The sequence below is a fragment of the Bos javanicus genome, chromosome 7 (assembly GCF_032452875.1).
Source record: "Bos javanicus breed banteng chromosome 7, ARS-OSU_banteng_1.0, whole genome shotgun sequence".
Taxonomy (NCBI): domain Eukaryota; kingdom Metazoa; phylum Chordata; class Mammalia; order Artiodactyla; family Bovidae; genus Bos; species Bos javanicus.
Window position 1 is genome coordinate 40804761 of NC_083874.1, and position 72089 is coordinate 40876849.

Consider the following 72089-nt stretch of genomic DNA (forward strand, 5'->3'; position numbering starts at 1 on the left):
CAAAAAACAACACTGGTTTGACATCTTTTGATAGCAAATAACTCAACTCAAAAGCATTTACCAAGGGTATGTGGAAAACAAGATTGCCCACTCTAGCCAATACTAGGATTGAGTCATTTCACAAATAGTTACAGAGGAAGCATAGTACATATGTGCAGAGAGAACGAAAGCATTACAAACCTCAGTATCAGAAGAAGAAAGCAGCTAGAATAGTGAATAAAATAAAATAGATGCTGTTCATATACATGCGATGAAAAGAGAATTAGCAATGTAAGTTTGAGGTTGTTTAAATTACTCACAGAAAATGATGTCTGTTTAGCATGTTGTTTTATAAACAGTTGGTTATCCCACATGTAAGTAAAACAAAAGCACAAATAAATGCCAAGTAGGTCAAACTCTTATGTATTAAAGAAATAGATTATAAACCAGTAGTCAATGAGGCAGTAGAAGTCACCAAGAGATATTTGAAAATGTGTGGAGATAGTTTTTATTTCCAGTATCATAAAATGTTGGTTTCATGTGTTAATATTATTATGAAAGTTGCTTAGATAAGAATCCTTATCCAAGAATTTCAAATCCCCTACCCAAGGTATTAACAGTGTTCCCACTGAGTATTGCTATTCTAAAGGTAAGAGATGATATCATTTTATAAATGTTTAAAGCTATAATTTACTCATAATAAAATGCACCCTTTATAAATATAGAGCTGAATGATTTTCACAAAAGTATACACATACATAATTCGAACCACAGTAAAAAATATAGCACTCATATACTACACAAAGCTTCTCATGCCCTTTACTCTCACATTATTCCCCCCTTAGACTCAAGCAATGAACATTTTTCTTTTTGTCACTATAGCTTAGTGACAAATAATATAGCTTTGCTTATTTATTATATAGAATCCATGGGTCATATATTCTTTTCTGTCATCTACCATGATAGATACTTTCCCATGCTGCTGTGTGTTTTGTATGTCTGTTACTTTTTATTATATTGATTTCTATTTCTTTGAATGAATATAAATATCAAAGTTTAATTATCTATTTGCATGTTGGTAGATAATTAGATTATTTCCAATTTGGGGTAAATGAAAACAAAACTAATATAAACTTCTATTTCCACATCCTTGCTGCATATATGGTTCATTTCACTTGATTAAACAGCTAGGAAGGCAATTGCTAGCTCATGTGGTAAGTGCTCTATTATTTAACAAAAAATTACCATAAGATTTCCAAAGTTATTACAGCTTTTTACATTCCCACTTTAATACATTTTTTTTTTTTACTTTTTATAGTAATTATATAGTGTACTTGATGCTTCACTTTACATTTCTGATGACTAATGATGGAATCTTTTCATGTGTTGTCTGGCCATTGTTATGAAAGTTTGTGTAATACAAAGTAATCAGCTCAAACTAAAGAATTAAATATAAGACTCAACTGTAAAACTGCTAGCAAAAAACGTCAGGGAAAGTCTTTTTGACTTTGGTCTTTGTAAATAATCTTTTACTATGACATCAAAAGCACAAGAAAATAAAACAAAAATAAATGAAGGGACTATTTTAAACTAAAAGATTCTTCTGCACAGCAAGTAATCATCAAGATAAAATAAATCAGCATATGGAATGGAATATGTACAAACTATATATGTGATATGGAGTTAATATTCAATATATATAAGGAACTCATAATTCATTATTAAAGGTAATAGTTGAAAATGGGGAAAGGACTTATATAGAGATAACACTAAAGGAAATATTAAATTAACCAACAGGTAAATGTAAAGTCCAACATCACTAATCATCAAGGAAATAAAAATCAAAAACACATGTAAGCAGCTATACATCAATAAAATGAACAACTTAGAAGTAGAGAAATTCTTGGAATGCTATACCCTCCCAAAAATGAACCAAGGAGAAATAGAAAATATGATCAGACCAATCACAAGTAACAAAATTGAAACTGGGATTTAAAACTTCCAACAAACAAAGGTCCAGGAACAGTTGGCTTCACAGGCAAAGCCTGTCAAACATTTAGAGAAAAGCTAACACCTAACCTTCTCAAAGAACTGCAAATGATTTCAGAGGAAGGGACAATCCCAAACTCATTCTATGAGGTCACTGTCATCCCCATCCAAAACTATACAGAGATAATACAAACAAAAAGGAAAATTATAGGCCAATATCACTGGTAAACACAGAAAGCCTCAACAAAATACTAGCAAATTGAATTTAAAAAAATATTAAAAGGACCATTCAACATGATCAGGTGAGATTTACCCCAGTGATGCAAGAATTCTTCAATGTATTAACAAACTGAAGAATAAAAACCATGGGATTATCTTGATAGATGCAGAAAAAAGCTTTTGACAATGTTCAACTTTTTATCAAGTTTATGATAAAAAAAAATCCAGAGAGTGATCACAGAGGGAGCCTAACTCAACATAACACAGGGCATATATGACAAACATACAGCAAACATCATTCTCAATAGTGAAAAACTGAAAGCATTTCCTCACAGATCAAGAACAAGAAAAGGATGTCCACCCTCACCAATTTTAATCAACATAGTTCTGGAAGTCCTAGCCATGGCAGTCAGAGAAGAAAAACAAATAAAAGGAATCTACATAGGAAAAGAAGTAATTATCCTTGTTTACAGATGACATGCTATTATACATAGAAATCCTAAAGATGTAACCAGAGAAGTACTAGAGATAATCAGTGCAGAAGTTTTTAATCTGCTGGCTTAAATCTATTAGTAAGTATTTTATTTCTGATGTTATTTAAAGTGAATATTTTTTGCCAATATTATTTTCAGATAAGTTATTGTTAGGACATAACAATAGAGCAATTGGTTTTGTATGGTAAATTTTATTCTACAACATTATTCTTTTTTTTTTTTTTTTTTGGTGTTGAGATTTATTTATTTTTTTCCTGGAGTATACCTGCTTCACCATGTGTTGTTAATTTCTGCCATCCAGCAAAGTAAATAAGTTATATGTATACATATATCCAATCATTTTTAGATTTATTTCCCATTTACATCACCACAGATCACTGAGTAGAGTTCCCTATTCTATACAGTAGGTTCTCATTGGTTATCTATTTTATTCATAATACCATATAAATGTCAACCTAATCTCCCATTCATCTCACCTCTCTCCCCTTTTGGTGTCTATAAGTTTGTTCTCTATATCTGTGACTCTATTTCTACTTTGAAGACAGTGTGTTTATACCATTTTTCTAGATTCCACATATAAGTGATACTATATGGTATTTGGAACTCTGAGTTCAGATGCTTATATCTTTCCTTTCTCCTTTGCTTTTCACTTCTCTTCTTTTCACAGCTATTTGTAAGGCCTCCCCCAGACAGCCATTTTGCTTTGTTGCATTTCTTTTCCATGGGGATGGTCTTGATCCCTGTCTCCTGTACAATGTCACGAACCTCCATCCATAGTTCATCAGGCACTCTGTCTATCAGATCTAGTCCCTTAAATCTATTTCTCACTTACACTGTATAATTATAAGGGATTTGATTTAGGTCATACCTGAATGGTCTAGTGGTTTTCCCTACTTTCTTCAATTTAAGTCTGAATTTGGCAATAAGGAGCTCATGATCTGAACCACAGTCAGCTCCCAGTCTTGTTTTTGCTGACTGTATAGAGCTTCTCCATCTTTGGCTGCAAAGAATATAATCAATCTGATTTGGGTGTTGACCATCTGATGATGTCCATGTATACAGTCTTCTCTTGTGTTGTTGGAAGAGGGTGTTTGCTATGACAAGTGTATTCTCCTGGCAAAACTCTATTAGCCTTTGCCCCACTTCATTCCATACTGCAAGGACAAATTTGCCTGTTACTCCAGGTGTTTCTTAACTTCCTACTTTTGCATTCCAGTCCCCTATAGTGAAAAGGACATCTTTTTTGGGTGTTAGTTGTAAAAGGTCTTGTAGGTCTTCATAGAACTGTTCAACTTCAGCTTCTTCAGCATTACAGTTGGGGCATAGGCTTGGATTAGTGTGATATTGAATGGTTTGCCTTGGAAACGAACAGAGATCATTCTGTCATTTTTGAGATTGCATCCAAGTACTGCATTTTGGACTCTTTTGTTGACCATGATGGCTACTCCATTTCTTATATCCTGCCCAGAGTAGTGGATATAATGGTCATCTGAGTTAAATTCACCCATTCCAGTCCGTTTTAGTTCGCTGATCCCTAGAATGTCGACGTTCACTCTTGCCATGTCCTGTTTGACCACTTCCAATTTGCCTTGATTCATGGGCCTGACATTCCAGGTTCCTATGCAATATTGCTCTTTACAGCATCGGACCTTGCTTCTATCACCAGTAACAACCACAACTGGGTATTGCTTTTGCTTTGGCTCCATCCCTTCAGTCTTTCTGGAGTTATTTCTCCACGATGTCCAGTAGCATAATTGGGCACCTACCTACCTGGGGAGTTCCTCTTTCAGTATCCTATCATTTTACATTTTCATACTGTTCATGGGGTTCTCAAGGCAAGAATACTGAAGTGGCTTGCCATTCCCTTCTCCAGTGGATCACATTCTATCAGACCTCTCCACCATGATCTGCACATCCTGGGTGGCCCCAGACAGCATGGCTTAGTTTCATTGAGTTAGACAAGGCTGTGGTTTGTGTGATCAGATTGGCTAGTTTTTTGTGATTATGGTTTTAGTGTGTCTGCCCTCTGATGCCCTCTTGCAACACCTACCATCTTACTTGGGTTTCTCTTATCTTGGAAGTGGATTATCTCTTCACGGCTGCTCCAGCAAAGTGGAGCCGCTGCTCCTTACCTTGGATGAGGGGTATCTCCTCACAGCCTCTCCTCCTGACCTTGAATGTGGAGTAGCTCCTCTTGGCCTTCTTGCAAAACCACGCAGCCACTGCTCTTTGGACGTGGGGTTACTCCTCTCAGCCACCACCCCTGACCTCGGGTGTGGGGTATCTCTTCTCGGCTGCCACCCCTGACCTTGGGCATGGGGTAGCACCTCTTAGCCACTGCCCCTGACCTTGAGCGTGGGGTAGCTCCTCTTGGCTCACACCCCTGACCTCGGGCATGGGGTAGCTTGTCTTGGCCGGTGCCCCTGACCTCGGACGTGGTTAGCTCCTTTTAGCTGCTTCTGTGCCACCACAGCCTGGAATTCTCGGTCGCTGCCCCGACCTTAGGCGAGGGGTAGCTCCTCTTGGCCACACTTCTGTGTGGTCCATCACAGCCGCCATTCTAAAGATAGCCAGAGTTCCAAAGAAGAGCAAGGAGAGATAAGAAAGCCTTCCTCAGGGATCAATGCAAAGAAATAGAGAAAAACAACAGAATGGGAAAGACTAGAGATCTCTTCAAGAAAATTAGAGATACCAAGGGAACATTTCATGCAAAGATGGGCTCAATAAAGGACAGAAATGGTATGGACCTAACAGAAGCAGAAGATATTAAGAAGAGGTGGCAAGAATACACAGGAGAACTGTACAAAAAAGAGCTTCAGGACCCAGATAATCACGATGGTGTGATCACTGACCTAGAGCCAGACATCCTGGAATGTGAAGTCAAGTGGGCCTTAGGAAGCATCACTACGAACAAAACTAGTGAAGGTGATGGATACCAGTTGAGCTATTTCAAATCCTGAAAGATGATGCTGTGAAAGTGCTGCAGTCAATATGCCAGCAAATTTGGAAAACTCAGCAGTGGCCACAGGACTGGAAAAGGTCAGTTTTCATTCCAATCCCAAAGAAAGGCAATGCCAAAGAATGCTCAAACGACTGCACAGTTGCACTCATCTCACACGCTAGTAAAGTAATGCTCAAAATTCTCCAAGCCAGGCTTCAGCAATACATGAACTGTGAACTTCCTGATGTACAAGCTGGTTTTAGAAAAGGCAGAGGAACCAGAGATCAAATTGCCAACATTCACTGGATCATGGAAAAGGCAAGAAAGTTCCAAAAAAACATCTATTTCTGCTTTATTGACTACACCAAAGCCTTTGACTAGGTGGATCACAATAAACTGTGGAAAATTCTGAAAGAGATAGGAATACCAGACCACCTGACCTGTCTCTTGAGAAGCCTGTATGTAGGTCAGGAAGCAACAATTAGAACCGGACATGGAACAAAATACTGGTTCCAAATAGGAAAAGGAGTACATCAAGGCTGTATATTGTCACCCTGCTTATTTAACTTATATGCAGAGTACATCATGAGAAATGCTGTGCTGGAGGAAGTACAAGCTGGAATCAAGATTGCCAGGAGAAATATCAATAACCTCAGATATGCAGGTGACACCACCCTTATGGCAGAAAGTGAAGAGGAACTAAAAAACCACTTGATTAAGGTGAAAATGGAGAGTGAAAAAGTTGGCTTAAAGCTCAACATTCAGAAAACAATGATCATGGCATCTGGTCCCATCACTTTATGGGAAATAGATGGGGAAACAGTGGAAACAGTGTCAGACTTTATTTTGGGGGGCTCCAAAATCACTGCAGATGGTGATTGCAGCCATGAAATTAAAAGGCACTTACTCCTTGGAAGGAAAGTTATGACCAACCTAGATAGCATATTGTAAAGCAGAGACATTACTTTGCCAGCAAAGGTCTGTCTAGTCAGGGCTATGGTTTTTCCTGTGGTCATGTATGGATGTGAGAGTTGGACTGTGAAGAAAGCTGAGCACCAAAGAATTGATGCTTTTGAAATGTGGTGCTGGAGAAGACTCTTGAGAGTCCCTTGGACTGCAAGGAGATCCAACTAGTCCATTCTAAAGGAGATCGGTCCTGGGTGTTCTTTGGAAGGACTGATGCTAACGCTGAAACTCCAGTACTTTGCCCACCTCATGTGAAGAGTTGAGTCATTGGAAAAGACCCTGATGCTGGGAGGGATTGGAGGCAGGAGGAGAAGGGAACGACAGAGAATGAGATGACTGTATGGCATCACCGAGTTGATGGATTTGAGCTTGAGTGAACTCCGGAAGTTGGTGATGGAGAGGGAGGCCTGGCGTGCAGCGATTAATGGGGTCACAAAGAGTTGGACACGACTGAGTGACTGAACTGAACTGAACTGATATGATATTTGTTTTTTTCTTTTGACATTTTTTCTGTATGACAATCTCTAGATACACACACATCTCTGCAAGTAACACTGTTTTGCTCCTTTTTATGGCTAAGTAACATTCCATTGTATATATGTACAGAAATTTCTTTATAGATTCATCTTTTGGTGGACATTTAGTTGCTTCCATGTCCTGGGTATGGCAAATAGTGTTGAAATGAACATTGGGTGCATGTAAATTTTTTTTTTTTTGGAAGCTAATTACTTACAATATTGTAGTGGTTTTTGCCATACATTGGCATGAATCAGCCATGATTGTATATATGTTCCCCATCCTGAACCCCGTCCTACCTCTCTCCCCATCCCTTCTCTCATCCCAGGGCACCAGCCCTGAACATCCAATCTCATTCATTGAACCTGGACTGGCAATCTGTTTCACGTTTGAAACTGTACACATTTCAATGCTATTCTCTCAAAACATCCCACCATCGCCTTCTCCTACAGAGTCCAAAAGTCTGTTTTTACATCTGTGTCTCTTTTGCTGTCTCGTATATAGGGTCATCATACCATCTTTCTAAATTCCATATATATACGTTAATATACTGTATTGGACTTTTTCTTTCTGACTTACTTCACTCTGTATAATAGGCTCCAGTTTCATCCACCTCATTAGAACTGATTCAAATGCATTCTTCTTAATAGCTGAGTAATATTCCATTGTGTATATGTACCACAGCTTTCTTATCCATTCGTCTGCCGATGGACATCTAGGTTGCTTCCATGTCCTGGCTATTGTAAACAGTGCTGCGATGAACATTGGGGTACACGTATCTCTGTCAATTCTGGTTTCCTCAGTGTGTATGCCCAGCAGTGGGATTGCTGGGTTGTATGGCAGTTCTATTTCCAGTTTTTTAAGGATCTCCACACTGTTCACCATAGTGGCTGTACTAGTTGTATTCCCACCATCAGTGAAAGAGGGTTCCCTTTTCTCTGCACCCTTTCCAGAACTTACTGTTTGTAGACTTTTTGATAGCAGCATTCTGACTGGGGTGAGATGGTGCCTCATTATGGTTTTGATTTGCATTTCTCTGGTAATGAGTGATATTGAGCATCTTTTCATGTATTTGTTAGCCATCTGTATGTCTTCTTTGGAGAAATGTCTGTTTAGTATTTTGGACCATTTTTTGATTGGGTCTTTTATTTTTCTGGAATTGAACTACAGGAGTTGCTTGTATATTTTTGAGATTAATTCTTTGTAAGTTGCTTCATTTGCTATTATTTTCTCCCATTCTGATGGCTGTCTTTTCACCTTGCTTATAGTTGCCTTCATTGTGCAAAAGCTTTTAAGTTTAATTAGACATGATTAAAGACCTAATTAAATAAAATTTTTACTTTTATTTCCATTACTCTGGGAGGTGGGTCATAGAGGATCCTGCTATGATTTATGTCAGAGACTGTTTTGCCTATGTTTTACTCTAGGAGTTTTATAGTTTCTGGTTTTATGCTTAGATCTTTAATCCATTTTGAGTTTATTTTTGTGTATGGTGTTAGAAAGTGTTCTGATAAGTCACTTCAGTCGTGTCCAACTCTGTGCGACCCCATAGACGGCAGCCCACCAGCCTCCCCTGTCCCTGGGATTCTCCAGGCAAGAACACTGGAGTGGGTTGCCATTTCCTTTTCCAATGCATAAAGTGAAAAGTGAAAGTGAAGTTGCTCAGTCATGTCTGACTCTTAGCGACCCCATGGACTGCAGCCCACCAGGCTCTTCCATCCATGGGATTTTCCAGTCCAGAGTACTGGAGTGGGGTGCCATTGCCTTCTCCAAGAAAGTGTTCTAGTTTCATTCTTTTACAAGTGGTTGACCAGTTTTCCCAGCACCACTTGTTAAAGAGATTGTCTTTTCTCCATTGTATATTCTTGCCACCTTTGTCAAAGATAAGGTGTCCATAGGTGTGTGGATTTATCTCTGGGCTTTCTATTTTGTTCCCTTGATCTATATTTCTGTCTTTGTGGCAGTACCTACAAATTGTGAAATTATTTGTTCTAGTTTTCTGAAAAATACCATTGGTAGCTTGATAGGGATTGCATTGAATCTGTAAATTGTATTGGGTAGTATACTCATTTTCACTATATTGATTCTTCCGATTCATGAACATGGTGTATTTCTCCATCTATTTGTGTTATCTTTGATCTCTTTCATCAGTGTTTTATTCCTTTCTATATATAGGTCTTTTGTTTCTTTGGGTAGACTTATTCCTACGTATTTTCTTCTTTTTGTTGCAGTGGTGAATGGAATTGTTTCTCTTAATTTCTCTTTCTGTTTTCTCATTGTTAGTGTATAGGAATGCAAGGGATTTCTTGTGTTAATTTTATATCCTGCAACTTTATTGTATTTATTGATTAGCTCTAGTAATTTTTAGGATTTTCTATGTAGAGGATTATGTTATATGCAAACAGTGAGAGTATTACTTCTTCTTTTCCAAACTGGATTCCTTTTATTTCTTTTTCTGCTCTGATAGCTGTCACTAAAACTTCCAAAACTATGTTGCATAGTAGTGGTGAGATTGGGCACCCTTGTCTTGTTCCTGACTTTAGGGGAAATGCTTTCAATTTTTCACCATTGAGGATAATGTTTGCTATGGGTTTATCATATATGGCTGTTATTATGTTGAGGTATGTTCCTACTATGCTTGCTTTCTGGAAGGTTTTTTATCATAAATGGATGTTGAATTTTGTCAAAGGCTTTCTCTGCATCTATTGAGATAATCATATGGTTTTTATCTTTCAATTTGTTAATGTGGTGTATCACATTGATTGATTTGCAGATATTGAAGAATCCTTGCACCCCTGAGATAAAGCCTACTTGGTCATGATGTATGATCTTTTGAATATGTTGTTGGATTCTGTTTGCTAGAATTTTGTTGAGGATTTTTGCATCTATGTTCATCAGTAATATTGGCCTGTAGTTTTCTTTTTTTGTGGCATCTTTGCCTGGTTTTGGTATTAGGGTGATGGTGGCCTCATAGAATGAGTTTGGGAGTTTCCCTTCTTCTGCAATTTTCTGGAAGAATTTGAGTAGGATAGGTATTAGCTATTCTCTAAATTTTGGTAGAATTCAGCTGTGAAGACGTCTGGTCCTGGGCTTTTGTTAGTTGGAAGATTTCTGATTACAGTTTCAATTTCTGTGCTTGTGATGGGTCTATTAAGATTTTCTATTTCATCCTGGTTCAGTTTTGGAAAGTTATACTTTTCTAAGAATTTGTCCATTTCTTCCAAGTTGTCTATTTTATTGGCATATATTTGCCGATAGTAGTCTCTTATGATCCTTTGTATTTCTGTGTTGTCTGTTGTGATTCCTCCATTTTCATTTCTAATTTTGTTGATTTGATTCTTCTCCCTTTTTTTTATTGATAAGTCTGGCTAATGGTTTGTCTATTTTGTTTATCTTTTCAAAGAACCAGCTTTAGCTTTGTTGATTTTTGCTATGGTCTCAATTGTTTCTTTTGCATTTATTTCTGCCCTAATTTTTATTATTTCTTGCCTTCTACTAACCCTGGGGTTCTTCATTTCTTCTTTTTCTAGTTGCTTTAGCTGTAGAGTTAGCTTATTTATTTGATTTCTCTCCTGTTTCTTGAGGTAGACTTGTATTGCTATGAACCTTCCCCTTAGCACTGCTTTTTACTGAATCCCATAGGTTTGGGATTGTTGTGTTTTCATTTGTATTCATTTCTATGCATATTTTGATTTCTTTTTTGATTTATTCTGTGATTTGTTGGTTATTCAAAAGTGCGTTGTTTAGCCTCCATATGTTTGTATTTTTAATAGTTTTTTCCCTGTAGTTGACGTCTAATCTTACCGCATTGTGATCAAAAAAGATGCTTGGGATGATTTCAATTTTTTTGAATTTACCAAAGGCTAGATTTATGGCCCAGGATGACATCTATCCTGGAGAAGGTTCCGTGTGCATTTGAGAAGAAGGTGAAATTCATTGTTTTGGGGTGATATGTCCTACAGATATCAATGAAGTCTAACTGGTCCATTGTATAATTTAGTTTGTGTTTCCTTGCTAATTATCTGTTTAGTTGATCTATCCATAGGTGTAAGTAGGGTATTAAAGTCTCCCACTATTATTGTGTTATTGTTAATTTTCCCTTTCATACTTAATGGCACCCCACTCCAGTACTCTTGCCTGGAAAATCCCATGGACGGAGGAGCCTGGTAGGCTGCAGTCCATGGGGTCACTAAGAGTTGGACACGACTGAGTGACTTCACTTTCACTTTTCACTTTCATGCATTGGAGAAGGAAATGGCAACCCATTCCAGTGTTCTTGCCTGGAGAATCCCAAGGATTGTGGAGCCTGATGGCTGCCATCTATGGGGTCGCACAGAGTCGGACACGACTGAAGCGACTTAGCAGCAGCAGCAGCAGCAGCATTTGCCTTACATATTGGGGTGCTCCTATGTTGGGTACATATATATTTATAATTGTTATATCTTCTTTTCAGATTGATCCTTTGATCATTATGCAGTGTCCTTCTTTGTCTCTTTTGACCGCCTTTTTTTAAACATTTAAATTTATATATTTTAATTAGAGGCTAATTACTTTAGAATATTGCATTGGTTTTGCCATACATCAACATGAATCCACCATGGGTGTACATGTGTTCCCAATCCTGAACCCCCACCCCCACCCCCCCCCGCCTCCCACCTCTCTCCCCATACCAACCCTCTGGGTCATCCCAGTGCACCAGCCCCAAGCTTCCTGTATCCTGCATAGAATCTGGACTGGTGATTCGTTTCTTATATGATATTATACTTGTTTCAATGCCATTCTTCCAAATCATACCCCCCCCCCCCCCCCCCGCCACAGAGTCCAAAAGACTGTTCTATACATCTGTGTCTCTTTTGCTGTCTCACATATAGGGTTATCATTACCATCTTTCTAAATCCCATATATATGCATTAGTATACTGTATTGGTGTTTTTCTTTCTGGCTTACTTCACTCTGTATAATAGGCTCCAGTTTCATCCACCTCATTAGAACTGATTCAAATGTATTCTTTTTAATGGCTGAGCAATATTCCATTGTGTATATGTTCCAAAGCTTTCTTATCCATTCATCTGCTGATGGACATCTTGGTTGCTTCCATGTCCTGGCTATTATAAATAGTGCTGCAATGAACATTGGGGTATATGTGTCTCTTTCAATTCTGGTTTCCTCGGTGTGTATGCCCAGCAGTGGAATTGCTGGGTCAAAAGGCAGTTCTATTTCCAGGTTTTTAAGGAATCTCCACACTGTTCTCCATAGTGGCTGTACTAGTTTGTATTCCCACCAACAGTGTAAGAGGGTTCCCTTTTCTCCATATCCTCTCCAGCATTTATTGCTTGTAGTCTTTTGGATCACAGCCATTCTGACTGGTGTGAAATGGTACCTCATTGTGGTTTTGATAAACTACTCATTAACAACATCATGGCCTTTAATTCAAAGTCTATTTTATCTGATATGAGTATTGCTACTCCTGCTTTCTTTTGGTCTCCGTTTGCATGAAATATCTTTTTCCAGTCCTTCACTTTCAGTCTGTATGTGTTCCTTGTTTCGAGGCGAGTCTCTTGTAGACACCATATATAGGGGTCTTGTTTTTGTATCCATTCAGTCAGTCTTTGTCTTTTGGTTGGGACATTCAACCCATTTACATTTAAGGTAATTATTGATAAGTATGATCCCATTTTCATTTACTTTGTTGCTTTGGGTTTAAGCTTATGAACCTTTTCTGTATTTCCTGTCTAGAATGATCCTTTAGCCTTTGTTGAAGAGCTGGTTTGGTGGTACTGAATTCTCTCAGCTTTTGCTTGTCTGCAAAGCTTTTGATTTCTCCTTTATATTTGAATGGGATCCTTGCTGGGTACAGGTATCCGGGTTGTAGTTTTTTCTCTTTTATCACTTTAAGTATGTCCTGCCATTCCCTTCTGGCTTGAACAGTTTCTATTGAAAGATCAGCTATTATCCTTATGGGAATCCCCTTGTGCGTTATTTGTTGTTTTTCCCTTGCTACTTTTAATATTTGTTCTTTGTGTTTGATCTTCATTAATTTGATTAATAGATGTCTTGGGGTGTTTCACCTTGGGTTTATCCTGTTTGGGACTCTCTGGGTTTCTTGGACTTGGGTAGCTGTTTCCTTCCCCATCTTAAGGAAATTTTCAACTATTAAATCCTCAAGTATTTTCTCATGGCCTTTCTTTTTGTCTTCTTCTTCTGGAACTCCTATTATTTGAATATTGGGACATTTAACATTGTCCCAGAGGTCTCTCAGGTTGTCCTCATTTCTTTTAATTCTTTTTTCTTTTTTCCTCTCTGCTTCATTTATTTCCACCTGTTTATCTTCCACCTCACTAATCCTATCCTCAGCCTCCATTATTCTACTGTTGGTTTCCTCCACAGTGCTTTTGATCTCATTAATTGCATTATTCATTATTGATGGACTCTTTTTTATTTCTTATAGATCCTTGTTAAACTTTTCTTTCATCTTCTCAATCCTTGTCTCCAGACTATTTATCTGTAACTCCATTTTGCTTTCAAGATTTTGGATTATTTTTATTATCATTATTCTGAATTCTTTTTCAGGTATACTCCCTATCTCCTCCTCTTTGGTTTGGTTTGGTGGGCTTTTATCATGTTCCTTTTCCTGCTGAATATTTATGTGACAATGAGTAGAGAGTCTCAATATATCTTTATAAATGTTCTAATTCATTTTTGTTAATTCAAACTGTACTTGAATTCTTATTATATTTCATATTTGGATAATGAAATTATAACGTATTTTGAATTCATATTAACAAGCAAAATAATTTACAAGGAAAAAGACAATTATTTTTTAAAATTACAGATTGGCAAATTAACACAGCAAATTCAAAAGACCACGATTTTTATAATCTTTTTTAACCATTCATGAAGTGAAAGTGAAAGTCTCTCAGTGTGTTCGACTCTTTGTGACCCCATGAACTATACAGCTAAGGAATTCTCCAGGCCAATATACTGGAATGAGTAACCTTTCCCTTCTCCAGGGGATCTTCCCAATCCAGGGATCATTCCAGGTCTTATGCATTGCAGGAGGATTCTTTACCAGCTGAGTCACAAGGGAAGTCCAAATAAATTTTTGAAACTGAAAGTCCCACAAAAAAAGAAAACTACAGGCCAATATCACTGATGAACATAGATGCAAAAATCCTTAACAAAATTCTAGCAACCAGAATCCAGCAACACATTAAAAAGATCATACACCATGACCAAGTGGGCTTTATTCCAGGGATGCAAGGATTCTTCAATATCCGCAAATCAATCAATGTAATACACCACATTAACAAATTGAAAAATAAAAACCATATGATTATCTCAATAGATGCAGAGAAAGCCTTTGACAAAATTCAACACCCATTTATGATAAAAACTCTCCAGAAAGCAGGAATAGAAGGAACATACCTCAACATAATAAAAGCTTTCAATTTTTCACCATTGAGAACCCACAGCAAACATTATCCTCAATGGTGAAAAATTGAAAGCATTTCCTCTAAAGTCAGGAACAAGACAAGGGTGCCCACTTTCACCATTACTATTCAACATAGTTTTGGAAGTTTTGGCCACAGCAATCAGAGCAGAAAAAGAAATAAAAGGAATCCAAATTGGAAAAGAAGAAGTAAAACTCTCACTGTTTGCAGATGACATGATCCTCTACATAGAAAACCCTAAAGACTCCACCAGAAAATTACTAGAACTAATCAATGACTATAGTAAAGTTGCAGGATATAAAATCAACACACAGAAATGCCTTGCATTCCTATACACTAATAATGAGAAAACAGAAAGAGAAATTAAGGAAACAATTCCACTCACCATTGCAACGGAAAGAATAAAATACTTAGGAATATATCTACCTAAAGAAACTAAAGACCTATATATAGAAAACTATAAAACACTGGTGAAAGAAATCAAAGAGGACACTAATAGATGGAGAAATATACCATGTTCATGGATTGGAAGAATCAATATAGTGAAAATGAGTATACTACCCAAAGCAATTTATAGATTCAATGCAATCCCTATCAAGCTACCAACAGTATTCTTCACAGAGCTAGAACAAATAATTTCACAATTTGTATGGAAATACAAAAAACCTCGAATAGCCAAAGCTATCTTGAGAAAGAAGAATGGAACTGGAGGAATCAACCTACCTGACTTCAGGTTCTACTACAAAGCCACAGTTATCAAGACAGTATGGTACTGGCACAAAAACAGAAATATTGATCAATGGAACAAAACAGAAAGCCCAGAGATAAATCCACGCACATATGGACACCTTATCTTTGACAAAGGAGGCAAGAATATACAATGGATTAAAGACAATCTCTTTAACAAGTGGTGCTGGGAAAACTGGTCAACCACTTGTAAAAGAATGAAACTAGAACACTTTCTAACACCATACACAAAAATAAACTCAAAATGGGTTAAAGATCTAAACATAAGACCAGAAACTATAAAACTCCTAGAGGAGAACATAGGCAAAACACTCTCTGACATACATCACAGCAGGATCCTCTATGACCCACCTCCCAGAATATCGGAAACAAAAGCAAAAATAAACAAATGGGACCTAATTAAACTTAAAAGCTTCTGCACATCAAAGGAAACTATCAGCAAGGTGAAAAGACAGCCTTCAGAATGGGAAAAAATAATAGCAAATGAAGCAACTGACAAACAACTAATCTCAAAAATATACAAGCAACTCCTCCAGCTCAACTCCAGAAAAATAAATGACCCAATCAAAAAATGGGCCAAAGAACTAAATAGACATTTCTCCAAAGAAGACATACAGATGGCTAACAAACACATGAAAAGATGCTCAACATCACTCATTATCAGAGAAATGCAAATCAAGACCACTATGAGGTACCATTTCACACCAGTCAGAATGGCTGTGATCCAAAAGTCTACAAATAATAAATGTTGGAGAGGGTGTGGAGGAAAGGAAACCCTCTTACACTGTTGGTGGGAATGCAAACTAGTACAGCCACTATGGAGAACAGTGTGGAGATTCCTTAAAAAACTGGAAATAGAACTGCCTTACAATCCAGCAATCCCACTGCGGGGCATACACACTGAGGAAACCAGAAGGGAAAGAGACATGTGTACCCCAATGTTCATCGCAGCACTGTTTATAATAGCCAGGACATGGAAGCCACCTAGATGTCCATCAGCAGATGAATGGATAAAGAAAGCTGTGGTACATATACACAATGGAGTATTACTCAGCCATTAAAAAGAATACATTTGAATCAGTTCTAATGAGGTGGATGAAACTGGAGCCTATTATACAGAGTGAAGTAAACCAGAAGGAAAAACACCAATACAGTATACTAACGCATATATATGGAATTTAGAAAGATGATAACAATAACCCTGTGTACGAGACAGCAAAAGTGACGCTGATGTATGGAACAGTCTTATGGACTCTGTGGGAGAGGGAGAGGGTGGGAAGATTTGGGAGAATGGCATTGAAACATGTAAAATATCATGTATGAAACGAGATGCCAGTCCAGGTTCAATGCACGATACTGGATGCTTGGGGCTAGTGCACTGGGACGACCCAGAGGGATGGTATGGGGAGGGAGGAGGAAGGAGGGTTCAGGATGGGGAGCACATGTATACCTGTGATGGATTCATTTTGATATTTGGCAAAACTAATACAATTATGTAAAGTTTAAAAATAAAAAAATAAAATTAAAAAAAAAAAAAGAAAGTCACTCAGTTCAGTTCAGTTCAGTTCATTTCAGTCACTCACTTGTGTCCCACACTCTGCGACCCCATGAATCACAGCACGCCAGGCCTCTCTGTCCATCACCAACTCCCGGAGTTCACCCAGACTCATGTCCATCGAGTCAGCAATGCATCCAGCCGTCTCATCCTCTGTCGTCCCCTTCTCCTCCTGTCCCCAGTCCCTCCCAGCGTCAGAGTCTTTTCCAATGAGTCAACTCTTTGCATGCGGTGGCCAAAGTACTGGAGTTTCAGCTTTAGCATCATTCCTTCCAAAGAAATCCCACGGCTGGTCTCCTTCAGAATGGACTCGTTGAATCTCCTTGCAGTCCAAGGGACTCTCAGGAGTCTTCTCCAACACCACAGTTCAAAAGCATCAATTCTTTGGTGCTCAGCTTTCTTCGTAGCCCAACTCTCACATCCATACATGACCACAGGAAAAACCATAGCCTTGACTAGACGGACCTTTGTTGGCAAAGTAATGTCTCTGCTTTTGAATATGCTATCTATGTTGGTCATAACTTTCCTTCCAAGGAGTAAGCGTCTTTTAATTTCATGGCTGCAATCACCATCTGTGATTTTGAAGCCCCCCAAAAATAAATTCTGACACTGTTTCCCCATCTATTTCCCATGAAGTGATGGGATCAGATGCCATGATCTTCGTTTTCTGAATGTTGAGCTTTAAGCCAAATTTTTCACTCTCCTCTTACACTTTCATCAAGAGGCTTTTTAGTTCCTCTTCACTTTCTGCCATAAGGGTGGTGTCATCTGCATATCTGAGGTTATTGATATTTCTCCCAGCAATCTTGATTCCAGCTTGTGCTTCCTCCAGTCCAGAGTTTCTCATGATGCACTCTGCATATAAGTTAAATAATCAGGGTGACAGTATAGAGCCTTGACGTACTCCTTTTCCTATTTGGAACCAGTCTGTCGTTCCATGTCCAGTTCTAACTGTTGCTTCCTGGCCTGCATACAGATTTCTCAAGAGGCGGGTCAGGTGGTCTGGTATTCCCATCTCTTTCAGAATTTTCCACAGTTTATTGTGATCCATACAGTCAAAGGCTTTGGCGTAGTCCAAAAAGCAGAAATAGATGTTTTTCTGGAACTCTCTTAGTTGTGTCCTATTCTTTGTCACACACACCATTCACAGGAGTGGACTCAAATATAATTATATCACATATCAGAATCAGTCCTGGTCTGAGTCAAGTTCATAAATGATTATCACAATCATAGGATGAACTTTTTGAGAAGTTACTATTATCTGAAATATAATTATTATTCATCTTTATCATAAATATTTCAACATTAAATTTGAATAGAGTAAAAATCAAATGCCTCAGACCAGAAAGCATCCTGAAAAGTTTCTGGAATTAATTAAGTGTGTAACACTTGTGATATAAATGTGATGCCTATCTGCATCTAATGTTAGAAAGAAAGCTATAAATAATGAATGCACTTTATTTTCCCCAAATTTTCAGTCTTTATGCAATATTTTTATACTTTTAAAGTTTACACTGAATGATGCTATTGTTTTTATTTTCCATGAATTCAAGGTGATTTCTTTTAAAATATACATATGTAAAAGTAAATATTCTATGTTAGACTTATCATAAGAAAATGAAGTATCCCACTGGGACATTTTCATATCTTTACATGAACTTTATGTAATGAAATAGATGGAAGTAAGTGAAATGAAAGCACTCATTTGTGTCCTACTCTTTGCAACCTCAATACTACACAGTCCATGGAATTCTCAAGGCCAGAATACTCGAGTGTGTTGTCATTCCCTTCTCCAGGGGATCTTCCCAATCCAAGGATTGAACCAGGTTCTCCTGCACTGCAGGTGGATTCTTTACCAGCTGAGCTACCAGGGAATACCAATGGAAGTAAATATATTCCCAAAGTATAGTGTAGTGTTATGACTGCTATTCAGCAAATATTTTTTGGAAATATTAGAATTAGGATGCAGTCTACTATCCATTAGATAGTAGATTAGATCTGATAGACAGAATGCCTAAAGAACTATGGACAGAGGTTCATAACATTGTACATGAGGCAGTGATCAAGAGATTTCCCAAGGACAAGAAAAGCAAAAAGTCAAAATGATTGTCTGAGAAGGCCTTAAAAATAGCTGAGGGAAGAAGAGAAGCTAAAGGCAAAGGAGAAAAGGAAAGATATACCCATTTGAATACAGAATTCCAAAGAATAGCAAAGAAAGACAAGAAAGCTTTCCTCAGGGATAAGTGCAAAGAAACAGAGGAAAACAGTAGAATGGGAAAGACTAGAGATCTTTTAAAAAAAAATAGAGATACCAAGGGAACATTTCATGCAAAGATGGGCTCAATAAAGGACAGAAATGGTATGGACCTAAATGAAGCAATTAAGAAGAGGTGGCAAGAATACAAAGAAGAACTACACAAAAAAGATCTTCATGACACAGATAACCACGATAGTGTGATCACTTACCTAGAGCCAGACATCCTAGAATGAAAAGTTAAGTGGGTCTTACCAAGCCTCAATATGAACAAAGCTAGTGGAGGTGAGGGAATTCCAGTTGAGCTATTTCAAATCCTAAAAGATGATGCTGTCAAACTGCTGAACTCAACATGCCAGCGAATTTGGAAAAATCAGCAGTGGCCACAGGACAGGAAAAGGTCAGTTTTCATGCCAATCGCAAAGAAAGGCAATGCCAAAGAATGTTCACATTACCACACAATTGCACTCATCTCACATGCTAGCAAAGTAATCCTCAAAACTTTCCAAGCCAGGCTTCAACAGTAAGTGAACCCAGAACTTTCAGGTGCTCAAGCTGGTTTTAGAAAAGGCAGAGGAACCAGAGGTCAAATTGCCAAAATCCACTGGATCATCAAAAATGCAAGAGAGTTCCAGAAAAGCATCTACTTCTACCTTATTGACTATACCAAAGCCTTTGACTGTGTGGATCACAACAAACTGTGGAAAATTCTGGAGATGGGAATACCAGACCACCTGACCTGCCTCTTGAGAAATCTGTATGCAGGTCAGGAAGCAACAGTTAGAACTGGACATGGAACAACAGACCGGTTCCAAATGGGAAAAGGAGTATGTCAAGACTGTATATTGTCACCCTGCTTATTTAACTTTTATGCAGAGTATATAATAAGAAATGCTGGGATGGATGAAGCACAAGCTGGAATCAAGATTGCCAGGAGAAATATCAGTAACCTCAGATATGTAGATGACACCACCCTTATGGCAGAAAGGGAAGAAGAACTAAAGAGCCTCTTGATGGAATTTAAAGAGGAGAGTGAAAAAGTTGGCATAAAACAGCATTTACAAAACTAAGATCATGGCAACCGGTCCCATCATGTCATGTCAAATAGATGGGGAAACAGTGGCTGACTTTACTGTGGAGGGCTTCGAAATCACTGCAGATGGTGATAGCAGCCATAAATTTAAAAGACCCTTGCTCCTTGGAAGGAAAGTTATGACCAATCTAGACAGCATATTAAAAAACAGAGACGTTACTTTGCCAACAAAGGCCCATCTAATCAAAGCTATGGTTTTTCCAGTAGTCAGATATGGATGTGAGAGTTGGACTGTGAAGAAGGCTGAGCGCCGAAGAATTGATGCTTTTGAACTGTGGTGTTGGAGAAGACTCTTGAGAGTCCCTTGGACTGTAAGGAGATCCAACTAGTCCATTCTAAAGGATATTGGTCCTGGGTGTTCTTTGGAAGGACTGATGCTAACGCTGAAACTCCAGTACTTTGGCCACCTCATGCGAAGAGTTGACTCATTGGAAAAGACTCTGATGCTGGGAGGGATTAGGGGCAGGAGGAGAAGGGGATGACAGAGGATGAGATGGCTGGATGGCATCACCGACTCAATGGATGTGAGTTTGAGTGAACTCCAGGAGTTGGTGATGGACAGGGAGGCCTGGCATGCTGCAATTCATGGGGTCACAGAGTCGGACATGACTGAGTGACGGAACTGAACTGAACTAAATTTTTGAAGATGTAGGTGTTTTATGTTAAAATTTTAATTAAGCATAAATATGTGTCAATGGCAATAGTGGTAAAAATTATAATTTATTGAAAAAACTATGTAAGTGATTTCAAGGAATATCTATTTTGCAAAATAATGACAGTATAAGCAAATCAAAGACATCATCACCCATTCCTTATACACTAGTAAATTCTAACTACTGTCTAAGTCAAAATGTTTGTTGGCTAAATATTTGCATTTAACCAAGATTTGAGCAAGAAAAATACAGAATATTATAAACAAAAGGTATATATCAAGCAGCATAGTTTTCTGAGAAACCTGTCTGAGTTTGGTTTATAGCAGCTTGTTTTTCTCCTATGTTATTTGGGCAAGAGTTTGAATGAGCAGTGCCAAAAGAAAACACTAACAGATCATACATCAAAAGATACCACATAAATTATTTCTGTGTACTGGTCAGTTATAATAAAGAATTTAAAAACTTTTCAAAATATTGGATAAGAAAAAATAAACAGCCCAATCAAAAAGTGAGCAGATCTAAATAGACATTTCTCCAAAGTAAATCTTCCAGGAAAAAGCATCTCTCCTGTTTTAATTTTCAGTGATACTTATGAAAACTTTTGAGACAGAAGCAAATGTTTTATTTAGCTATGTTCCAGTCTTATAGATTTAGATTATATGAAAGACTGACAATAACCTATCAATGCATACTCAGAAAAGGTTTGTTACTGTAAATTGTACAATGCAACAGGAGCAAGAAAGTGTAATGCAATATTAAGGAGATTCAGAACATCCTGGCTCAGCTTCCAGGGGCCATTCTCAGTCACATTCTCCAGAGAGGATGTACTTCCTCTCCAGAATACAAAGCAGGACACCTGGGAATCCAGGTTCACTCAAGGAGGAAGCTGCTCTCTAGTTAAGAATCCAAAACCAGGATGTGTGAGCTGACTCAATAAACAGAAATTAAATTGGCCTAATGGTAACTATTTATGAACTATGAATGCACATTTTCTTTAGCAAGTCTCCAAAACTGGAACTGTCAGACCTGAGTGCAGCTTCATTAATACTAGATTTTATAGTTTATTGCAGATTGACCAAGCATCATCACCATGGGTCCAGGTAATCCTGGAGATTAACACAACAAATAAGCCAGATCCATCTTGTACTTATACAAATATTAAGAAGAAAAATACCTCTATTCTTGGAGGAAGATAAGGATATTCTCCTTTGTCAGAGCTTTCTAGTGAGTGAGTTATTTAAACCTGTCTTCATGGCCTTGTTTCTTAGGCTGTATATGATGGGATTAAGGAAGGGGCAGTAAAATATAGAAAGAAGATAAAATGAGATCAGTGAATGATGTATACTCTAAAATAGGTTTCAAGCATGCAATAAATGCAGTTGAGAGAAAAAGTGCACTAACTGCCAAGTGTGGGAGGCAAGCAGAATAGGCTTTGATGGCCCTTCTGTAGACAGAATCTTTCTGACAGTAGAGAAGATGTAGATGTATAAGATTATGATGCACCTAAAGCAACAGAAATCCAAGACTGCATTAGCAAGTATAAGCACAATTTCTGCAGTTATATTCTTTGAGCAAGTAATAGCTAACAACTGGGGAATATCACAGAATTGTTGGATCTTGTTGAGCCCAGAGTAAGATAAAGAAAATGTTTCTGCTGTGGGCATAACAGAGAGTAAGCCACCACTGAACCAGGATAGAACCACTGTCTGGACACATGTGCCTCTGTTCATAATGACTTCATAGTGCAGGGGATGGCAAATGGCAACATACCAGCCAATGGACATGCCTGTGAGGAGAAATTGTTCTGCCATTGCTGAAAAAGGCACCAGAAACACCTGGGTGACACAATTAAGAAAGGTGATGGAATTCCTGTGGGTCAAAAAGTTGACAACAGCTTTGAGCACAACAACTGAAGTGAGGTAAGTATCAAACAGGGACAAATTTCTTAAGAAGTACATGGATGTGTGGAGGCATGGGTCTAAGGATGTTATTGAACTATGGTGTTGGAGAATACTCTCGAGAGTCCCTTGGACAGCGAGGATATGCAACTAGTCCATCCTAAAGGAAATCAGTCCTGAATATTCATTGAAAGGACTGATACTGAAACTCCAATACTTTAGCCACCTGATGTGAAGAACTGACTCATGTGAGAAAACCCTGATTCTGGGAAAGATTGAAGGCGGGAGGAGAAGGGGATGACAGAGGATGAGATGGTTGGATGCCATCACCAACTCAATGGACGTGAGTTTGGGTGAACTCTGGGATTTGGTGATGGACAGGGAAACCTGGTGTGCTGCAGTCCATGGGGTCACAAAGAGTCAGACATGACCAAGCGACTGAACTGAACTGAAGGATGTTATAGTAAAAATGAGGCCACTCCCCATTAGGGCTGCCAGGTAAATTACTATGGAAAAACCCAGCTTGTAAGAACTGAAAGATTCATGGGCCAGAAAACAAAAGAAAAGAAATTTGGATACCCGTGGAGATATTGTTCATTCTTGATAAAATATTCTGCATTAAGAAAAAAGAAAAAAACTTTGGTTAAAGTGGTCATAAATCCTAAATATAGTTAATATTACCTCAGCATACCTGAAAAATAACAACTCTAATAAGTGTTCCTATTTAATGATCATCTTTTTAATGAACGTGTTGAGTGTGTGTGTGTGAAAGAGATAGAAGTAAAAAATAATTTCAATGGTATATGTTCTCCATCAATATAAGCCTGTACATTAATCATATACTTTATATGTACTTTATGACATTTTTTAAAATTTCTCTTCGTGTGTCTACAAACTGTTATAATGTTATGCAACTATATAACAAATTGTTTCAGATTCTCAACATAATAGAATCCTAATTTACATATGAATTAGTAAGAGAAAGATATGGAGTATACAATGATGCTGTGTCACATCTTACATCTATTTGTCTTGTATTTTTTTGTCTTTCAATCAATTGACTGACATAATTATTTGCTCCAATTTTTGTCTTAAAAATAAACTTCACAACATAATAAAAATTCTTCTCTCTACTTTAAATTTGCTTCCTTTCTACACAACTCTGGGCTTCCCAGGTGGCACTAATGGTAAAGAATCTATCTGCCTGCCAATGCAGGAGATGCAAGAGATGCAGGTTTGATCCCTGGTTTGGGAAGATCCCCTGGAGTAAGGAAATGGCACACCCCACTCCAGTATTCTTGCCTAGAAAATTCCATTGGCAGAGAAGCCTGGTGGGCTACAGTCCATGAGGCCCCAAAGAGCTGGACACAACTGAGCGCACACACAATTCTAATCTTTTCTTATATCTTCTAAGATTTTAGATTATTGAATAATGGATTAAATGTCATATCTCAGAATTTCTTCTTTGGGCCTTTTGGGTTTCTCTACATTCTCCCTTGACATTCTCATATCATTTTGATTACCCAGTTTTCACCTTTTTAAAGTCAATTCGTTTATTTTTAAAATTCATCTGCCTAGATAGATGATAGAAAGTTAGAAACAGATATAAACTCACACATATGTTTATTAGATCATACTTCAATATATTACTACAAACATGGAAATATAAGAAGAGCTAAATTTCTATCTACAAAACTACATTTCCTTTCTCTATATTTTAATTGCCGATGTCATTTTTCTCACCCCTGATGTGTATGCTTCCTAGATGTCATGAGCTCTTTCCAAATGTTTTGCCTAAGTATAACTCCATATTAAAATGTAAATTCTGCCTTCTTCTCTACTTGATTTAAAATCTGTCAATCCCTTGGTAGGAAAGATATAGATAAATGAAAGCATAGCTATAGACATAGGCATAGATAGAAATATACATGGGTACATATATTTAAAAGCATATATTTATAAGTTTATCTCTCTATCATCTATATATTTATTAATAGTCTTACCTCAACATATTTCTGGTTTAATTTTTAATGCCATAATTGAGACTATTATCTCTGGCCTGTCTTTCTCACTCAATGATCAACAATTATTTTTTACCCATTTAAGAATTCAATTAATAAAACTGAGTAAAATGGTTAAGAAAATAGAGTTGTTTAAAAAAGTTGGGTGAACAAATTTAGTGTAAAATGCTGAAATTAATTGACATCTCTGATATGTGTGTATCCTTTCTTCAGTGCATGGTTTTTATTAAAATACACCTTCATGTGTTTTGTGATTATATATGTGTGTGTGTGTGTGTATATATATGTGTATATATATATATAATTTCCCAGATTGGCTAGTGTCATTATATTTTCACTTAATGTCATCTAAAATCTCTCCTACTCTCTGTCAACCTGTCTCTATAGATAGATAGATAGATCTCCTGTTTTTATACTTTGAATAATGTAGATAAATAAAAATTAAATGAATATAAAATATTTGTGATGGAATATTTAGAAGGCAATGTATTTCCTCTTATACTTTATTAGAAAAAATTACCTAAAACTAATCATTCCAAAATTATATTCATTTAAGAGTTATCAAATTTAACAAAGTGGAAAGATATAGTTGAACTATAATTGAGCTTACATTTTAGAGGCTCAAATGTATAGAATTCCAAAATACTTTAAACAATCTAACCTCCATATGTGTATTGTGTAATTCACAGCAATGCTTTACATAAATCAAAACTAAACAAAGCTAATTGATAATTACTATAGTAATTATTTGCTTCCTCCAGTAATATCCAGTACATTTTAGTGGTAATGCACTGCCAAATTATATATAATTTTTGATCTCTCACTTCAGCATTTTACTTATTTTCTTTGCTATTTTTTTATTGTGGTTAATTTACCTAGTATTTTCAACTGATTTTTCATTCATTACAGTGAATCAGAGTGCTGTTGTGCATTACAAAGAAGTTATGTAAATAAAGAGTTACAAAGACTAATATGTCTTTTGTATATGAGTTCATTTTAGAATATAGATAGATACCGAAAACTTCTTGTGGCCTATACTTAGCAACTCATGTTTTAGAGATATTAAATTAAGTATTATTACAGAAGAAACTTTCTAAGTACAAAATTTAAATAAGACTTTTTTTTTTGCATGTTTCTCATATTCTGACTGAAATTATAATCAGCAGTCAGAATGAAAGAAAATAAAACTCACTAAAGTATCTGTTTTATAGATGAAAGAATACAGCAGGCTTCATGTCGTAGTCACTGTTCAAATTATTACTGACAATTCATCCAGATGGACAACACTAACTTTGACTTTCAAATATGAAAAAGCTCTTTTTCTCTACAAGAGGCACTACACTTTCTGTGAGCAAACATATTTGTCGGTGAGTACAGAGAGATTAAGAATGGTGATGATTTTATATCTGCTGCCCATGTCTCAGTGGCTTAAAATTGGAAATATTCCAAAGAGAGAGGCTGCCACTTTTGTTGAAATTGTCTTATCTATCCCTTTCAATTATGAGACAAATCTTGGCACTATCTGATATGAAGAAATTAAGTACGACAACTGACTTTTCCTTACCAATAAGTAATTTCAAGGGCTTCGCTGGTGGCTCAGACGGTAAAGAGTCTGCCTGCAATGTAGGAGACCTGGATCCCTTCCCTGGGTCTGGAAGATCCTCTGGAGAAGAGAATGGCTACCCAGTTCAGCACTCCTGCCTGGGGAATTCCACAGATAGATTAGCCTGGTGAGCTAAAATTCAAATACTGGCATGTAAATCAAGAGACCCCATAATTAGTAAGAAGGTATTTAAGGAACATATTTATCCTATCACCTATTGAGCTCATACAGAAAATAATATATGTAATTAGCATATTCTCAGGTATTGGTTATGTCACTCATAGAGAGCATGTATGTGCTAAGTCACTTCAGTTGTGTCCGACTCTTTGAGATCCTATGGACCTTAGCCCATCAGGTTCCTCTGTCCATGATATTCTCCAGGCAAGAATACTGGAGTGGGTAGCCATTCCCTCCTCCAGGGGAGCTTCCTGGACCAGGGAGCAAACCCGTGTCTCTTACCTCTGCTGCATGGGCAGTTGGGTTCTTTACTGCTAGCACTACTTGGCAAGCCCTGCAGCACAAATATATTTTTATTAGTTTCTTGAAATAAAAAAGCCATATTTGCATTTATAATGGTGATATATCAGTCATATTTTCTACTAAAGAGCTATACTAGCAAATACTTGATTCTATTGAGTGAAACCAATCAATCAATATCATAGAGTCAAAGCCTCCAATTTGTATAGGCAATGAAGCACACAGAAAGTGACTTCACCAACTAAATATTAGTTTGCTTATACTTTGGTAAAAGCATAATACGTTAGCTGGAATTGAATTAGTGTTCATTTGTGATAGACTTTCATGTATACAAATTCCTTGAGACAAAAGTGTAATGCAAACATTCATTATTGTAATACCTAAGTAAATTTCAATCCAAATACTGAAAAATGTGACTTTTTTTTATAAAATGTTAGCAAATAAGTTAAATATTTTTAACAATGTCATCACGACTAGGCTGCCATACAAGAAATGAAAAACAGAGTTTTTCAAGTTGAAATAAAAGGAAACTAGTTAGTAATATGAGAACATATGACTGTATAAATTTAAAGGTAAATGTAAACATATAAACACATTCAGCATAATACTGTAATTGTTACATAAAATCATTATTAGCTGTAGTATAAATATTAAAAGACAAAAGTATTAAATAAAGTTGTAACTACAGTAATTAATAAGGGCACAGTAAAGAAATATGACTGGTAATACAAAAAAAATAAAATATTTTAGAAGGCAGTAATTATGCTGAGCTTAAAGCTAAGTTGTTATCAATTTAAAATAGACTGTTATGACTTCTGATTCAAGAGTCAGAGTAGAAGGACATGTGCTTATTTCCTCCTGTGGGAACACCAAAATTGCAACTAGCTGTTGAACAACCATCTACAGAAGGATGCTGGAACACACCAATAAAAGATTCCCCACATTCAAAGACAAAGAAGAAGCTTCAGCAAGATGGTAGAAGAGCCGCAACACAGTAAAATCAAATCCCATACCAACCAGGTGGGTAAGCCACAAACTAGAGAACAGTAATACCAAAGAAGTTCTCCCACTGTTGGACAGGATCTGAATGCCACGACAGGCTTCCAGTCCTGGGGATCTGATAAAATAGAATAGAGTAAAAGGAATGAAAAGAAATGAAGACAGCCTAAGACACCATTGGGACAACAGTAGGTACACTAACATTCACATTATAGGGGTCCCAGGAGAAGAGAGAGAAAGGACCTGAGAAAATGTTTGAAGAGATAATAACTGAAAACTTCCTTAACATGGGAAAGGAAATAATCAACCAAGTCCAGGAAGCACAGAGAGTCCAAAGCAGGATAAACCCAAGGGGGAACACACCAAGACACATAGTAATCAAACTAAAAAAAAATTAAAGACAAAGATAAAATATTAAAAGTAACAAGGGAAAAATGACAAATAACATACAAGAGAACTCCCATCAGGCTGTAACAGGAGGAAAAGGGGCAGGGCACAACTTTTGAAAGAATGACATAGCCCAAAGACACAATAAAAACCAATTAGAATCAAATAAGACCAAGATGACAGACAAGACTAGACCTTAGTCCTCAATCAACAAATGAAATGACACACCCAGAGGTGCCATGACAGTTCCACAGCACTGTTAAAAGACCAAGGAGAGGGAGGTGGCCCAAATCCTTGAAATCTCCACCCCTTCCCCAAAATAGTTGAAATAATCCTCCCATTCAATAAGTTCAGTTCAGTTCAGTCTGCCAGTCATGTCCAACTCTTTGCAACCCCATGGAGTGCAGCACGCCAGGCTTCCCTGTCCATCACCAACTCCCGGGGATTACTCAAACTCATGTCCATCGAGTCAGTGATGCCATCCAACCATCTCATCTTCTGTCATCTCTTTTTCCTCCTGCCTTCAATCTTTCCCAGCATCAGGGTCTTTTCCAATGAGTCAGTTCTTCCAATCAGGTGGCCAAAGTATTGGAGTATCAGCTTTGGCATTAGGCCTTCCAATGAATATTCAGGACTGATTTCCTTCAGGATGAACGGGTTGGATCTCCTTGCGATTGAAGGGACTCCCAAGAATCTTCTCCAACACCACAGTTCAAAAGCATCAATTCTTTGGTGCTCAGCTTTCTTTATAGTCCAACTCTCACATCCATACATGACTGCTGGAAAAACCATAGCTTGGACTAGATGGAACTTTGTTGGCAAAGTCTCTGTTTTTTAATATGCTGTTTAGGTTGGTCATAACTTGGCCATTCCAAGGAGAAAACATCTTTTAATTTCATGGCTGCAGTCACCACCTGCAGTGATTTTGGAGCCCCGCAAAATAAAGTCAGCCACTGTTTCTGTTGTTTCCCCATCTATTTGCCATAAAGTGGTGGGACCAGATGCCATGATCTTAGTTTTCTGAATGTTGAGTTTTCAGCTAACTTTTTCACTATTCTCTTTCACTTTCATCAAGAGGCTCTTCAGTTCTTCTTTCTTTCTGCCATAAGGGTGGTGTTATCTGCATGGTGTTATCTGAGGTTATTGATATTTCTCCTGGCAATCTTGATTCCAGCTTGTGCTTCTTCCAGCCCAGCGTTTCTCATGATGTACTCTGTATATAAGTTAAATAAGCAGGGTGACAATATACAGCTTTGACATACTCCTTGCCTGATTTGGAGCCAATCTGTTGTTTCGTGTTCAGTTCTAGCTGTTGCTTTTTGATCTGCATACAGATTTCTCAGGAGGCAGGTCAGGTGGTCTGGTATCACCATCTCCTACAGAATTTCCCACAGTTTGTTGTGATCCACATAGTCAAAGGATTTGGAATAGTCAATAAAGCAGAAAGAGATGTTTTTCTGGAACTTTCTTGCTTTTTCTATGATCCACTGGACTTTGGCAATTTAATCTCTGGTTCCTCTGTCTTTTCTAAATCCAGCCTGAACATCTGGAAGTTCTCAGTTCAAGGACTGTTGAAGTCTGGCTTGTAGAATTTTGAGCATTACTTTGCCAGCACGTGATATGAGTGCAATTGTGCAGCAGTGTGAACATTCTTTGGCCTTGCCTTTCTTTGGGATTGGAATGAAAACTGACCTTTTCCAGTCCTGTGGCCATGGCTGATTTTTCCAAATTTGCTGGCATATTGAGTGTAGCATTTTCACAGCATTATCTTTGAGGATTTGAAATAGCTCAACTGGAATTCCATCACCTCCACTAGCTTTGTTCATAATGATGCTTCCTAAGGCCCATTTGTCTTCACATTCAGGATGTCTGGCTTTAGGTGAGTGATTACACCATCATGGTTATCTGGTTCATGAATATATTTTTTGTATAGTTCTTCTGTGCATTTTTGCCACCTCTTCTTAATATCTTCTGCTTCTTTTAAGTCCATACCATTTTTGTCCTTTATTGGGCCCATCTTTTCATGAAATGTTCCCTTGGTATCTCTAATTTTCTTGAAGAGATCTCTAGTCTTTTCTATTCTATTGTTTTCCTCCATTTCTTTGCATTGATCACTAAGGAAGGCTTTCCTATCTCTCCTTGCTATTCTTTGGAACTTGGCATTCAAATGGATACATATTTCCTTTTTTTCCTTTGCCTTTAGCTTTTCTTCTTTTCATAGCTATTTGTAAGGCCTCCTCAGACAATCATTTTGCCTTTTTGCATTTCATTTTTTGAGGATGGTCTTGATCACTGCCTCCTGTACAATGTCATGAACCTCTATCCATAGTTTTTCAGGTATTCTCTCTATCAGATCTAATCCCTTGAATCTATTTGTCACTTTCACTGTATAATCATAAGGGATTTTATTTAGGTCATACCTGAATGGTCTAGTGGTTTTCCCTACTTTCTTCAATTTAAGTCTGAATTTGGCAATAAGGAGTTCATGATCTGTGCCACCATCAGCTCCCAGTCTTGTGTTTGCTGACTATATACAGCTTCTCCATCTTTGGCTGTAAAGAATATAATCAATCTGATTTCTGTATTGACCATCTGGTGATGTCCATGTGTAACGTCTTCTCTTGTGTTGTTGGAAGAGGGTGTTTGATATGACCAGTGCTTCTCTTAGCAAAACTCTATTAGCTTTTGCCCTGCTTCATTCTGTATTCCAAGGCCAAATTTGCCTGTTACTCCAGATATTTCTTAACTTCCTACTTTTGCATTCCAGTCCCCTATAATGAAAAGGACATATTTTGGGGGTGTTAGTTCTAGAAAGTCTTGTAGGTCTTCATGGAACCATTCAAGTTCAGATTCTTCAGCATTGCTAGTTGGGTCATAGACTTGGATTACTGTGATATTGAATGGTTTGCCTTTGAAATGAATAGATCATTCTGTTGTTTTTGAGACTGCATCCAAGTACTGCATTTTGTACTCTTTTGTTGACTATGATGGCTTCTCCATTTCTTCTAAGGGATTCTTGCCCATGGTAGTAGATACAATGGTCATCTGAGTTAAATTCACCCATTCCAGTCCATTTTGGTTCACTGATTCCTAAAATGTCGATGTTCACTCTTGCCATCGTCTGTTTGACCACTTCCAATTCTTTGCGACACCATGTACTACATAGTCCAAGGAATTCTCAGGCTATAATACTGATTGGATTTTCTTGCAGTCCAAGGGACTCTCAAGAGTCTTCTCCAACACCACAGTCAAAAGCATCAATTCTTTGGCGCTCTGCTTTCTTTATAGTCCAACTCTCACATCCATACATGACTACTGGAAAAACCATAGTTTTGGACCTTTGTTGGTAAAGTAATTATGTCTCTGCTTTTTAGTATGCTATCAAGGTTGGTCATAGCTTTTCTTCCAAGGAGCAAGCATCTTTTAGTTTCATGGCTGCAGTAACCATCTGCAGTGATTTTGGAGCCCCCCAAACTAAAGTCTCTCATTGTTTCCATTGTCTCCCCATCTATTTTCATGAAATGATGGGACCGGATGCCATGATCTGAATGCTGAGTTTTCTAAATGTTGAGTTTTAAGCCAACTTTTTCACTATCCTCTTTCACTTTCATCGAGGCTCTTTAGTTCTTCTTCTAAAGGTCCCATACATGCACTGCTGCAGTAAGTGCCCCTGACCCATGCTTCTGCTGGAGATTCCTAGACACTCACAGGCAAGTCTGGGTCAGTCTCTTGTGGGATCACTGCTCCTTTCCTCTGGGTCCTGGTGTGCACAAGGTTTGTTTGTGCCCTCCAAGTGTCTGTTTCTCGAGTCCTATGTAAGTTATGGTGGTTCTATGTTGGGTTTAATGGTGACCTCCTCCAAGAGTGCTTATGCCATACCCAGGTCTGGTGCACTCAGAGCCCCTGTCCCTGAGGCAGGCCACTCTTGACCTGAACCTCTGCAGGAGACACTCAGACACACAGATCTGGCTCCGTCTTTGTGGGGTCTCTGGGTCCTGGTGTGCACGAGGTTTGTTTGAGCCCTTGAGTGTCTTTTGAGGGTATGGGGTTTGAGTCTAAACATGATTTCACCCCTCCTACCATCTTCCTGTGACTTCTCATTTGCCCTTGGACCTGGGGTATCTTTTTTTGGTGGGATCCAACATTCTCCTGTCAACCATGGTTCAGCAGTTAAGTTTTAATTTTGGAGTTCTCGCAGAAGATGAACACACGTCCTTATACTCTGCCATCTTAAGGATATCTCATTAAATTCTTCTCATGCTTGAAACTTTCTGCTTTAGTCTTCTGTTACCAGCCAAAGGAAACTCTTCTCTCAAATGGCTCCTCACCCTTTGGAGAGCCATCAGGATCTCAAATCACCACAAGATCTTTTCAAGGTCAAGTTGTCCATCATTTCAAATTCTGCTGCAGGGTTCTTTTCCTTAAACTGTTCTGCAGGTCAGAAGTCCTAAACATCAAGGTGTCAGCCAGGCTGTCTTCCTTCTGCAGGCCATTGGGAGAATTCATTTCTTCTCTTTCTCCATGTTCTAGAGTTGATTGCACTTTGTGGCTTGTGGGCCCTCCCCCAGAGAGGTGGTTATGTGCAAATGAATTGACTAGTCAGTGTAGGCTTTGAGTTGGAAAGTGGGTATGATCAAGACTCAGCACACATGCACATCTGATCAAAAAACTGAGAAATTCTTTAGAAGCTAAAAAAAAAAACAAACAAGAAAATGGATCATCCCTTGGAGTTTTCAGAAAATAATATATCCATGTTAACAGACTGATTTTAGTCCAGTAAAATACATGTAAGATTATTGACTACCAGAAATTTAAGTTTAAAAATGTGCTATTTTCAGTTACTTCTTTTGGTAGAAAAATAAAAATATATATGGAAAAAAAATGTTAACAAAATTTGTATTTTAATGTTGAAAATTAAAAAAACATTAATGAAATGTTAAAGTGAGTGAATACACCAGGGTTTCTAAAACTAGATGCTTCATCACTACAAATGCCACAAATATTGAAAAGGTAGCATGATATAGCATAAACTTTATGTCATTTTAATGATAACTTTGATGAAGTTAACATGTGCCATGTGCTAAGTCTCTTAGTTGTGTCTGACTTTTTGCAAGAATCCTGGAGTGGGTTGCCATGCTATCCTCCAAGGGATCTTCCTGACCAAGGACTCAAACCTACATCTCTTATATCTCCTGCACTGACAGACAGGTTCTTTACCACTAGCACCAATTGGAAAATTGACTTTTTTTTTTTTTTGCCAAAAAGGTTATAATAATGATACAATAGAAAACATTACTTTGGCCTGCAAAACATCTGCAGAAGAATTTATAGATCCACATGACTTCATAAGTGAAATTTTGTGAATATTATTAAGGTTTATTTCCCTTACACAAATTATTTCAGGAAATAGACATAAAAGAATTCTACCCACCCATTTATGAGCTCAAAAAGACCTATAATAATATTGCAATTATTATAAAATTATGAAATTATATTATAGTATTACTATAATAATAAAGTATAATTTTAACTGAGAAGGCAGGAGGAGAAGGGGATGACAGAGGGTGAGATAGGTGAATGGCATCACCGACTCAATGGACATGAGTTTGAGCAAGCTCCGGGTGTTGGTAACGGATAGGGAAGCCTGGCTTGTTGTAGTGCATGGGGTTGCAGAGTCGGACAGGACTGAGGGACTGAACTAAACTGATAACTGAGAAGAACATGACAAAATCAACAGCCAGAGAACAATATTCTTCATAAATATAGATAAAAGAGTCCAAAATATAAGCAAACATGATCATGCTCTCTATTGAAAGGCTAATATATCATAAACTATTGATACATATTCAAGGAATGAAAGTTTATTTAAGTCTTCAAAAAATCAGTTTATTATTTACATGAATAAATGAAAGAAATGATATGATCAACCAAATAAATATATGAAAATAATAAAGGTAAAAATCTATTCACAATAAAACCATAATAGGTGTGAATAGAACCTCCCTTAATGTTGCAGCCATTAAGTGTATAGTACAACTTTTGGGGAAAAAAATTGTTAGCAGGGAAGTCTTTATTTATAGAATACATTTGGCAGGATGGATCGGCCTGTCTAGGATTCCTTATAGCATATAGCACTTTATGTATTTACTGACCAGGACTTCCTGGTAAATGTCATGCAAATTAAAAATGATATGTTTCTTTAACCAAATCATTGTATTCAATATATGTGCTGTGATTACACATATTATACAGAAGTATCAATTGCACTCATCTCACACGCTAGTAAAGTAATGCTCAAAATTCTCCAAGCCAGGCTTCAGCAACATGTGAACCATGAACTTCCTGATGTTCAAGCTGGTTTTAGAAAAGGCAGAGGAACCAGAGATCAAATTGCCAACATCCGCTGAATCATAGAAAAAGCAAGAGAGTTCCAGAAAAACATCTATTTCTGCTTTATTGACTATGCTAAAGCCTTTGACTGTGTGGATCACAATAAACTGTGGAAAATTCTTCAAGAGATGGGAATACCAGACCATATGATCTGCCTCTTGAGAAATTTGTATGCAGGTCAGGAAGCAACAGTTAGAACTGGACATGGAACAACAGACTGGTTTCAAATAGGAAAAGGAGTTCGTCAAGGCTGTATATTGTCACCCTGTTTATTTAACTTATATGCAGAATACATCATGAGAAACGCTGGACTGGAAGAAACACAAACTGGAATTAAGATTGCTGGGAGAAATATCAATAACCTCAGATGCAGCTGACACCACCCTTATGACAGAAAGTGAAGAGGAACTCAAAAGCCTCTTGATGAAAGTGAAAGTGGAGAGTGAAAAAGTTGACTTCAAGCTCAACATTCAGAAAACGAAGATCATGGCATCTGGTCCCATCACTTCATGGGAAATAGATGGGGAAACAGTGGAAACAGTGTCAGACTTTATTTTTCTGGGCTCCAAAATCACTACAGATGGTGACTGCAGCCATGAAATTAAAAGACGCTTACTCCTTGTAAGGAAAGTTATAACCAACCTAGATAGCATATTCAAAAGCAGAGACATTCCTTTGCCAACAAAGGTTCATCCAGTCAAGGCTGCGGTTTTTCCTGTGGTCATGTATGGATGTGAGAGTTGGACTGTGAAGAAGGCTGAGCGCCGAAGAATTGATGCTTTTGAACTGTGGTGTTGGAGAAGACTCTTGAGAGTCCCTTGGACTGCAAGGAGATCCAACCAGTCCATTCTGAAGGAGATCAGCCCTGGGATTTCTTTGGAAGGAATGATGCTAAAGCTGAAACTCCAGTACTTTGGCCACCTCATTGGAAAAGACTCTGATGCTGGGAGGGATTGTGGGCAGGAGGAGAAGGGGACGACAGAGGATGAGATGGCTGGATGGCATTGCTGACTTGATGGACGTGAGTCTCAGTCAACTCTGGGAGTTGATGATGGACAGGGAGGCCTGGTGTGCTGCGATTCATGGGGTTGCAAAGAGTCGGACATGACTGAGCGACTGATCTGATCTTATCTGATCATATATTAAATTGAGTTGGAAGGATGCCCTGATATATATAGTACTTCTCTGAAAAACTTCATTGAAGAGCTTAGAGTTCACCAGGAGACTTAGAGGTCAAAAACACTTGGATATTTTTGTGTTTGAAATTATACATTAAAAAAAATGGTACTAAATGAGATCTCTGGGTTTTCTATGCATAATTTGACAATTCAGTAATTTGTATTATCTCAGTTGAAACTCAAAATTATACCATGGAAGACAAGAAAGAAATAAGAGAAGAAAGAAAAATTAAGGTTGATTTAAACTTGATATATTGGAGAAGGCAATGGCACCCCACTCCAGTACTCCTGCCTAGAAAATCCCATGGAAGAGGAGCCTGGAAGGCTGCAGTCCATGGGGTCGCTGAGGGTCGGACACGACTGAGCGACTTCACTTTCACTTTCATGCATTGGAGAAGGAAATGGCAACCCACCCCAGTGTTCTTGCCTGGAGAGTCCCAGGGACGGGGGAGCCTGGTGGGCTGCCATCTATGGGGTCGCACAGAGTCGGACACGACTGAAGTGACTTAGCAGCAGCAAACATGATATATAGAGAGATGTTAGCAAAATGGAAGGCCAAAAATATCTTTCCCCTACAAAGACAGAAAGTTAAAAACAATATAGGGCTAGGAAAACTTTGAGAATTCGAGAGACCAGTTGAGAAGCTACAGCACAGAGGATGATGTAAAATCATGAAAGGATTCAAGCAGAAGTGGTAGAAAAATTCAGAGCATTTGCATGCTTATTTATGATATTCCTCTACCCAAGGAGAATAGTGAAACTGGGAGGAATCCTGTATATCAAGATTCCTTCTTCTGGATTGAAATAAATAGGGCACTGTATGTTCAATGTTTTCCTTGTCTGGAGGCAGCCCAGGAAACTGGTTTATGTGCAGCTTCAGTGTGTTCATGGGCCCTATGGCAGAGTTTGGAAGCCACTGAAGATAGAGGCAAATACCACTGCAACTTATAGCTACCTGTAGTTCTAGAAACAAACACTAAGTAGAATAAGAAATCACAAAAGGTTTCTGAGGTTCTAGAAACTTTAGGTGCGATGAGTAGTGAAGATCTTCAGTTGCCTAAAGCCAGTATATAAGGACTTCATTCAACTGGTGTTCCAAGGGTAAAGAATACACCTACCAAAGCAGGGAACCTGGGGTCCACCTGGTCCAGGAAGATTTCACATGTCATGAGGCAGCTGAGCCCACACACCACAACTACTGAAGCCCATGTGCCCATTCTTTTTTAATAATTTTAATATTAGACAAAATTTATAATTTTTATTCATTAATTTTGTGAAATTTGACTGACTTTTGATATCACTTTTATTTATTAATTATGTGAAAGAGCATAAGTCAATGTAACAATATGGTCTATGTCATATAGTTTCTATAAAATTAAAAAAGATATAAGTACAATTTTTGGAAGAGTTTCCAAGACATAGCATTCAATAAATGTAGTTGGTGATTATGCTGCTGTTGCTACTGATAATGATAAATATCAAGATCTTTCTCATGACCTGATGCCTGTACATGACATTACACAGTAGTTGAAAGACTGAGTCTTGAGCAAAGCATCTGTAATGGTTTTGCTGAGTTTAATGTGTTTCTTATAGAAATTGTGTTTATAAGTTCTCACTTTTTTAATTTGGGGCATTTTTACTTTTCTTTTAATTGGATTTTTAAAATAAATTATTCTCTGGAGGCTATTGTACTAGTAGAAACCCTGCCCTTAGGGAAGCAGAAATAATGAACTCAGGCTTTCCTTCCTTTTCCAAGTTCTAATAATCTGCAGATATACACTGGCACTTCATAGCTGTGAATCATTCATTTGCCAACAAAGTATTTAAAAATTCACATATCAATATTGTTGCAGTCACCAGACTTTGTTTCTTAACTTTCTGAGGCTGTCAGAAGAAGGAAGTAAGCTATGATTCCAATCATAGACAAAACCCAAATCCTCAAGTTACAGAGAAGGAATACCTGGAAACCATACACTTGAACATTCATAACAATTTTGAGGTATGCTTCAGCACGTAAGGAGAGAATTTACCATATTCTTTTTTAACTGATACTCTTTGTTGACATTGCTTTTGCATTCTTTGTTTGTTTTCCCCCAAACTATCATTTCCTCCTGTTCTATCTCTTCTTTTTGTTTCATCATCGTGAAGTCGCTCAGTTGTGTCCGACTCTTTGTGACCCCATGGACTGTAGCCCACCAGGCTCCTCCATCCATGGAATTTTCTAGGCAAAGAGTACTGGAGTGGGTTGCCATTTCCTTAAGCTTAAAGCAAAATTTTGGAATTGATTGAATAAATCTTTGTTATTTCCAACTGAGTTTGAGCAAACTCCGGGAGATGGTAAAGGACAGGAAAGCCTGGAATGCTGCTGTCCATGGGGTTACAAAGAGTCAATTATGACTTAGTGACTGAACAACAACAACACCTGAATCTTTAGCTTCTGCCCTGCATCACTATAGCCTTTGAGATGCCCATCAATTGTTCATATTCAAACCAATCATTTATGAGACCACAAGAAACCCTCTTTCAAGTAATATACTCCACAATTACTTTTTCCTTATTCATCATATCCATCAATATTTCTTTTTCTTTGCAAGATTATAGAAAAGTAAACTGGTTGCAGTGTTTCATACCAAGCCACTGTATTGACAAATTTAGTTCATATTTGTTTAAATACCGAATTTGTGTTATTGTATTAAGAATGGTCATTGTTAAGAATCATAGTGCTTTAACTTTAATTTTGGTCCAACTTATTCCTCTTACTCATAAAAAGTGTAACATGCATGAATCATATATTTATCTGTTTCTTCATTATGCAGTAAATAGATAATAGTAAAAGTAAGTAAAAGAATAAGCTAATAAACATTTAGGATCCGAAAAAAAATGGTACAAATAAAAAAGACACAGGGTATTGTCTTATTTCTAATCCTCTTATGTAAATTTTAGTTCACTTCTGTCATGCTCATCCATCACATCTATTGAAAAGTAGCAACAAAAATTCCCACTTATATAAAAATAGCCCTTTCATAACCTATCAGTATAAATTTTTATGTGTTTTATGATTTGGAATTTGAAATTAGCCCCGATCCAAACCTTTATTTTTGCCTATCCAAAATATCACCATAACCATCCAGCAAAATCACCTTCTCTCTAACAAGTGTCCTGTTTTCTCTGTGCTTTTGGCCCTTGTTTTCTAGTATAAGAATACAAAACTATGCTTTCACTACTTCTCTTGGGAATATTCAAAATTCAAAAGTTTCATTTTTCTACTCTCTCCTAGCTGAGTATTTGCTCTGTCTCTCTGAATTTTAAGAAACATATAATAAATATTGACAAGTCATTTATTTAAACCTTTCCCTTACTCTTGAAATACCTGTGAATATCTCATTTGCTATAAGATGTGATTCTACATGGAAATTACATAAAGTTGACTTATAGTGGCCAATCTAACAATACAGTGTCTAGAACTTGTAAGTCAAAAGTAATGAACATATTATATAATCATGTTTAGTTGTTTATTTTAGCATTTTTCTTCTCAATGATAAGCCAGCTTTGAAAGACATTTCGTACATATATAATCATATAGAATTAGACTTTATTGCAACTTTTCCAGCACTCTGAATTGCTTTACATCTGAATGGATTAAGGACACTGTGATGTGTTTATCCCAAAGGACACTCTATGCATCTGTTCACAAGACTTCTAAAGAACTAAATTCACTGTTAGGTTCTCTACACTGAGGGGAAACTCACAGGTCTTTCAATAGGATATTTATCACAATCTTATTGTGGAACTAATTCAACTATTATGAGTGAATTTCACACTTGAACTCTTATATCTGGCACAGTTTATCTCAGAAGATGTTTATACACTGGAAAAATAATTATTTGTTTTTATTGTTTTTCTTTCATAAAAAGAAAATATAGTTAAAATTTATATGTGGATTATTTCCAAGATTTAGATACATAGACCAATCATAAACTTCTTTTTTTATTATGCCAGGCAGAAGTGAGAAATTATGGATCAAAGAAACAAGACCATTGTCACTGAGTTCATTCTTCTAGGATTTCAGAACGGGAAAGAAGTAGAAATTCTTCTTTTTTCTGCATTCCTGCTTATGTACATGATATCTCTGATTGGCAACACCATGATTATCCTTTTGGTGTGTGGTGACTACCGTCTGCATTCACCCATGTATTTTTTTGTAGCCAATCTTTCTTTCCTTGAGGTTGCAATTACCTCCACGGTGGTGCCTAAGATGTTAGCCAACACATTTTCCCTCACCAAAGCAATATCCTTTGTGGGATGTCTTACACAGTCTTTCTTCTACTTTCTCTTGGGCTCCACAGAATTCTTCATCTTGGCTGTTATGTCCTTTGATCGATACGTTGCCATCTGCAACCCACTGAGGTATGCCATCATCATGAACAAACAAACATGCATATCATTGCTTCTGGGATCTTACATAGGTGCATTTTTGTCAATTTTGGTCTCATCGATGTTAACTGCCCCTCTGCCCTTTTGTGGGCCAAATGTAATTAATCACTTCTTCTGTGACAGTGCTCCTGTGCTAAAGTTGGTCTGTGCAGATATCTCTGTGGCTGAGCTGGCTGACTTTGTCTCCTCTGTTTTGTTGCTATTGGGTTCCTTGCTCCTGACAGGAGTGTCTTACACATATATTATTATTACTATCTTTAGAATTCCCTCTGTCCAGGGACGACATAAAGCTTTCTCCACCTGTGTTTCACATATCACTGTAGTAACACTTTACTATGGAAGCTCCATCTTCATCTATGTCCGCCCACAAAAGGGTAATGTGACGGATGTTAACAAATTTGCCACAGTGCTAAACACCATTGTGACACCAATGTTGAATCCTTTCATCTACAGTCTTCGAAATGAGAAAGTGAAAGATTCCCTGAGAGATGGTGTCAATAAATATGTGATTATGCTAACAAATTTAAGATCTTTAAAATCTAAAAAATGATATCTTTACAACAAAGATATCTTCATGTCTGGCATTAAAGTTATTTTATCATGTAATCACTTCCAAATTAATATGCTCACATAAGGAAGGACTTCCTTTGTGGCTCAACTGGTAAAGAATCCGCCTGCAATGTGGGAGACCTGGGTTTGATCCCTGGGTTGGGAAGATCCCCTGGAGAAGGGAAAGGTTACCCACGCCAGTATTCTGGCCTGGAGAATTCCATGAACTGTATAGTCCATTGGGTCACAAAGAGCTGGACATGATTGAGTGACTTTTTTGCAGGGGCTTTCCTTGTAGCTCACTTGGTAAAAAATCTGCCTGCAACGCAGGAGGCCTGGGTTCAATTCCTCGGTTGGGAAGATCCCCTGGAGAAAAAAATGGCAACACACTCCAGTATTCTTGCCTGGAGAATCCCATAGATAGAGGAGCCTGGTGGGCTACAGTCCATGGGGTCGTAAGAATTGTACACAACTTAGCAACTAAACCTCCCATAAGGAAGGAATTAGGAGAGCATATGTTACTTTCCTATCTCTCACCAGGTTCAACTAATACTGATTCATACAGATCTAAAAACTTATACATATATTCATAACAGACACACACATAATGACAGAGATGAGTGATAAATATGTGATTATTCTATTTTCCTACACCTCTAGTGTTTTAAAAATCAAATGCATGTACAAGCAAATGATTTAAAGTTAAACAATGCCAGGATTGGATGTCTCTGGTTTAGGCAATTCCTTAACTTTACCGAAGAACGTTAAAAAGAAAAAAAAAAACATATACTTTTAAAAGTATCATTATTTTTTACAATTAATACATATGTATTGCCTTAATAAAATAATATAAACATTATTTGAATTTAATTTGAAATATTGTTATATATATTATTTATTATTTAAATTTTTATTTAATTCTAGACTGATCTACTCATGGTTCCATATTCCATATCTCTTACAGTGTATAACTATTATGCTCCTATTTCTGTGCCAGAGTGTGATGAGAAATCTACCTGTGGCAAAAGAATTCACCAAAACTTAGAAGCTAATCATTCACAGAAAGAATAGAAGAGTGACAGAAACATATCAGATTTTTCTATCCAAAATCTTTTTTTCAGGATGGTAGGAAATTAATATAGCCACTGAATTTTCATGTAAAATCATTTATAAGAAGAGATTTTTAAAATGCTAATGTTAATGGTGTACTGGGACGACCCAGAGGGATGGTACCGAGAGGGAGGAGGGAGGAGGGTTCAGGATGGGGAACATGTGTATACCTGTGGTGGATTCATGTTGATATATGGAAAAACCAATACAATATTGTAAAGTTAAAAAATAAAATAAAATAAAAAATTAAAAAAAAAGATAATCTGCAAATTTCAACGTAACAGCCAGATCACATTACCTTTTCACTATTTGAAGGAACCTGTAAAATATCTTAATTAGATATAAGAGAGGAAGTCATTTCAAAATTGGAGAAGGCAATGACAACCCACTCCAGTACTCCAGTGCTTGGAAAATACTGTGGACAGAGGAGGCTGGTAGGCTGCAGTCCATGGGGTCGCTAAGAGTCGGACACAACTGAGCGGCTTCACTTTCACTTTTCAGTTTCATGCATTGGAGAAGGAAATGGCAACCCACTCCAGCAAGTGGAGAATCCCAGGGATGGGGGAGCCTGGTGGGCTGCTGTCTATGGGGTCACACAGAGTCGGACATGGCTGAAGTGACTTAGCAGCAGCAGCAGCAGCATTTCAAAATTCTTAGTTGAATGTGAAGTACAATCCATCATTGTTACTATAAATTATACATTTCACAGGAGCCAAATTGTCTCCTGTAAGAAACAAGTAATTTTTTTTCCATTTTCTTACACTATTTATTTGCTTTACCATATAATATTGTTAGGCAAAAATGCAATAGGGCTCACCAAATGGATTCCATTATGCAGTTCACTCATGCTCCTTGCTAGATCCTGTTTTCCCTATTTGATATGAAAAGCTCTTAAACTTCCATTCTTTTCTCTGCTAAAATGCCTAAATAATCTACATTTAGGAGAAAAAGAAACATATTTATAATATGCTTAATCTCGGAGTCTCCAAGTCAGGGTCATGGAAGAAACTGTTCCAAAAACTACCCTTCCATAACCCAACATGTCCACACATCACAAGTCCTTATTAAAGTTATGGGTTTAGTTTTCACATTTCCAGGTAAAAATTCTGCTCCCTGCCAGCCTTTAAACTTACCTGACAAATACTGTCAACCTCAGGCCAAGCTCCTAAGTCTCTCACAACTCCATTAATATCCAGCAAACAACAAAATATATCCCCTTATCACAGTTCAATCCCACTTGAGTATCTGTAGCCACTGTTTCGATATAATCATATTCTGAAAGCCAACTGAGTGTCCAACAGCAGCAAAGGTCCTCATTAGGATAGACGTGCTTGTGTCAATAATTAGTAAAGTTTGGTTTTTAACTGCATTTTTTTGTCAGTTGGGCTGGGGAGAGCTGGACAGCTGGAAGTGAGCTTCCCAATCATTTTCTGTTTTTTTTTTTTTTTGTATCACTTTTCCACCTGTGAAGCGCAACACCCCACCACCAAGTGCAGCTGCAATTTCTGACGCTTTGAAGCATCAAGGAGGCCAATCTGACCCTTCACCACTCCTCCTCTGAGTGCGCCTGCCACAGGTAGGGCTGTCAGCTTGTATTTTTCAGCCTTCCCCCATGTTTTGGTTCCCTCTTCAATATTCACAGCAGCACTGTTGACATGGTCTTCAGTGCTGTCAATCTTCTCCTGCTGAAAATTCACTAGGAGAGAGAAATCAGTGGGACCAGTTGGTTAAGTTCATTTAAGTCCGCTTCTAAGGTCTCCCATGATTCTGCAGTATTTTAATCTTGAGGCGTTTCAGGCAACGCATACATCTGAGTCATACTCTGAGGATCAGCTTCATCTTCAGTAGTATGAAATGTTGTCAGTCATGGATCTAAAGAAGGCTGTAATAAAGTTTCTTCATCATTAAATTGTTTCTTAAGTTCTTCTACAGATGCTAGATGGAGTTGGAAAAATCCTGCTGTTGCAGCTGACGCGTTTTCAACAGAATCTATCATTCTCTTTAGAAGTCTTAGGTCACCCTTTTGGACTTTAAAACAAAGCTTCTCCATTCCTCCAATATTGCAGCAGAGTTGCTGAACTGTACGTCCTGCATTGACATGCTCTTCATGTACTGGTCCCATGTTCAGCACCTCTAATATTTCTCAATATTTATCTGGCACTTTCGTAACATCTCCAGGTCTGTTGGGATTGCCATTTTAGTAAATTTCTGGATAGCTGGTTCAGGAAGGCATAATTTCACTTTTTCTTCATCTTCAGACATGCTTAAAATATGTTGTGCTTCTCCTATTTGCAATAACTGTCTTCTCCACTTATGCAGAAAAACCTCCCACAATGGTGCTTGAGGCATGGCACAGATATGGGGGCCAAAACCAAGTAATTTTGAAAGTATTCTATTGGCATAGAAGGTGGTTTAAATGCACAAATCATAAAGATACTCTTCTCATATACAGCCTCAGTTTTTGACCATTGAATACTCTGTAAATGATCCAAACATGTCTTTAGTCTGTTATTTAAAAAACCCAGATATAAAGAGTTATAACGATCTGTATTTATTTGTCAGTGTCAGCTTCTTTATAATCAATTTTCCTAATTCCTAGATATTAATTTTCTACCCTCCATTTCTCTGACTTGAAAATCTTGACTGTCCCTCTTTTAGTAAAAATAATGATTGATAACAATATTTTCATTTATATTAAAACAATAACTCAAAATGCACTGTTGTTCCTCAGCACCTAGCATAGTACCTGGTACATAACATTTTTCAATAAATTTTTGAATATTAAAAAATATCATTATCTAAAATATCTCAAATGCTAAAGGAGTATTAAAAGCCTATCTCATTCTACCTCCATCCTGTACCAATTCACTGTACTGAAATTATTAGAAATGTTCACACTTCAGAATATCAGTGGTTGCAACCACTCTACCTTGCTGATGTCTTGTCATCTTGCTGGTAAGTAATCTAATTTCAAAATTTTATTTTGAGAAAAATGGAGCTGAATTCAAAGAGAACTCTTACAGCCACTAGATAATAGGGCTATCTCATCAGTGGGACAAAGTAATATGCCAGTTTCTGTCAGTCACTGATGAAGAACTGAGTACAGAATATATTAGATCTTTGGTGCCATTATTCTGCTACACAGATGGGTACAAGAGGCCATTAACAGCTTTCAGGCAAGAAATACTGGTATTTGAGTGAAAGTTAGCTTGTATAAGGGACTTCTCTGGTGGTTCAGTGTAAAGAATCCACCTGCAATTCAGGAGACACAGGAGACATGGGTTTGATCCTTGGGTTGGGAAGATCCTCTGGAGAAGGGCATGGCAATCCATGCCAGTAGTCTTGCCTGGAAAATCCCAGGGACAGAGGAGTCTGGCAGGCTACAGTCCATAAGGTTGCAAAGAGTCAGACATGAATGATGAGACTTAGCACGTTTGCACATAGCTTATGTAAAATGAAGTATTGTAGTTCTTCAGTGGTTTCATCTATTTTCTACAACTATGCTGCTGCTGCTGCTGCTAAGTCTCTTCAGTATGTCCGACTCTGTTCGACCCCATAGACAGCAGCCCACCAGGCTCCTCCGTCCCTGGGATTTTCCAGGCCAGAACACTGGAGTGGGTTGTCATTTCCTTCTCCAATGCATGAAACTGAAAAGTTAAAGGGAAGTCGCTCAGTCGTGTCCGACTCTTAGCTACCCCATGGACTGCAGCCAACCAGGCTCCTCCATCTATGGGATTTTCCAGGCAAGGGTACTAGAGTGGGTTGCCATTGCCTTCTCAGTCTACAACTATGATATGTGTTGAAAAGATTTAGAAATTTCCAGGGAATGAACCACCCATTTCTCATTTGTATTCTTCCAATCATCCAAAGAAATAATGATTATCATTTTAGATCTAATTTTTCAGAGAAAATCAAAGGGCAAATGTTTTTATCTCATTATATTAGCTAGTATACACTTGTGAAAAGTGAAAGTGTTAGTCACTCTGTCATGTCCTACTCTTTGTGACCAAATGGGCTCTAGCTAAACAGACTCTTCTATCCATGTAATTCTCCAGGCAAGATTACTGGAGTAGGTAACCATTCCCTTCTCCAGGGGATCTTCCACACCCAGGGATTGAATCCAGGTCTTCTGCATTGCAGATAGATTCTTTACCATCTGAGCCACCTAGGAAGCCCAGTGTACACTTGTAATCTAAATCAAATAGGGATACTTCAAGAAGAGGATGTTAAAGGATAATAGTGCTCATTAATATGGAGGCAAGTATTATAATAAAAATTTATAAAGTTAAAAATTGAAGCATGTAGAAAAGCATACAGAAAATCTAGATGGCTAAATAGAATAAATATAATTTGGTTTAATGTTTGATGTTTATTAATAAGGGAAGTAATTTATCACTTTAACACAAAAGGAGAAAATAAAATGTATCCTCATCTCTAAAGAGGATAAGGCAAAAGAGGATAAGGCTATATTTCAACCATCTACTACAAAGCAACTTTAAATAATGAAAACAGAGCATTTGCTGGTTTCTTACAGTCAATGATTATGTGAGCAACTCAAATATAAACAAACAAAATTAGTTTGTTTCATATATTTTAAAATCTCAAAGAAAAATTGATATTCTCATGTCTTTATAAATAAATTACAGGTATATAGGAAGAAATAGTCTTTCAAATGATATTTTCATAAAATAGAAGAAGAGGAACCCCTTCCAACTGATTTAATCCACATTAAAATAATAATAACTTATAAGAACATTACAAAAATAAAAAAAATTCTTAATGAATTCAACATATGTTTCTCATAATATTAGCAGTCCATTCAAACTCAAAAGGATGACATGTCATATTTTACTGCTGCTGCTGCTGCTAAGTCGCTTCAGTGGTGTCCGACTCTGTGCGACCCCATAGATGGCAGCCCACCAGATTCATCTGTCCTTGGGATTCTCCAGGCAAGAACACCGATGTGGGTTGCCATTTCCTCCTCCAATGCATGAAAGTGAAAAGTGAAAGTGAAGTCGCCCAGTCGTGTCCGACTCTTAGCGACCCCATGGACTGCAGCCTACCAGGCTGCTCGGTCCATGGGATTTCCCAGGCAAGAGTACTGGAGTGGGTTGCCATTGCCTTCTCCATCATATTTTACTAGGTTTTTATTATAAAAATGTTTTGCTGTTTATATCTTCAAAAACCAACCAATTAATGCAGCAATTACTTATTGGATGAGAAAATTATATTATTGGATGCAGAAAATGGTTAAGAACATACTACATTCTACAATGTATATGTATGTCAAGTTATTAAATTGCACATGTTAAATACAATATGTATAAAACTTTTGTCAATTATACTTCAATAAAACTTAAAAGAAGCTAGTTGTCATGTGGAAGGGGATTTGGAATAAAGAACTTTGTATGATGCAAATTAAGAGTGCCCAAGCCTTTCCCAAGTCTTTTTTCTAAAGTCACCATGAATATCCAGCCACAAAACCAGTGAGAAACAAAAAATACATCCCCTCTTATTTAAGGGAAACCCTCAGTGGCTAAGTGGTAAAGAATCATTCTGTAATGAAGAAGACTTGCAGGAGATGTGGGTTCGATTCCTGGGTTGAAAAGATCCCCTGGAGAAGGAAATGGCAAGCCACTCCAGTATTCTTGCCTGGATAATCCCATGGACAGAGGAGCCTGGCAGGATACAGTCCATGGGGTCGCAAAGAGTCAGACATGATAGCAGCTGAGCACACATGCACATAAATTAATTAAGGCAATATCAGTATTACTGTCGTATTCCAAAGTAATGAAATCAGCTTATGATTCACATTTCAGCTTTGTTATGTCAATTCAGTTCAGTCGCTCAAGTCATGTCTGACTTTTTGCAACCCCATGAACCTCAGCATGCCAGGCCTCCCTGTCCATCACCAACTCCCAGAGTCCACTCAAACTCATGTCCATCGAGTCAGTGATGCCATCCAACCATCTCATCCTCTGTCTTCCCCTTCTCCTCCTGCCCTCAATCTTTCCCAGCATCAAGGTCTTTCCAAATGAGTCAACTGTTTGCATCGGGTGACCAAGTATTGGAGTTTCAGCTTCAACATTAGTCCCTCCAATGAACACCCAAGACTGATCTCCTTTAGGATGGACTGGTTGGATCCTCTTGCAGTCCAACTTTGTTACGTTGCTTTATCCAAATCAAGTTTCCTATCTTAGTGACATACCTAGCTGTAACTTGATGTATTAAAATCGTAATGTAGTAAGAACATATATAGTCATTTTCTTATGTTATAGTTACTTTTTAAAGAATTAAAATCTTAAAGTTAGTAGCAAGAAAGAAATTACAAAGATCAGAGCAGGAAAAAAAGTAAAATAAAGGAAGGAAACAATAATAAAGATAAATAAAACTAAAAGTTGATTCTTTGAGAAGATAAACAATATTGACAAACCATTAACCAGACTCATCAAGAAAAAAGGGAAAAGATTCAAAGTAACAAAATTAGAAATGAAAAAGGAGAGGTTACAACAGACAAGAAAGAAATACAAAGAATCATAGAGATGATTATGAGCAACTATATGGCAATAAAATAGACAACCTGGAAGACATGAACAGTTCAATCTTCCAAGACTGAACCAGGAGAAATTATGAACAAGCCAATCACAAGCCCTGGAATTGAAGCTGTGAAAAAAAAATCTCCCAAAATACAAAAGCCCAGGGCCAGATGGCTTCACAGGTGACTTCTATCAAACATTTAGAGAAGAGGGAATGCCTATCCTGAAATTATTCCAAAAAATTTGCAAAGAAACACTTCCAAACTTATTCTATGAGGCCAACACCACCCCTACACCTAAACAAGATAAAGACATCACAAAAAAAAGAAAAATGTAGGCCAACATCACTGATGAATATAGATGCAAAAACCTCAGCAAAATTTTAGCAAACAGAATTCAGCAGCACATTAAAAAGATTAAACACCATGATCAAGTTGGCTTTACCCCAGGGCTGAAGGATTCTTCAATATATGCAGATCAATGAATGCAATAGACCATATTAACAAATTGAAAGATAAAAATCATGTGGTAATCTCAATAGATGCATAAAAACATTTTGACAAAATTCAGCAATAATTTATGAAAAGAACTCTCCAAAAAATGGACATAGAAAACCCTACCTCAACATAATGAAGGCCATACATGATAAACTCACAGCAAGCATTATTCTCAATGATAAAAAACTGAAAGCATTTCCTCTATGATCACACCCATTCTATTATTCAACATACTTTTGGAAGCCCTAGCTATGGTGATTAGAGAAAAAAATAAAAGGAGGAAACTGGATTGGTTAAGAAGAAGTGAAACAAATGTCATGTACTAATGTGTATAATCATGATGGTGTGATCATTGAACTAGAGCCAGACATCCTGGAGTGCAAAGTCAAGTGGGCCTTAGGAAGCATCATTATGAACAAAGCTAGTGGAGGTGATGGAATTTCAGTTGAGCTGTTTCAGACCCTAAAAGATGGTGCTGTGGATGTGCTACACTCAGGCCACTGGAAAAGGTCAGTTTTCATTCCAATTCCAAAGAAAGGCAGTGCCAAAGAAAGTTCACACTACTGCACAACTGCACTCATCTCACAGGCTAGCAAAGTAACGCTCAAAATTCTCCAAGCCAGGCTTTAACAGTACATGAAATGAGAACTTCCTGATGTTCAAGCTGGATTTGGAAAAGGCAGAGGAACCAGAGGTCAAATTGCCAACATTTGTTGGATCATCGAAAAAGCAAGAGAGTTCCTGAAAAGCATCTACTTCTTTACTGACTATGCCAAAGCCTTTGACTATGTGGATCACACAAACTGGAAAATTCTTAAAAAGATGGGAATTTCCTTGCAGACTACATTACCTGCCTCCTGCAAAATCTGTATGCAGGTCAAGAAGCAACCGTTGGAATTGGATATGGAACAACAGACTGGTTGCAAATTGGGAAAGGAGTACATCAAGGCTGTATATTGTCACACTGCTTATTTAACTTCTATGCAGAATACATCATGAGAAACGCTGGGCTGGATGAATCACAAGCTGGAGTCAAGATTGCCAGGAGAAACATCAGTAACCTCAGATATGCAGATGACACCACCCTTATGGCAGAAAGCAAAAAAGAACTAAAGAACCTCTTGAAAGTGAAAGAGGAGAGTGAAAAAGTTGGCTTAAAACTCAGCATTCAAAAAACTGAGATCATGACAACCCATCACTTCATGGCAAATAGATGGGGAAACAATGAAAACAGTGACAGACTATTTTGGGGGGCTCCAAAATCACTGCAGATGGTGACTGCAGCCATGAAATTAAAAGACGTTTGCTCCTTGGAAGAAAAGCTATGGCAGCATATTAAAAAGCAGAGACATTATTTTGCCAACATAGGTCCATCTAGTCAATGCTATGATTTTTCCAGTAGTCATGTATGGATGTGAGAGTTGGACTATAAAGAAAGCTGAGCACCAAAGAATTGATGCTTTTGAACTGTGGTGTTGGAGAAGACTCTTGAGAGTCCCTTGGACTGCAAGGAGATCAAAGCAGTCAATCCTAAATGAAATCAGCCCTGAATATTCATTGAAAGGACTGATGCTTAAGCTGAAACTCCAATACTTTGACCACCTGATGTGAATAACTGACTCATTTGAAAAGACCCTGATGCTGGGAAAGATTGAAGGCAGGAGGAGAAGGGGATGACACAGTATGAGATGGTTGGATGGCATCACCGATGTGGTTGACGTGAGTTTGAGTAAGCTCCAGGAGTTTGTGATGGACAGGAAAGCCTGTCGTGCTGCAGTCCATGGGGTTGCAAAGAGTTGGATGTGACTGAGTGACTGAACTGAACTGAAACTAATTCTCTATTTAGCAAATTGTTATAAACCCAAAGAGGGGCAAATGTTTGCCAGCCTCAAACTTAATGTCCTTAACTTGAATACTGAAAACAGATATATGTATATTTTCAAACTGTTTAAATTTGATAGCTTTATAATGGTAAGAATGGTTTTTATTTCTGTTTTCTAGCAAGGTGAACAGTTAATTACTTTCTCATCAGAAGAGTTTATATAAATCCTTTAATTAAAATATTATGAGTAAAAGTTCAGTTGTTAAAATTATTTTCATAGCTTCAAACTTTATAGAAATATAGAAAAACTATCCCATAAATAAACTAAACAACAAAATTATCTGTCATATTACTGTGATAAAAGAGTTACCCCAAGTTTAGTCAAACTTGTTTTCTTCAGCTAATTATTTTGGTTTTATTTAGTTAGCAAAGATCTAGCTGGTATTCTTGATGTTAACAGCCCTACATGAAAGTACTTCCCTGGGGAATCTCTCCTTCTTTCAGGAATTCTCCCCAAGAGCTTTTCAAATAAATTCAGAATACTTATTTCTCCTGGCAGTTCTATCATCTCAAACAATAAATAGGATGACTTCTATTTTCACATTCTCTTCATCTTAGGTCACAAGAGGGTATGATTTTACTTTATCAACTTGTTCTATAAAGTTTGTCAGAAATCATATATCTATAAAGGAATTACCACACTATCAACATATTTGAAAAGTTCAATTCATATTTAAGAATTAGAAAAGAATCACCAAGAGGATGATGATTCACACTAAATTAAAAGCTGGTTCTAAATTTAATATAGCCTGGAACTAAATTAAATGCTAGTTCTCTTCTTAAAAAGCACACACACACATTGCATCACCTAACTTTAGAGAATGTACTTATAAGACGGATCTTGTTTAATAAACTTAATATTGACTATGTTTCTGAAAAGTCAGTCAGTTCAGTTCAGTTCAGTCTCTCAGTCGTGTCGGACTCTTTGCGACCCAATGAGTCGCAGCACGCCAGGCCTCCCTGTCCATCACCAACTCCAGGAGTTCACTCAGACTCGTATCCATCGAGTCAGTGATGCCATCCAGCCATCTCATCCTCTGTCGTCCCCTTCTCCTCCTGCCCACAATCCCTCCCAGCATCAGAGTTTTTTCCAGTGAGTCAACTCTTCGCATGAGGTGGCCAAAGTGCTGGAGTTTCAGCTTTAGCATCATTCCTCCCAAAGAAAATCCAGGGCTGATCTCCTTCACAATGGACTGGTTGGATCTCCTTGCAGTCCAAGGGACTCTCAAGAGTCTTCTCCAACACCACAGTTCAAAACCATCAATTCTTCGGGGCTCTTCACAGTCCAACTCTCACATCCATACATGACCATAGGAAAAACCATAGCCTTGACTAGATGGACCTTTGTTGGCAAAGTAATGTCTCTGCTTTTGAATATGCTATCTAGGTTTGTCATAACTTTTCTTCCAAGGAGTAAGCGTCTTTTAATTTCATGGCTGCAGTCACCATCTGCAGTGATTTTGGAGCCCCAAAAAATAAAGTCTGACACTGTTTCCACTGTTTCCCCATCTATTTCCAATTAAGTGATGGGACCGGATGCCATGATCTTCGTTTTCTGAATGTTCAGTTTTAAGCCAACTTTTTCCACTCTCCACTTTCACTTTCATCAAGAGGCTTTTGAGTTCCTCTTCACTTTCTGCCATAAGGGTGGTGTCACATGCATATCTGAGGTTATTGATATTTCTCCCGGCAATCTTGATTCCAGCTTGTGCTTCTTTCAACCCAGCATTTTTCATGATGTACTCTGCATATAAGTTAAATAAGCAGGGTGACAATATACAGCCTTGACGTACTCCTTTTCCTATTTGGAACCAGTCTGTTGTTCCATGTCCAGTTCTAACTGTTGCTTCCTGACCTGCATATAGGTTTTTCAAGAGGCAGGTCAGGTGGTCTGGTATTCCCATCTCTTTCAGATTTTTCTACAGTTTATTGTGATCCACACAGTCTAAGGCTTTAGCATAGTCAATAAAGCAGAAATAGATGTTTTTCTGGAACTCTCTTGCTTTTTCCATGATCCAGCAGATGTTGGCAATTTGGTCTCTGGTTCCTCTGCCTTTTCTAAAACCAGCTTGAACATCAGGAAGTTCACGGTTCACATATTGCTGAAGCCTGGCTTGGAGAATTTTGAGCATTACTTTACTAGTGTGTGAGATGAGTGCAATTGTGCGGTCGTTTGAGCATTCTTTGGCATTGCCTTTCATTGGGATTGGAATGAAAACTGACCTTTTCCAGTCCCGTGGACACTGCTGAGTTTTCCAAATTTGCTGGCATATTGACTGCAGCACTTTCACAGCATCATCTTTCAGGATTCGAAATAGCTCCACTGGAATTCCATCACCTCCACTAGCTTTGTTCGTAGTGATGCTTTCCAAGGCCCACTGACTTCACATTCCAGGAAGTCTGGCTCTAGGCCAGTGATCACACCATCATGATTATCTGGGTCGTGAAGATAGTTTTTGTACAGTTCTGTGTATTCTTGCCACCTCTTCTTGATTTCTTCTGCTTCTGTTAGGTCCATACCATTTCTGTCCTTTATCGAGCCCATCTTTGCATGAAATGTTCCCTTGGTACCTCTAATTTTCTTGAAGAGATCTCTAGTCTTTCCCATTCTGTTGTTTTCCTCTATTGCTTTGCACTGATTGCTGAGGAAGGCTTTCTTATCTCTTCTTGCTATTCTTTGGAACTCTGCATTCAGATACCTATACCTTTCCTTTTCTACTTTGCTTTTCACTTCTCTTCTTTTCACAGCTATTTGTAAGGCCTCCCCAGACAGCCATTTTGCTTTTTAGCTTTTCTTTTCCATGGGGATGGTTTTGATCCCTGTCTCCTGTACAATGTCACAAACCTCAGTCCATAGTTCATCAGACACTCTATCTATCAGATCTAGTCCCTTAAATCTATTTCTCACTTCCACTGTATAATCATAAGGGATTTTATTTATGTCATACCTGAATGGTCTAGTGGTTTTCCCTACTTTCTTCAATTTCAGTCTGAATTTGACAATAAGGAGTTCATGATCTGAGCCACAGTCAGCTCCTGGTCTTGTTTTTGTTGACTGTATACAGCTTCTCCATCCTTGGCTGCAAAGAATATAATCAATCTGATTTCGGTGTTGACCATCTGGTGATGTCCATGTGTGGAGTCTTCTCTTGTGTTGTTGGAAGAGGGTGTTTGCTATGACCAGTGCATTTTCTTGGCAAAACTCTATTAGTCTTTGTCCTGCTTCGTTCCGTATTCCAAGGCCAGATTTGCCTGTTACTCCAGGAAAGTAAATGTAAATTAATAAAAAATTGAACAGTTTAGAAATGTGTATTTTTATGGATTTTTCCTCTGAAATATGAATGTATTTGTAGTCTCTACTTAGTCCCTTTCATATTATACTGTATATATTTGGGTTTTGTAATTTCCTTATAAAAGATACCTAATGTCTCCAGTCTGTACCAGTACCCAGTGTTTTTCATTTTTCTTTTATTCTTTTAAAATTTTTATCCTGGCCAAGTTGTTCTAACTTCTACTTCTACTGTTGAGAAGCAGATACACTTTTCTGTAGATAGGAAGTAGACAATGAAAAGTGTTATGAAACTTTTTGCTCCTACAGGAGAAAATAGACTTTAATTCAACTGTTATGAAAAAAGTGATAGTTTTAATATATTATTTTTTTAAAGTTTCTCATTAGGCCAAATGAAACACTTGTGAAATATCAACAGATATCTATCTTAATAAACTGAGTGGACATAATTTCCAAAAGAGTTATCTACACTACAATTATATGTATTACTAATGGAAGACCTCAGTAAGTTCAAGCTACTGTTGTGCATCTGTTCTTCCCTCAGGTGTGTGGAAGTTTTGAAAATAAAGGTATGCTTAAATTGTGTACACAGGTTTAAATATGAGCTTACTGTGAATAAAAAATAACATAAAACTGTACAAAGAAGCTGAATAACATTACCTGGACAAAAAAGTTTATCTAACTAAGTTGTTAGTTTATTACATGGCTTGATGATGCTTTGGATTATTAATTTTATCAATTGATACAACCTGCTTCAGAGTTAGATACAGTGTTCTCAAAATTTGCAGCAGAAATGTCACATTTATTCAGAAAGAACACATCATATTTTAAACTCTGAAAAATACAGCCAAGTACCTCCTGAATGAAGCATGTATGTTTTAGGTTAATTCCACAAACCAATATCATAATTTTATAACTCAGATTTTTGAAAATAAATATTATTGATTTATAGAAGTTTGAGATTGTTGGAAACATAAAAGAGTATTTGTGTGTGTATACTTATCTTAGTAATGATTATAAAGCTCTGAAATATATATTGTACATTTTATTCAAAATATTCTATTTAGGGGAAGATAAGAGTTTTAGATATATGTTTATTTTGTATAAAACCTTTTGTCTTTATTGTATATTGGTTTTGATTATTTAGCTATTAAAATATCTTTTAAAATTCAATTACTCTTCTCCATTGTTAAGAAAAATTAGAGAGAGCAAAAGAATTTGCAGTAGCAGTGCTTGAAGTAGTTAAAGATTTAAGCAAGATCAGTGACTGTACAGGCTCCATTTATATTCTGATTGCTAATTATATTGCAAAGATTCATGAATCCATTAAACAAGGAAGTATCAACCCCAGCATCTATGCTACATAAATATATGATTTGAAGCAATTTTTATTGACTCATTTTTATGTTACTGTCAAAATTATACTAGTGATGCTATAAATTAATTTTCAAATTTGATCTATGTATTTACCATTGTGAGTAAAGCTTTGTCCTTCTGCCTAATTCTACAGTTCATTTAATTCTATGAGTAATACTTTTCATTCAAGAAATTTGTTAAGAAAAAATTATATTTTTAGAAATGTCAATATGATATGAATATTGAAGTTACTCATATCATAATTATATGACTATGACTAACATCAGAGTTCTTATTCCAGGAAGTATCCTGTAATGGATGTGGGAAGAAGAAATTAAAGACGTAGTTTTTAAAAAGGTAGCATGTTAATTCTGATAGTACAGATATATTAAAAACATTGGAAGCTAAAGGAGATTAGTTAATAACTTTGAGCGGGGTTGTAAGAAAAGTACCCAGACGTGCTGAAATATTTAGTCTAAAATTTTAAGGGATGTGTAGTCTTGTTTGATATAGATAAGAAAATTAAAAGAATAGACAAAGTGTATAGTGAGGAGTGATTTCTGAAAGGTCCTGAATTTTTTGATAAAGACAATATAGTTATTTGTTTGAGACACATAGGTAATTTTGGACTTAGTTGCTCATGTCCAGAAAAGAATGTTAGAACCAGATGCTGAGAATAACTTTCTGATATCACCTGGAGTGTGTAATAGAAAGCAGAGGATTTACATATTAGGTAAGTTTCTCATTGTAGATCAGTTCAGTTTAGTTCAGTTGCTCAGATGTTTGCGACCCCATGGACTGCAGCACACCAGACCTCCCTGTCCATCACCAGCTCCCAGAGTTTACTCAAACTCATGTCCATTGAATTGGTGATGCCATCCAACCATCTCTTTCTCTGTCGTCCCCTTCTCCTGCCTTCAATCTTTCCCAGCATCAAGGTCTTTTCCAATGAGTCAGCTCTTCGCATCAGGTGGCCAATGTATTGGAGTTTCAGCCAAGTTTAAACCAACTTTTTCACTCTCCTCTTTCACTTTCATCAAGAGACTCTTTAGTTCTTCTTTGCTTTCTGCCATAAGGATGGTGTCATCCGTATTTCTGAGGTTATTGATATTTCTTCCAGCAATTTTGATTCCAGCTTGCGCTTCATCCAGCCCAGCATTTGTAGATAAGAGCAATGTATAATGGTACAACTATTTTAATCAATTAAATAGTAATAGAAATTATTGTCTGAATAATGTGCCCTTCATAGTCAAAAGAAAACTTGCATTGTTAGCATAACCAGGATGCTATGGAGATGTTATCTGTATGAGACAAATGTAGTTACTCATGGCTAGGATGCCTGTGCCTGGATTCATTCCAGAGGTCCAGTGACTCAATGAATCTGATCCCTCATTGGGTTAGAAATCCCTATTCCTGCATCAATCAATCTCCTATTAATGGGGTTTACCAGTAAATATGGAGGAAAGTAGAACCATCTCCCCCAAATAGGGCACAAGAGAATCATTTTTATCTAAGAAGTTTCTCCAACTCATGTCCATTAGAGAAAACAAAATGGCAGCTACACTTTATGATCAACATAAAGTCTGAAGATAAATTATAAGCCATTACAATTTTGCAAGATAATTAGGACTTTAAAGGAAAACTGTTTACTAAAAATGGACAGAATAGATGAGAGTTGAGAAACATTTTTATATACTTTATTTATTTCAATTGGAGAATAATTGTTTTACAATATTTTGTTGGTTACTGCCATACATCAACATGAATCAGCCATAGGTATACATATGTCCCCTTCCTCTTGAACCTCCACTCTATCCCACCCCTCTACATTGTCAAAGAGCACCAGATTTGAATCATACAGAAAATTCTCACTGGTTATTTTACATATGGTAATGTATACATTTCAATGCTACTCTCCCAATTTGTTGCATCCTCTTCTTCCCCTACTGTGTCTACAAGTCTGTTCACTGTACCTGTGTATCCAATACTGCCTAGCATACAGGTTCATCAGCACCATCTTTGTAGATTCCATATATATATATATGAGTTAATACAAGATATTTGTTTTCCTCTTTCTGACTTACTTAACTCTTTGTAATAGGCTCTAGGTTCACCCACCTCACTAGAACTGTCTCAAATGTGTTCATTTTTATGGCTGAGTAATATTCCATTGTGTATATGTACCACCATGTCTTTATCCATTCATCTGCTGATGGATATCTAGGCTGCCTCCATGTACTAGCTACTGTAAATAGTGCTGTAGTGAATATTTGGGTACTTTATCAATTGTGGTTTTCTCAGGGTATATGCCCTCATGCGAAGAGTTGACTCATTGGAAAAGACTCTGATTTTGGGAGGGTTTGGGGGCAGGAGGAGAAGGGGACAACAGAGGATGAGATTGCTGGATGGCATCACCGACTCGATGGACATGGGTTTGGGTGAACTCTGGGAGTTGGTGATGGACAGGGAGGCCTGGTGTGCTGCGATTCATGGGGTCGCAAAGAGTCAGACACTACTGAGCTACTGAACTGACTGATTGGGATTACTGGGTCATATGGCAGTTTCAGAGAAACATTTTGAAGTAGTTGTATTAAAAAGTGATCATTGGTTGAATATAGTTAAGTTAAGATATAGCCAGAAGAAAATGATTAGAGATGTCTATCAACAAATTAGGGTCATGATGGGATATGCAATAGACTAGCAACAAAGATAAATAAAGAAAAATAGGGCAGCCTGCCAAAATGCACTCTGTTCATTTAAATGTAGTAAATCTCCTATTGTAAAAGAGACTGGGTCATCGGTCTGGAACTCCAAAGATTAAAATAGGAGAGTTTGGTAAACTTGAAACCTTGAGAGGAGATAAAATTATTCACAGAAAGCATAAACAAAACCATGAGAACAAAATGTATGATTTTCCATTTTAAAAGATAGTTTGAATTATGTATGTGATGTATATAAAAGGCATACAAATAGACAGTTTTTTTAATGTTTGGTAACCTTGTGTCACAAACATTGTCTAACTTGTCTTGTCTAAATCAATGAAACACAGCCTTGTCTAACTCAATGAAACTAAGCCATGCCTGTGGGGCAACCCAAGACGGGCAGGTCATGGTGGAGAGATCTGACAGAATGTGGTCCACTGGAGAAGGGAATGGCAAACCACTTCAGTATTCTTGCCTTGAGAACCCCATGAACAGTATGAAAATGCAAAATGATAGGATACTGAAAGAGAAACTCCCCAAGTCAGTAGGTGCCCAATATGCTACTGGAGATCAGTGGAGAAATAACTCCAGAAAGAATAAAGGGATGGAGCCAAAGCAAAAACAATACTCAGCTGTGGACATGACTGGTGACAGAAGCAAGGTCTGATGCTGTAAAGAGCAATATTGCATAGGAACCTGGAATGTCAGGTCCATGAATCAAGACAAATTGGAAGTGGTCAAACAAGAGATGGCAGGAGAGAATGTCAACATTCTAGGAATGAGTGAACTCAATGGACTGGAATGGGTGAATTTAACTCAGATGACCATTATATCTACTACTGCAGGCAGGAATCCCTCAGAAGAAATGGAGTAGCCATTATGGTAAACAAAAGAGTCCAAAATGCAGTACTTGGATGCAATCTCAAAAACGACAGAATGATCTCTGTTCATTTCCAAGACAAACCATTCAATATCACAGTAATCCAAGTCTATGGCCCAACAAGTAACGCTGAAGAAGCTGAAGTTGAATGGTTCTATGAAGACCTACAAGACCTTTTAAAACTAACACCCAAAAAAAGATGTCCTTTTCATTATAGGGGACTGGAATGCAAAAGTAGGAAGTCAAGAAACACCTGGAGTAGTAGGCAAATTTGGCCTTGGAATACTGAGTGAAGCAGGGAAAAGACTAATAGAGTTTTGCCAAGAAAATGCACTGGTCATAGCAAACACCCTCTTCCAAAAACACAAGAGAAGACTCTACACATGGACATCACCAGATGGTCAACACTGAAATCAGATTGATTATATTCTTTGCAGCCAAGGATGGAAAAACTCTATAAAGTCAGCAAAAAAAGACCAGGAGCTGACTGTGGCTCAGATCATGAACTCCTTATTGCCAAATTCAGACTGAAATTGAAGAAAGTAGGGAAAACCACTAGACCACTCAGGTATGACCTAAATCAAATCCCTTATGATTATACAGTGGAAGTGAGAAATAGATTTAAGGGCCTAGATCTGATAGAGTGCCTGATGAACTATGGACTGAGGTTCGTGACATTGTACAGGGGACAGGGATCAAGACCATCCCCACGGAAAAGAAATGCAAAAAAGCAAAATGGCTGTCTAGGGAGGCCTTACAAATAGCTGTGAAAAGAAGAGAAGTGAAAAGCAAAGGAGAAAAGGAAAGATATAGGCATCTGAATGCAGAGTTCCAAAGAATAGCAAGAAGAGATAAGAAAGCCTTCTTCAGTGATCAATGCAAAGAAATAGAGGAAAACAACAGAATGAGAAAAACTAGAGATCTCTTCAAGAAAATTAGAAGTACCAAGGGAACATTTCATGCAAAGATGGGCTCGATAAAGGACAGAAATGGTATGGACCTAACAGAAGCAGAAGATATCAAGAAGAGGTGGCAAGAATACACAGAACTGTACAAAAACTATCTTCACGACCCAGATAATCATGATGGTGTGATCACTGGCCTAGAGCCAGACTTCCTGGAATGTGAAGTCAGTGGGCCTTGGAAAGCATCACTACGAACAAAGCTAGTGGAGGTGATGGAATTCCAGTGGAGCTATTTCGAATCCTGAAAGATGATGCTGTGAAAGTGCTGCAGTCAATATGCCAGCAAATTTGGAAAACTCAGCAGTGTCCACGGGACTGGAAAAGGTCAGTTTTCATTCCAATCCCAATGAAAGGCAATGCCAAAGAATGCTCAAATGACCGCACAATTGCACTCATCTCACACGCTAGTAAAGTAATGCTCAAAATTCTCCAAGCCAGGCTTCAGCAATATGTGAACCGTGAACTTCCTGATGTTCAAGCTGGTTTTAGAAAAGGCAGAGGAACCAGAGACCAAATTGCCAACATCTGCTGGATCATGGAAAAAGCAAGAGAGTTCCAGAAAAACATCTATTTCTGCTTTATTGATATGCCAAAGCCTTTGACTGTGTGGATCACAATAAACTGTGGAAAATTCTGAAAGAGATGGGAATACCAGACCATCTGATCTGCCTCTTGAGAAATTTGTATGCAGGTTAAAAAGCAACAGTTAGAACTGGACATGGAACAACAGACTGGTTCCAAATAGGAAAAGGAGTACGTCAAGGCTGTATATTGTCACCCTGCTTATTTAACTTATATGCAGAGTACATCATGAGAAATGCTGGACTGCAAGAAACACAAGCTGGAATCGAGATTGCCAGGAGAAATATCAATAACCTCATATATGCATGTGACACCACCCTTATGGCAGAAAGTGAAGAGGAACTCAAAAGCCTCTTGATGAAAGTGAAAGAGGAGAGTGAAAGAGTTGGCTTAAAGCTCAACATTCAGAAAACGAAGATCATGGCATCTGGTCCCATCACTTAATTGGAAATAGATGGGGAAACAGTGGAAACAGTGTCAGACTTTATTTTTCTGGGCTCCAAAATCACTGTAGATGGTGACTGCAGCCATGAGATTAAAAGACGCTTACTCCTTGGAAGGAAAGTTATGACCAACCTAGATAGCATATTCAAAAGCAGAGACATTCCTTTGCCAACAAAGGTTCATCCAGTCAAGTCTACGGTTTTTCCTGTGGTCATGTATGGATGTGAGAGTTGGATTGTGAAGAAGGCTGAGCACCGAAGAATTGATGCTTTTGAACTGTGGTGTTGGAGAAGACTCTTAAGAGTCCCTTGGACTGCAAGGAGATCCAACCAGTCCATTGTGAAAGAGATCAGCCCTGGGATTTCTTTGGAAGGAATGATGCTAAAGCTGAAACTCCAATACTTTGGCCACCTCATGTGAAGAGTTGACTCAATGGAAAAGACTCTGGTGCCTGGAGGGACTGGGGGCAGGAGGAGAAGGGGATGACAGAGGATGAGATGGCTGGATGGTATCACTGAGTCGATGGACGTGAGTCTGGGTGAACTGGAGTTGATGATGGACAGGGAGGCCTGGCGTGCTGCGATTCATGGGTTCGCGAAGAGTCGGACACGACTCAGCAACTGAACTGAACTGAACTGAACCTTGTGTCAATACTAACCATTGAAGCTAAAAGTCTTTCTAAACCTGGAAGAAAATGGTCTAGAGGCAGTATTGTTTTTCTTTTCTGTAGATAATGTTTTCACTGGGCAATGACCTTTAACAATGAAACTACAACTTGATGAAATTCATCATCCTTGGTTTTCACACTACCTGGGGCATGAAGATCTTGCTTTTCTTTACATTCCTGCCTGTGTATGTGACAGTTTTAAGTAATTCTATGATCATCCTACTGGTGTGGAGTTATAACTGCCTTCAGTCACCCATGTATTTGTTCCTTGCACACATCTCACTTTTAGAAATCATGCTCACTTCTGTGAACACCTAAGATGTTGGCCGTTACAATTTCACAAATAAACACCATATTTTTGAAGGCTGAATCACTCAGTCTTTCTTCTATTTTCTCTTTGGGACAGTAGAGTTCTTCATCTTGGTATTTGACCGCTATGTTGTCATCAGTATCCCTTTGAGATACCTAACCATTATGAGAATCCAGGTTTCCCTGAAGATGATCATAGCCTCTTGGGTGAGAGGATTATTGTATAACTAGATTATTGTATTATTGTATAATCTATTGCCTTCCATTGCAACTATAAAATTACCATTCTGTGGTCCCAATATCATGGATCACTTTTTTTTGTGACACTGCCTTCATGTTGCAACTGGTATGTGGTGACCTCCAATTGGTAGAAATGGTTCATCTTATCTACTCTGCAGTTTTCCTTCTGAATTTTCTCTTCTTTACTCTGACTCCTTATATCTTCATTATCTTTTTGCTTAAAAAAAAAAAAAAAAAGCCTCTCCCATGCCCTAATTCTGAGGAAGCCACTGACCTGCTTGGACCATGCAATGAATGGTGTACTTCAGACCCTGTGCACAGCCATAGAAAAAGTATTGTGCAGTATACAACATTTGCAAGCATGCTTAGTCACTTCAGTAGCATCTGACTCTTTGCGACCCTATGGACTGTATTCCACAAACCTCCTCTGTCCATGGGATTCTCCTGGCAAGAATAGTGGAGTGGGTTGCCATGCCCTACTCCAGGGGATCTCCCCAATCCAGGGATTGAACCTGTGTCTCCTGAGACTCCTGCATTGCAAGCTAATTCTTTACTGCTGAGTAACCAAGGAAGCCCAGTACCAACATACTCAATCATAAACAGCAGTCTGGATACACTATAGGATTTAACACATTAGATTTCTGTCTGTGGGGGAAAAAACTTTCCATCTATTTGCCATCTATTTTCCCATCTATTTGCCATGAAGTGATGGGACGAGATGCCATGATCTTCGTTTTCTGAATGTTGAGTTTTAAGCCAACTTTTTCACTCTCCACTTTCACTTTCATCAAAAGGCTCTTTAGGTCTTCTTCACTTTCTGCCATAAGGGTGGTGTCATCTGCATATCTGAGGTTATTGATATTTCTCCCAGCAATCTAGATTCCAGCTTGTGCTTCATCCAGCTCAGGGTTTCTCATGATGTACTCTGCATATAAGTTAAATAAGCATGGTGACAATATACAGCCTTGAAGTACTCCTTTCCCTATTTGGAACCAGTCTGTGGTTCCATGTCCAGTTCTAACTGTTGCTTCCTGACCTGCATACAGATTTCTCAAGAGTCAGGTCAAGTGGTCTGATATTCCCATCTCTTTCAGAATTTTCCATAGTTTATTGTGATCCACACAGTCAAAGGCTTTGGCATATCAATAAAGCAGAAATAGATGTTTTTCTGGAACTCTCTTGCTAACTCCATTAACCACAGTAAAATTTAAAGAAGGCATTAGTAAAAGTTTTAATTTTGCAGAGTTGACCACTTTAAGTACCTAAAAAAATAATAAATAAATTCATTTTGATTTCTACATTCCAGCAGCCGGTATTGGTTGAAGTCAACAATCCACTCTCAAGAGGTAACCAAGCAAATTTAGATTCAGCACCTGCTTACATGTCCCCTGAAGATTTCAAGCTAAGTCTTTGTGCTAATTGGATGGTAGCTCAAATACATAGTGCAAGCCAGGTTTTATGAAAGTGAAAATCAGTTACAAAATTAAATTATGAAATAATTACTAAAAGAGGTCTATTTATTAGTTACATTGATTAAAATCATTAGTTTATAAATAATTTGTATGCAGGTCAGGAAGCAACAGTTAGAACTGGATATGGAACAACAGACTGGTTCCAAATAGGAAAAGGAGTTCGTCAAGGCTGTATATTGTCACCCTATTTATTTAACTTATATGCAGAGTACATCATGAGAAATGCTGGACTGGAAGAAACACAAACTGGAATCAAGATTGACGGGAGAAATATCAATCACCTCAGATATGCAGATGACACCACCCTTATGGCAGAAAGTGAAGAGGAATTCAAAAGTCTCTTGATGAAAGTGAAAGTGGAGAGTGAAAAAGTTGGCTTAAAGCTCAACATTCAGAAAACAAGTATCATGGCATCCAGTCCCACCACTTCATGGAAAATAGATGGGGAAACAGTGGAAACAGTGTCAGACTTTATTTTATGGGCTCCAGAATCACTGCAGATGGTGACTGCAGCCATGAAATTAAAAGACGCTTACCCCTTGGAAGGAAAGTTATGACCAACCTAGATAGCATATTCAAAAGCAGAGACATTACTTTGCCAACAAAGGTCCATCTAGTCAAGGCTATGGTTTTTCCTGTGATCATGTATGGATGTGAGAGTTGGACTGTGAAGAAGGCTGAGCACCGAAGAATTGATGCTTTTGAACTGTGGTGTTGGAGAAGACTCTTGAGAATCTCTTGGACTGCAAGGAGATCCAACCAGTCCCTTCTGAAGGAGATTAGCGCTGGGATTTCTTTGGAAGGAATGATGCTAAAGCTGAAACTCCAGTACTTTGGCCACCTCATGTGAAGAGTTGACTCATTGGAAAAAACTCTGATGCTGGGAGGGATTGGGGGCAGAAGGAGAAGGGGATGACAGAGGATGAGATGGCTGGATGGCATCACTGGCTCGATGGATGTGGGTCTGGGTGAACTCCGGGAGTTGGTGATGGACAGGGAGGCCTGGTGTGCTGCGATTCATGGGGTCGCAAAGAGTTGGACATGACTGAGTGACTGATCTGATCTGATCTGAATCATAAGGACATATATAGACAGGATATCAATACATTGTAGTTACTGCCTTTTCATCATTTGTGTTCTGAAATAGAAATACAAGGGTTAATAAAGCCTACATTAGGAAAGTGGATTTTTATATACATTCTAATTACTAGAAACTGGTTTTTATATATTCTTATCTGAAAATTATAAGAAAAAATGAACTCATATTTTTCAATCATGTAGTTTATTCTTGTGAAGATGAAGCATAAGTAAAATGACCTAAACTCCATATAAATGAAAATATTGAATTTTAATTATTGGCAAATCCTGTTTCTTCCTTTTTCTTGACTCATTTTAGAGAGTCCTTACTGAGAATAGAGAGGGAGAACTGGACCTTGATGACAGAGATCAGCTTTACAGGGATCCCAACCACCAGAGTCCTTGGGAATTTGCTGTTCTTGCTCTTTCTTTTGGTCTACTTGGAAATACTCTCATCATTACCTTGATTCTGATGGATTTCAGGCTTCACTCACCCATGTATTTTTCCTCAGCAATCTCTCTTTCAGTGAAATATTAACCACAACTTGTGCTGTTCCGCAATGCTGCCAAGTTTCCTGTTAGGTAGAAAGAACATCTCAATTGGTGGATACTTTGCTCATATGTATTTCTACTTCTTGTCTGGATGCATTGAGTTTATCCTTTTTGCTGTCATGTCCTATAACTGCAAATGTGACCATTTTCAGCCCCCTTGAGTACCCTGTGATTATGACCAGCTTACACTGTGTTCATCTTGTCATCCTCTCCTGGGTGGGTGGCTTTCTCCTTATCCTCCCACCCATCACCCTTAAGGCAAGACTGCCACATTGTGGCCCCAATGTGACTGATCACCTTTTCTGTGACAGTGACCCCTCCTCCACTTGGCCTGTGCTGATATCCATAACATTGAGCTGTTGGACTTCTTCAGTTCCCTTGTCCTGCTCCTCAGCTCCCTCTCTTACAGTGGTCTCCTATGTTTACATCATTTCCACCATACTGAAGATACAATCAGGCCAAGGTCATCACAAAGCCTTTGCCATCTCTGCCTCCCATTTCACTGTGGTCTCCATGGGCTATGGGGTCTGTATATTTGTCTATGTTTGCCCATCACAAACGGGCAGCCTGCACCTCAACAAGGTTCTCTTTATCCTCTCCAGTGTCTTCACACCAGTCCTGAATCCATTCATTTTCAGTCTATGAAATGAAACCATGAAAGAAGCTCTGAAGGACACATTAGTCAAATGCCAGAACTCTGTTAGGGGACTGAGGTTCAAGCAACCGGATCTTTGAGTATGATCTCAAACCTGAGTATATTTGGCTTTACAGAAAATGAGTTCATGAAAATGGGGTATGAATTTGTTATCTTTTTTGTATTATTTGCACTCATGAAAGTATAGCTAAGCTGAATTTATATACAATTTACTTTTCAAGTTGGCTGAATAAGTATTGAAATACATAATTTGGTAGTGAAGATAATGATGCTTATAGTACTACATGTTGCACTAAACCATCATGTGGTGATATTACTGTCAATAAAGATGATCAAGGTAATTAATAATAATGTAGTAAAGAAGGCTTCTATGTGTATATTACTTTATACAAAATCAGGAAAATAAAACCGTTTAAATCTCTGAGGAAGAAAGCACATGCACACACAGATATATGATTAATAAAAGAATAACTTCTGAGATATTTAAGCTTCAACTGTAATCTTGCATTAACTAACATTACAAACTTCAGTTTTTTATCATTTTGTTAAATCACTTTTTGTCTCTGCACGAGGTCTTCTTTGTAAACCTCATAGACTTACTTCACTCATAGGTAAGAAACAAAATCAAATTCACTTCTTGAATTCAGTTGCATTGAACAATAAAGAGAGGTTGAACTAGCTCAAGTTTGAAATATCCCAGATATTCAATTTTATTTTTTACCTTTAGCCATGTTTCTTCATCAGTTCAGCTCAGTCACTCAGTCACGTCTGACTCTTTGTGACCCCGTGGACAGCATCACACTAGACATCCCTGTCCATCACCAACTCCCGGAGTTTACTCAAACACATGTCTATTGAGTCAGTGATGCCATCCAACCATCTCATCCTCTGTCATCCCCTTCCCCTCCCCACTTCAACCTTTCCCAGCATCAGGGTCTTTTTAAATGAGTCAGTTCTTCACATCAGTTGGCCGAAGTATTGAAGTTTCAGCCTCAGCATCACTCCTTTCAATGAATATTCAGGACTGATTTCCTTAGGATGGACTGGATGGATCTCCTTGCAGTCCAAGGGACTCTCAAGAGTCTTCTCCAACACCACAGTTCAAAAGCATCAATTATTTGGTGCTCAGCTTTCTTTATAGTCCAACTCTCGCATCCATACGTGACTGCTGGAAAAACCATAGCTATGACTAGATGGACCTTTGTTGGCAAAGTAATGTCTCTGCTTTATAATATGCTGTCTAGGTTGGTCATCATTTTTCTTCCAAGGAGCAAGCGTCTTTTAATTTCATGGCTGCAGTCACCCTCTGCAGTGATTTTGGAGCTCCCCAAAATAAATTCTGTCACTGTTTTCATTGTTTCCCCATCTATTTGTTATGAAGTGATGGGACCAACATTCAACACTCTGAATGTTCTAGAAGCTCAACATTCAGGAAACTAAGATCATGGCATCTGGTCCCATCACTTCATGGCAAATAGATGGGGAAACAATGGAAACAGTGTCAGACTTAATTTTTGGGGCTCCAAAATCACTTCAGATGGAAATTGCAGCCATGAAATTAAAAGATGCTTACTCCTTGGAAGGAAAGTTATGACCAAACTAGACAGCATATTCAAAAGCAGAGACATTACTTTGCCAACAAAGGTCTGTCTAGTCAAGGCTATGGTTTTTCCTGTGGTCATGTATGGATATGAGAGTTGGACTGTGAAGAAAGCTCAGTGCTGAAAATTGATGCTTTTGAACTGTGGTGTTGGAGAAGACTTTTGAGAGTCCCTTGGACTGCATGGAGATCCAACCAATCCATTCTAAAGGTGATAAATCCTGGGTGTTCTTTGGAAGGACTGATGCTGAAGCTCAAACTCCAGTACTTTGGCCACCTCATGTGAAGAGTTGACTCACTGGAAAAGACTCTGGTGCTGGGAGGGATTGGGAGCAGGGGGAGAAGGGGACGACAGAGGATGAGATGGCTGGATGGCATCACTGACCCAATGGACAGGAGTTTGGGTGAACTCCAAGAGTTGGTGATGGACAGAGAGGCCTGGCATGCTGCAATTCATGGGGTCACAAAGAGTCTGGCTCAACTGAGTGACTGAACTGAACTGAACTAAAAGAAGGACCTTGTTTTTAAAACAAACGTGGCCAGAGACCCTGAGGCAGGGAAGAGATGTGTCATGGTGGAGGTGAAAGATTGTGTGTATGGATCAAGTTGTTACTTACCTAAGATCCTATTTCTCAGAGTTTTTGCTCTAGAGTAAAAAATCACAGGGCTTGAAAGCTTACAGCTCAAATAGAACATATAGCTCCAGAGGTAGACTGTAACTTATACTACTTCAAGTATTAAACCTGCCAGTTTTAAGAAAACATTTAGGTCTCAGAGGAGTCAGACTGAGGCGTCTCAATCCAGCTCCCATAGAACAGCTCCTATTCCCAAGGAATGGGCCAAAGATTCTGAACCAGGAGAATTCCAATGAAACACCCCTTGTTTCTGAATGAATGGGCCAAAGGCTTCTCAGTTCCCAGAGGAGCAGCCTCTGATCCTGAAGAAATGGCTTGAAGGCTGGTCAATTATAGTCAATACAGTCTGATTTCAAAATGAGACTGAAATGTAAAGTCAACACTCAAAAACGTAATAAGGTCTTAATCAGAAATGATAAAACTTAAAATAGATACCAAATAAAGCCTGGAGCGGAGAAAGCAATGGCACCCCACTCCAGTAATCTTGCCTGGAGAATCCCAGGGATGGGGGAGCCTGATGGGCTGCCGTCTATGGAGTCGCACAGAGTCGGACTCGACTGAAGTGACTTAGCAGCAGCAGCAGCAGCAGCAAAGCCTGGAGAACTTCAAAATACAAAGAAGGAAGAAGATCAAAACCAGGAGAAGTAACTTCATATTTCAGGGTCAATGAGAAAAATAGTTGTTATTAAACCAAACTTGGGTCCACTCATCCACTAGCAGTAAAGACAATCTACTTGAAACTGTGCAACTCACATTGGAATTTGAGCCTACCATCTTTTAACTGAGATCACACACGTGGTTTCAGGACTTAAAGAAGCTCAGATTCTTGATGTCTCATCATAGAAAGAATTCATCAGAAGACAAAGTGATAGGTAAGAAGTGGATTTATTTAGAGGGAAACACTCCACAGACAGAGTGTGGGCCACCTCAGAATGCGAGAGTGGCCTCAAAGTATGGCACGGTTAGATGTTATGGGATGAGTAGTCTCATAGGTTAATGAATGGGAGGATTATTCCAACTATTTGGGGGAAGGGGTGGAGATCTCCAGGAATTGGGTCATCACCCAGTTTTTGGTCTTCAAGGTCAACCTTAGAACTGTCAGTGTGTCTATGAGTGTCTCATTTAGCTTGCTGATGTGTTACCGTGAACCTATACTGAGGCTCAAGGTTAGTGGATTAACTCATTTGCCATCTTGGACCTATTTGGTTATAATCAGTTTATATCATATCCTCAGGCCATATCTTTCTTTTAAAGTTTGTGCCCTGTCTTCTTACCTCCTGTTTCACATTGACACTGGGTTATGGTAAAGTACAGCATTTATTGCAGGGCATCAAGCAAGGAGTCAAGGGAAGCTAGTGTTCAAAATGCCTGGACTCCCTGATAGATTTCAGGAAAGCATTTTTAAAGGAAAGGTGAGGGAGGTGAAGTCCCAGGGTATGCAATCAACTCATGAACAAGTCTCTGGTTGGTTGATAGTGAGGTAACAGGGCAGTGTCACAGGGGTTAACAGTTACAATTCTTGTGTTGTTGTTGCGGGTGCATCCTGGTTATGACAAGAGTTATAGTAAGAGAATTTAGGGCCCATGAAAGTCCTGATTGATGCGCTAAGGAATTTAGAAGCTATTTATTTGGTATTTAGTGGATATATGGGTTTACTGCGCTCAGTCATGTCTGATTTTTTATGACCCCATAGATGGTAGCCTGCCAGACTACTCTGTCCATGGAATTTCCCAGGAAAGAATACTGGAATGGATTGCCATTTCCTCCTCCAGGGTACTTTTCCTGATCTAGGGATTATGGCGATTGCAGCCATGAAATTAAAAGATGCTTACTCCTTGGAAGGAAAGTTATGACCAACCTAGATAGCATATTCAAAAGCAGAGACATTACTTTGCCAACAAAGGTCTGTCTAGTCAAGGCTATAGTTTTTCCTGTGGTCATGTATGGATGTAAGAGTTGGACTGTGAAGAAGGCTGAGCACTGAAGAATTGATGCTTTTGAACTGTGGTGTTGGAGAAGACTCTTGAGAGTCCCTTGGACTGCAAGGAAATCCAACCAGTCCATTCTAAAGGAGATCAGTCCTGGGTGTTCATTGCAAGGACTGATGCTAAAGCTGAAACTCCAATACTTTGGCCACCTCATGTGAAGAGTTGACTCTTTGGAAAAGACCCTGATGCTGAGAGGGATTGGGGGCAGGAGGAGAAGGGGACAACAGAGGATGAGATGGCTGGATGGCATCACTGACTCAATGGACATGAATTTGAATAAACTCCGGGAGTTGGTGATGGACAGGGAGGCCTAGCGTGCTGCGATTCATGGGGTCGCAAAGAATCAGACATGACTGAGTGACTGAACTGAAATGCGGGATTGTGCCTGCACCTCTTGTGTCTCCTGCATTGGCAGGTAGATTCTTGACCATGGTGCCACCTTGCCAATGTATATTCATGGTCATCAAGTATTTTATTTTCTCCACTTGGTAATGGTTTTAACATCTGTAAAGCAATGAGATACTTTCAAAAGGAGTTAAAGCAAAGGATATAGGGGAGGGGACTGCCTCTGGAAGGCCTCATAAGATCCTGAAGGAACAGTGGGTTCAATTGTGAGGACTGCTCCTGTTTACTCACCAGCCCTGGAGTCATCAGAATCTCCTTTGCTCACCATATGGTTCACCAAAATGTTCAGTTCAGTTCAGTTCAGTCACTCAGTTGTGTCAGACTCTTTGCAACCCCATGAACTACAACACACCAGGCCTCCCTGTCCATCACTAACTCCTGGAGTTCATTCAAACTCATGTCCATCGAGTTGGTGATGCCATCTAGCCATCTCATCCTCTGTCGTCCCCTTCTCCTCCTGCCTCCAATCCCTCCCAGCATCAGAGTCTTTTCCAATGAGTCAACTCTTTGAATGAGGTGGCCAAAGTATTGGAGTTTCAGCTTTAGCATCAGTCCTTGCAATGAACACCCAAGACTGATCTCCTTTAGGATGGACTGGTTGGACCTTCTTGTAGTCCAAGGGACTCTCAAGAGTCTTCTCCAACACCACAGTTCAAAAGCATCAATTATTTGGCACTCAGCTTTCTTCACAGTCCAACTCTCACATCCATACATGACAACTGGAAAAACCATAGCCTTGACTAGACGAAGCTTTGTTGGCAAATTAATGTCTCTGCTTTTCAATATACTATCTAGGTTGGTCATAACTTTCCTTCCAAGGAATAAGCGTCTTTTAATTTCATGGCTGCAATCACCATCTGCAGTGTTTTTGGAGCCAAAGTAAATAGACATCTAGCTATTTCTCCAGCAAAACTGGGTTTATTTGGGATCAGCAGAGACTTGCACTTCAGGGTCTGCAACCATGGTGATGTTACTGAAAGGTGTGGGGTCCACTTGCTTGTCACTCAAGCACCAATAAACAGGCTAGGTTGGTGGAAAGGAAAATTTGCTTTGCAGATTCGGCAACTGAAGGAGAGGGCAGGCATCTGTCCAAAAGTTGACTCCCCCCACAATCAGTCGATAAGAGCTTTTATAGTCAGGGGAGGGGAAGAAGGGGTCGATAGGTTACATACAGAAAGAGCATAATCAGCTCTGACAGTCATCTTCAAATTGGTCATCAGTGATCTGATCTAGTATCATCATGGTTGTTTTTAGTAAACTTAATATTCAGTTCCAGGGTCAGTTTCTTTCCAGTTCTTGGAATTGTGGCAGCTTATGTCATGGATATAGTCTGGTCATCATGTAGTTAACTTCTCCACCTGAGGTTTCAGTATCTATAAAACATCTCACGGGATATGGCTCAGAATATTATCTACAGCCCTTAGAAAGACTATAGCCATAAAGGTCCTTGACT

At 38.2% G+C, this 72089-nt stretch overlaps 1 protein-coding gene and 2 pseudogenes across 1 annotated transcript; 1 reads left to right on the plus strand and 2 right to left on the minus strand.

Annotated features, from left to right (window-relative positions):
- Positions 1 to 22068: 22068 nt before the first annotated feature.
- LOC133252106 (olfactory receptor 14A16-like) lies at positions 22069 to 37951 on the minus strand (annotated as a pseudogene).
- Positions 37952 to 39825: 1874 nt separating this feature from the next.
- Positions 39826 to 40794, plus strand: LOC133252107 (olfactory receptor 6E1-like). The gene has a single exon (XM_061424829.1). It carries the CDS (start codon positions 39826 to 39828, stop codon positions 40792 to 40794), a length of 969 nt encoding a protein of 322 aa, XP_061280813.1.
- A 2452-nt stretch (positions 40795 to 43246) lies between these two features.
- LOC133252108 (syntaxin-17-like) lies at positions 43247 to 44165 on the minus strand (annotated as a pseudogene).
- Positions 44166 to 72089: the final 27924 nt, after the last annotated feature.

Coding starts and splice junctions, on each gene's coding strand:
- LOC133252107 (XM_061424829.1), top strand. CDS start 39,826: ATGGATCAAAGAAACAAGACCATTGTCACTGAGTTCATTCTTCTAGGA.